The 71,179-nt window shown below is 44.4% G+C and overlaps 3 protein-coding genes across 6 annotated transcripts; 1 reads left to right on the top strand and 2 right to left on the bottom strand.

The window, feature by feature from the left end:
- Nucleotides 1-1,605: 1,605 nt before the first annotated feature.
- ATPSCKMT (ATP synthase c subunit lysine N-methyltransferase) lies at nt 1,606-18,196 on the bottom strand. Of its 4 annotated transcripts, none has more exons than XR_012672435.1 (6): nt 18,142-18,196; nt 17,135-17,418; nt 14,861-14,998; nt 13,704-13,754; nt 7,895-8,869; nt 1,606-2,983 (listed from the first exon to the last, which is right to left on the bottom strand). XR_012672435.1 is itself a non-coding variant. In XM_075142443.1 (5 exons), the coding sequence occupies exons 1-5, from the start codon at nt 18,179-18,181 to the stop codon at nt 8,672-8,674; spliced, it is 711 nt and encodes a 236-aa protein (XP_074998544.1). In that variant the 5' UTR covers nt 18,182-18,196; the 3' UTR covers nt 2,990-8,671. The 4 variants fall into 4 exon arrangements, 1 of the variants encoding a protein (XP_074998544.1); XR_012672437.1 differs by lacking the exon at nt 18,142-18,196 and adding an exon at nt 18,029-18,102; XR_012672436.1 differs by lacking the exon at nt 13,704-13,754.
- On the top strand, nt 18,117-26,354 carry CCT5 (chaperonin containing TCP1 subunit 5). Its single transcript, XM_075142442.1, has 11 exons — nt 18,117-18,422; nt 19,260-19,320; nt 19,418-19,582; nt 20,097-20,295; nt 21,062-21,254; nt 22,190-22,339; nt 22,667-22,786; nt 23,199-23,384; nt 24,375-24,512; nt 24,904-25,084; nt 26,065-26,354. Exons 1-11 carry the CDS (start codon nt 18,318-18,320, stop codon nt 26,190-26,192), a joined length of 1,626 nt encoding a protein of 541 aa, XP_074998543.1. The 5' UTR covers nt 18,117-18,317; the 3' UTR covers nt 26,193-26,354.
- Nucleotides 26,355-45,821: 19,467 nt separating this feature from the next.
- LOC142078371 (serine/threonine-protein kinase SBK2-like) lies at nt 45,822-62,954 on the bottom strand. Its single transcript, XM_075140836.1, is given in 7 exon segments — nt 45,822-46,581; nt 46,823-47,025; nt 47,786-47,999; nt 55,669-55,695; nt 55,697-55,768; nt 55,770-55,904; nt 62,781-62,954. Coding segments are annotated over 7 exon segments (1,395 nt in total). The 3' UTR covers nt 45,822-46,011.
- Nucleotides 62,955-71,179: the final 8,225 nt, after the last annotated feature.

Here is a 71,179-nt window from a genome sequence, read left to right on the forward strand (position 1 = left end):
TTAGTATCAGAAGATTATTCTTGTATTTTCATTATATCAATATATTGTGATATTTTTACTGACATATAAAAGAAATTACACTACTGTAAGGAGCAAAACTTGATTTTTGACATTCCCCAAAAAGGCAAACAGTCTGAGAGTCCTGCTACTCCAAGTCTCTGTACCAGACCCAATATCAACCCCCTTGAAGTAACCTTAAGCCGTAGGTAATTATACCACATCTCGGTGGAAAACCGAGATGTTCCTAGTAGTGGTCCTGACAAATAGCATCTGTATCAGCAACAGGAATTTGAGAGAAAGCCTTCCCATCTCTACTGGTACAGGATCTTTGTGCTGCTGAGAGACTTTCCAAAGGGGAAGCCCCTCAGTTAAAGAGCCTTGCTCTTGAATTTGTGCTGGAGAGGAAGGACTCTGGTGTTAGGTCTTTCCCTCCAGTGAAGGAAAGTTTATGATTAGGCTGTACCAGAAACAAACAGCAGTGTAAAACTAAAGAACAGTGTTCTACTACTATTAGGCAGAGGGAAAATTGGAGTGAATTTATCCTCTGCTTTGTAGAGTTCCTAAACTGGGGGAGAGATCAAATTCAGCAGCGCTAAAGCAGTCTTTATAAAAAAAAGCCTGCCGAAAATGTTGATGCTGTGTCCCATCACGCTAAGACAGCAAGCTTCAGGAAGTCTTCAGCACCCAGAGCCCGCTTGTTTCAGTGCCTTCAGAGACGACGAGGATTTCTTAGGCAGACCCTTGACTGAGACAGCTGAAGCTAAAATCGGGCCTGCTTACACTGAAACATGAGCTGGGAAGGCCTCACTGGGCCCATGGTCTAGACAAAGCTGGAAAGTAATGCGGTCATTTGCACCAGCAGCTGAAAACCAAAGAACACATTCTGATGGATGAGGTTTGGGGGTGGCTGTTTATTTTGTGTATGGGGTAGTGATCGCGGAGGAGGAGGTTGCTAACACCAATAAATGCAAAGCGAAGCACAACATTTTTGATTGGGTTATCTGCTGTGGAGCTTGAGCTCCACTATCCTTGGGTTCAGCACTGCTTGCAGCACCCTAACAAGCAAGCTGCATCATTCACAATCCTGGTACTTACAAGCTCAGACAATGAATGACCAGCATATCCAACACCAGGAGGGAACAGTGTCTCACTATCGTAACAAAGGCACTCTAGGCCAATAAAACATCCACTGTGTATTTTGCACAGAAACGGAAAGAGACTTGTATTGCCAACATAGATTCTTCAGGCATACAACAGAATAGAAAGATAAATGAATCGTAAGCAACATCTAGTTTTACGCCTGTGGAAATGAAAATTTTACCAGGGTCAGATTAAAACAAATCCACAGAAAGGATAACTTTTGATTAGTTATCCTGGAAGGGATTAAATGTATGCTTCTAATTTGTCCTTTGTCCTTACACATGTAAGTATAACCCAAGCGGGCAAAAGTTCTCACTCCAATCATCTGATGTTCACAATCACCCAAAGTACAGACAAACATGAAGACGACAGCTATAGACAAAGCCTCATGAAAGATCCAGCGTCCAGGTTTCCTGTTTCCTGGAAAGTGCTTAGACTACCTAATTTTCATGCAGTAGACAAATAATCCTGAGAAGAGTGCTGTTCGATCAGCATTTTTATTAGAATAAGCAAACAACCTAATTCAGATTGCATGTCCAGGAGACTCACAAGAAGTGCTAACTTTTTCTAAGAAACTTAAAACTGTTCATTAAGTCTGTCTGGATCTGACCTACATTATACTTAACGCACTCTGGTAAATAAGACCCAGTTGCTGAAGCCAGCAACTTTTTTCTTTTTTCATATTAGAAAGCTGCTTCCTAATCTTTAATTTCTAAGGGTGATAAATGTAGTTTCCATTTAAACCTGTCACTCTAAAGGTTTTTTTTTTTTTGGGGGGGGGGGGGAAGGAAGAGGAAAGGGTAAAAAAATTAGCTGAAAGTACTATAGAATAAACACTTCAAGATGTTGTTCACTAGTTGTATTAGCTCAGCCAATCATAATTCTCCCACCAACATACTCTTTATCAGAACAGTAATAGTACTTCATTTCGATGAAATCAGAAGGCAGCCTCTGATGATAAGTGTTAGAAAATAAATTTCTTTTAAAATACCACACAACAGTGCTGCTTTGCTACTAGTCTTTCATTCCCTGGCTTTGCTTGACATATCAGATTAACAACTGAAATTAAAAGTACCTCAGTGGCAGGAGACTACCATCCCTATCACTAAGAAACATCAGTTTTTCAGGTTATGACCATTACTTGTCCCGTTCCTGCCCAAAATCTTTTTAGAATTGCTTCAGTGCGAGATCTGTGTTTGCAAATAAACTTAATTGGTATTGATCACACCCAAAAAGCTTATTTATGCATTAAGCATAAAGATAGTCAGAGCACAAATTTGGCTTGTATGTGTGCTGAAAAAAAAGGAAGAAGCAATAAAATATACGTGAACACAGATGATGAGGGTCCCTGTAGACAATTTAGAGAATGGTACATTTGGACATATAAATTATTTTGATTTGTGTACACTCTGAAAACCTTGAAAAAAATAATGGGAAAGACAGAAAGAGAAGTATACTTTCAAGAAGAGCTACATAACCTTAGGGAAAAAAAAAAGACAGCATCAAACCTTAGGGGCTAGCGTGATAGCGCACAGAGAAGGCCCCTTAGATTTTGGCTGTATCCTACACCACACACATTTTTATCTCCCAGAACTTAGACTGATACCCAAGTTTTTATCATTCGTTTTGTGTCCTCTCCTCACACTTCCATTTTCAATCAAGAATCCAGAGAGCTTATGCAAGAGCTAGGCACATTTCTGCTCATCTGAACCAGAGTTCTGGCATGGACGTCTGCAGACATTACAGCATTATAGAGTTTCACGGGGTCTGTCAGATTTTTAGACAGGCTTCAGTGGCAGCTGTCAGGTGTTTTGAAAATGTAAATTTCATGTTTAAGCAGTTCCTAAAAAGAAGAAGAAAAAAGGCAATTAGACCCTTAAACCAGATCTATCATAGATTAACTAAAAAGCTAGAATTGTTAGAAAGCAATGGGAATGTGCAAAACCATGCAGCTTCTCTCACATAGCGAAATATGAAGTTACATGCTTACCAGAAGAGACACAGAGGCTCATACATTTCTATACTGCAGAGGTTAAAGGCTCAACAGTGCACGCAAGCAACAACAGAAAGATCTCCTCACTTTGATAAACTCATTTCCATTTAGCCAATGTCTTATGTAAACCCATATTTTTAGTTCAGGGATTCTCAAATGATCATTTCAGACACATTAAAATTTTCCAATGGAAGGACACAACCATAGGTAGCAAATATAAACCTACTGACAGTAGATCAGCTTTTTAAATTACTTTTTGTGGATTCCTCAGAAGGTATCCACAAACCTCAGGTTGAAAACCATTAATTTACTGCTTCTGACCTTGCAAAGACCTCTGCTCACCTCAAAACTTTATGCCGCAAGCTTTATATAGGTCTTCAAAAACCTACTTTATTTTTGAAAAACACAACATATGCAGTAAGCTGAAAAATATCACTGCACATTTACTGGTAAGCAGATTTTACTTAATTTTTACCAACGCCAGCAGTTCACTGGATTGTATTACAGTGATTCTTCAAGGACTACAGAGCAATTTGCAGGAAAAACATCAGTCCGACATTTCAACCAAAGCCTCTAATAGAAACCCCAACATTCATACTCAGAAAAAGAAATCAGCAAAAGTCCCACCTGAACAAATAACCCAAATCCAAAGAACTACTGAATGGATAAAAGGCCTGTATTCATTTGCCAAGTGATGAAATATAATAAAAATGTGAAATTAAGTACTTAAAACTACTAAATAGTCAGAATTGTTGTAGACCGAGGCTATTTTTCAGTCTAAATACCATATGGGTGGATGTGTTTTTCTTTCATTTACTGGAAACAAAAGTCATGCTATGTCAGCATACAGACTGCTAAAGAAATCAAGGAGGTTAGTTAAATACATGTTAAAACGTTAGAGAGAAAAAGGACATTCCTTAACGTATTTAGTCTTCCTGCAAAGTTGCTGAAAAAAAAAGGCAACTAGTTCACAGAAAAAAAAATTAAAGGAAATGAGAAGATCTCATGAATTTATGAAGTCAAACAGTCAAATCTTAAAAAGACAGTATGAAAAATAAAAGCAAACACTGAAATAAGAGGGAGAATTCAGAAAAAGAATGAAGAAAAAAAATAGTAACTATCCATGCATAAGTCTCCATCAGTAAAGCATACAAGAATGAAGGGAAAGATTATCATACAAAGAAAAATACTGAAAATACTAATTCTGCAGCTATCTCACTCAAGGGTGATTTTTAAGTTAAACATAGAGGCCACACTGTCTTATCAAGAACTCAAGAAGTCTTCTAGAAGAAACATATGTTACTTCTGAAAAACAAGTTGGGGCTACATTGTAAAACTAGAGAACTGCAAAGTTGGCAAATGTAAAAGAAAAATAACTCACTCAAAGCAGAATTTTCTGGCATTAAATATGATGTTAGGCTGCCCTCTTCAACCATGAATTTGAAGGATTCACGTCCTTTCTTGAATAAATGCTTCAGTATTTGTAAACCATCATGGAAAGTGAAACTACAGAAGTATGAGGTGATCTATCAATAATTAGTGTTCATTCAAATGTAATGGTATCAGACACGAACCCATTTCTGAGTGAATGCTCACCACAGCGCATTCTTTGTACGGATGCTCCTATCCAATGAGAAATACGCACAGCTGATGTGCAAGTCTGTCAAACTGCTTTTGAAATAGTTCAAATTGCCATACTTGGGCCATAAGATTCCTTTCCTCCCATAGCTCAAAATATAGAAGATAAACAAAATGCTACCTCTGTTTACTTCCCCTGTAGATCTTAGAATGGTATTACAGTGGTAAAAATTTTTGAAGGACACACACACGAGAAAAGCAAAGCTCAAGTTGTTCTTAAAAAATTTATGCAGAATTCAGGAGATCTCTGCCACCTCCTGAGCTGTGTGAAAGGACTTTCCCAAAGTCTGGGCTTTGGAACTTTTTTCCCCCGCAGACCATACTCATTCAACTGGCTTGTGAAATGTGGCACTTTATTTTAAACTTGATTATATACCTTCTTACCTAGCTACAACTCACGAGCCAGAAATAAAAAGCAACTCAGGGACAGAGGATTAACTTCCTTGGAGCAATATTAGATTAAGTGGCAGCATATAATCAGACCAGAGGATAAGTCAAGAACTAATACAGAAATGCCTAAAGCTCACAAAATACGTGCACATTTCACAAACAAATCTGGACACGCTTGGTTGACGTTGCTGTGTAGCTGTATTGACTGTGCAGTATACTGAGCAACCTGCGTATCAGATGGCTCTCTTTTAGCCATACCCCTCTCCTTCTCCCTAGAAAGCCAATTTATGCAAAATAGAAAACTACAAAATTAGAATTGTAGCACTCAGACGCTGCATTGGTACAATTGATCTTGCATCACAAATCCTGTGGGGACATAATGTGTCTCAATGCAAAAAAAAAAAAAAAAAAAAATTTGAAAGTCTGACTCCTGGAGAACTCTGACATGTATTATTTTCAAACAGATCAAATTCTACAATATTTCAGGAAAGAATTACTCATTCAGCAATGTAGCAACTTTTTTGCTAAGATCTGGCAGGGCAGGGAAGGAATAAAACAAGTAACTCCCAAAAGGCAAGTGATTCTACTAGAAGACATAAACAAAGATAAACTATAGGTTTTTCTGTGCATCTGAATTACTTTAGCATTGAACAGCATGTGTAGCTTGAAGGTTTCCTTCTTTTGGCTTCAGACTTACATTATAATTTGATTAAGCCAGGTCTCTAAGGCTTTCCTGGTTTTCAGAAGAAACAAATTTGTACTCTGAAGTAGCATATCAATGAAATCATAATACATTACCCTAGCAATTGGAATGTTTCAACATAATAATCCATACAGTGATAACTGAAGTCACAATTAAGTATTTAATCTTGTAAACTATCAAACGAACATAGCAAGTGATAGAAAAATTGAGGACAACGTGACACGAAAATGCTTTCCCAGTCCCCCTGTGTAAATTAGAGCAATTTGCTTTCCATTTCACACTTCAGCCATGGAAACAGGAAATACAGCACATTTCTTTATGTAATAAGGAATTCCAAACCTTCAGACCTATCTCAGCGTAGGCCCCCAAAAGTAAATGGCCAGAGCAAGAAACAGCCCTCTGCTTTACTTTAAAAGCATTCATAAATCTCTCCTTGCCTTGAGGACAGCTCTTAGTGCTCCTAAAGCTCAGGCCATCACATCATTAATTCTGCCTCGCCCTCCTCAACAAATATTTCTGGAGCGATAGGTGGTAACTAAGAAGTACACGCCCCAAAGCCTTTACCACAGGCAGAATTGGGAAATTCAGTTTTACCTTTTAACAGGCAAACGATAATGCAATAGACAAATATATAGTCAAACACAGCAGAAAAAGTAAATATCCACTTCATTCCCTGCAAACTAACTTCAATGAAAGTAGGCAATAGAAACTTGGGTCAAGGCACTGCACTGCAGATGAGTCACAATTCACTTGATCAAAATCTTTTGCCTCCCTTTCTCCTTTATAATCATTCGGGGAAGGACTCGGCTTAATTAGCTAATTTCCCCATTGTATGGTCGTTTTCCAATAGAAATAATTTCAGATTTCCTTTGTCTGAGGTTCCAGTTTTATGGCCTTGGGATATTAAAGTAAATTCAGATATTTTAGATAAGCCACTGTAGCCCTGTCCTGTCACTGTGTAATAATCATAACACCTAAATCATGGTAGAAAGAGTTTAGTGTAGTTTACAAGATGCACTATGTTACACTGCAGTGAAAGGCTGCAAAAGACTGCTTACCGGAAACCAGTGTTCTTCAATACATACAGTCTCCACGTTTACAGCAGTGCCTTGCCATGCGAGGCTGAAATCATTTCTCCTTTGCAGCCTCTGGAGCAGATACATTTGTCCCTTTCTTCTCCTGCTTTGTATACATTATCAGGACAAAACCATTCTACTGCTCCATTTCAAATCCTCAGTGTAGATTTGTATTTTGAATTCTCCTTCCTCCTCCCCTCCCAAATATAAAAAAAATAAAAAGCCTGAGTACAGGTGTAACTGTAGACTACATATCCCAAATAACATCTAACTTATCTTCAAGCCAGATACTATAGTCCAGCAAACGTGCTTTCCCAATGCCAAATAAAATGTCACAGGCTTTGTACTTACCTGAAATTGCAGGGGCTCAGCACTTCTCTTGGCGTGAGCTAATTTTAGTTGTGGTAATGACTGCCTAAAGTCAGCTGACAATTCCCTAGCCTGTTTTAGCTTCGTTCTATGAGTATCATATATGCAAAGGTCTGACAAACTTACGTAGTAACTGCTTAACAAACTTAACAGGGCCAGGGAAGGCTAACTTTGAACTTTGACTAATTGTTAATGGGCAAAAACAGTAAAACTTTACCTGGGAACCAAAAGAAAGACCAAGTAAGCAGACTATTAAAAAATAGCAAAGTGCTGTAACCATGTTAGAAAAGAAAAATGTCATGGCAGTGACAGTCTCCCACTGCAAATCAGTATCAGCAAAAAGACATGGAGAACTTGCTTCGCTTCCAAGGAAAAGCCATGCAGCAATGCCATGAGTTTCTGAGATCTCATCAGATGGCATAGAAAAGTAGAGGGGAACAGAAGCCTGACTGAAAATCCCCCCTTTCCATCTCACTATAAATTAGATGAGGTCTAATCAGATTTAACCAAGCTAGCCAGACCAACTAGCTCTGGAATCCAAGACAGTCTTCATGACACACTCAAGCAAGCAACTCCCACCCATACCTTATCCAAGGTTTGAGCACACAGAAGTAGTGACACTTCACTGCCAAGTAGATGACTTTCAAAACCCTTCCTAAATCAGAGAGGGTAGGAAAAATCATGGTCATTTGCAAAGGTTTATACCAATAAGTGTTCAGTAAGAGCACATTTCTGCAGTTTTGCCTTCACATAACGAGTTAAATAAAAATACATGAACATAATCAAGGGCTGCACTTGTGTTAATGAATAAGCAATTTGTTATATTTGCTTCTTTTGTCATATTCAACTTTAGAAAGTACACATTCAAGGCTGAGGTGTAAAACATTGGTATCATCATCACACTCAGTCTGCATTGGTTTGATGTATGCAGCATTATGCCTACTTGACATACATAATGAAGACATTTGGGAACCACGGCTCATTTGAGAAGCCACTTGCACACCACTTCCAACACCAATAACAAATGCTATGTAGGCTCAGAAAGAATGCACATATTAAGTTCGCCAATTTGAGCATTTTAACTTACACATATATCCCCCTTAACAGTAGGGAACAGTGTTTTATCCCATTTCCCATATTAAAGTTTTCCATTTCTATAAAACTTCCTCATAATTTTTACTAACTACATTAAGCCATTTAACTACATCTTTCAGTAACCTTTGTGTGCTTTCAGATAACTAGTATACTTCAGTTATTTTAGTGAATATATATCTCCATATCCTGGGGCTCTATTCACATCAGTATTATCTTTAACACATGAAGTCAAAGCCAAAAATTTCAGTACAAAATCAAATTAGATGTTTAGGATTCTGTCTCTGGTGTAATTTCCAAGCTTTTTGTTTCACATCCTCTAGAATGTTTCAAATCATAGGCCCATACAGTGTCTATTCCCTCTCCAGTAGTATGATCTGGGATCCAGCAAGGGAAAGGAAAACGACAGGCAATGATTCTGGTATTACATTCAAGCTCTTCTTCCAGCTTCTTCTCCAACTGTGGCATCTGTTGAGCAACAATAAAAAGCTTTAGAAGCAGTAAAAAACAGAAGCATTCTCTTTAGAATCTAATTCAAGTGTTCAAGAGAAGTCCAAGGCTTGAGGAAATTTTGGAAAAAAGGTTAAGAGAGTATTCATGATACATGTTTTGGCTTTGATGCATTGACAAAGAATATCTAAAACTAGAAAATGGTTATTGTGTCCTGATTGGTGAGATCAAGAAAAGCGTAACTCTAAGTTCTAAAAATTCTATCAAAAAACGTAAACAATTATCCCTTAGATAAAAAACCCCACAAAATAAGAAAAGACTTTGCATGTTCCAATTCATGATTCTCTTCAGTGGGATTCTTCTTTGCAGAGAATGAAAGCTCAGCCTCCTGACTTTATGCTATTTATCACACCCCAAGTCACATGAACTATTATGTGATACTCAAAGGCCAATGCCTCTCGTAATTTCCAGTCTAACCCCAAGACAGATCCTGGGACATGTAAAATATCATACAGCCAACAACTCAAAGCAAACATTCTGCTGTCACGGTATGGTAAAGTACTGATATGTTAAATACTACTGAAATTGAGCTTTGTTGGCTCCAGCCTGTTAACACATGTATGTAAGACCCTGCAGCAGTACTGTACGAAACAGCACATAGAATCATAGAATCATGGAATAGTTTGGGTTGGAAAGGACCTTTAAAGGTCATCTAGTCCAACCCCCCTGCCTTGGGCAGGGACATCTTCCACTAGATCAGGTTGCTCAGAGCCCCATCCAATCTGACCTTGAATGTTTCCAGGGATAGGGCATCTACCACCTCTCTGGGCAACCTGTTCCAGTGTTTCACCACCTTCATTGTAAAAAATTTCTTCCTTATCTCTAGTCTGAATCTACCCTCTTTTAGTTTAAAACCATTCCCCCATGTCCTGTTGCAACAGGCCCTGCTAAAAAGTCATCCCCATCTTTCTTATAAGCCCCCTTTAAGTACTGAAAGGCTGCAATAAGGTCTCCCCAGAGCCTTCTCTTCTCCAGGCTGAACAACCCCAAGTCTCTCAGCCTTTCCTCATAGGAGAGGCGTTCCATCCCCCTGATCATTTTTGTGGCCCTCCCCTGGACCCTCTCCAACAGGTCCATGTCTTTCCTGTGCTGAGGGCTCCAGAGCTGGATGCAGTACTCCAGGTGGGGTCTCACCAGAGTGGAGTAGAGGGGCAGAATCACCTCCCTCGACCTGCTGGCCACGCTGCTTTTGATGCAGCCCAGGATACGGTTGGCTTTCTGGGCTGCCAGCACACATTGCTGGCTCACATCCAGCTTTTCATCCACCAGTACCCCCAGGTCCTTCTCGGCAGGGCTGCTCTCAATCCCTTCATCCCCCAGCCTGTATTGATACCAGGGGTTGCCCCGACCCAGGTGCAGGACCTTGCAACTTGGCCTTGTTGAACCTCATGAGGTTTACACAGGCCCACTTCTTGAGCTTGTCCAGGTCCCTCTGGATGGCATCCCGTCCCTCAGGCGTGTCAACCGCACCACTCAGCTTGGTGTCATCTGCAAACTTGCTGAGGGTGCACTCGATCCCACTGTCTACGTTGTTCGTGAAGATATTAAACAGTACTGGTCCTAATACGGACCCCTGTGAGACACCACTTGTCACCGGTCTCCATCTGGACATTGAGCCGTTGACCACTACTCTCCGGATGCAACCATCCAGCCAATTTCTTATCCACCAAATAGTCCATCCACCAAATCCATATCTCTCCAATTTAGAGAGAAGGATGTTGTGGGGGACGGTGTCAAATACGACTATGCAACTCTCCTTAGTTGAAGACCTACAGTCCAGCTTTCCTCCATTTGCAAAAATTGAGCAGATCTGAAAGTCAAGGGAAATATCACTATTCTTCCAGAAAAGAGCATCACCCTGTCCAGTCAGATACTCTGTCTCCAATAAGTACTTTGCAAATTCTGCTATGGATTAAGTGAGAAATGAATTAACACATCTAGACTTCAAAGAAATTTCTTTCCCATCCCAGATAGTGATTATGTTCTGAAAAAAATGAAACTTGATAGATTTAGCCATTTTTGTCCTTTGGAAAAGTTTGATGTTATGCTTAAGCAGATCAGTGCACATCCATTTGGAATTCCTTTTATTCTTACATACAGTATCTATCTCAGGGAGTAATTGTAACAGCAAGCTCCACAGGTTACTTCTATTACATGTAAAAATCTCTTTACTTTGATATCATGACATAACATTTAGATATCAAAAGGTTAAAAGGACAGTAATTATTTACAAATACAGCTCAATTTAAGTCACGAAGGACAAAAAATACATAAAAAATTCACAAAAAAAAGGAAAAAACACAATAGAACATTATTAGAAAACAAGATTGACTGAAGAAAATGTATTTCCAAAGGCTGCAGATAGCTTCCATTATCACATACATGCAGGTTGTGCCTTTGATGTAACATCCTATTATAGCTACGTTTAAGCTTACGATGGAATATTTTAGGAAAATTATAGTCATAGATCTAATATATCAAAGAGTTCCTCTGAATATTTTTAAGCATTCTGTGCTCTGATTTCATCCATACAGCAAATGCTTTTAAACATTTTTGCTATCGCACCTTAAATAAACTACAAAAATAAGCCCACTTTGGTATCTCAAACTGAGACACCAGAAAAGGAAGGACTAAGTTGTTACAGAAATTACAAATATAGACATAGCTTAATTTTTAATGAGTAACTATGAAAATTAGTGACATCTCATGTCTATATTAGCTCAAATTAGAAAAATTCATTAATAGTTCAGCCAAAAAGAAGCGTACCCTTGAACCAAACAGTCAAACTAGTTTTTAAGCTAAACCTCTCAGTAGCATTAGGTGTTATAATCATACTGTATTTTATATCAAGCCAGGGTTGGGGTTTTTTTTGGTATGTCTACGTAGATATACAGTTTAGTAAACCTTTTGTACAGTATATAATCAGTTAAAATACACAGAAGCTGCGAACATGAACACTTGGTAAGAATTCTGTCATCCCACCTTGAACAAGTAGAAGTCTCTCTGCAATGACTCATAGATAAACACACCTTCCCCCAGATGCTTTCAAGAACAGAGAGGTCTTAGTCTTCCCTGAAGATCAATAAATCCAAGTTCTGTAAGCTAATCTTGGATATGAAATAAAAGCACGGTGTGACAGCACCAAATCAGACCGGTATTATTAAAAAACCTAAAGAGATCTATTGCCCTCAGTAAAAAAGAGAAAATGCATTAAAGTTTCTAGAAAATCAATTTAGTCATCGGGAGGCTAGGCATTCACAACTTCCGAAGTAAATTTAAAGGGGATCATGAGCAAACGAACGCTCAGGAAACACAGCAGTTCATATGTTTGGATCTGTTACATTTATGACAGTATTTTTATTGGAAGAATTTAGCCTAGTATTTACTGAATTTACTGAAGTTATTCTGAGCTCTATAGCTACTCTTTCTATCATAGCTGTTACTAATTCATCCCACTTTATACTATTACATTTAAAGTTAAGCCAGTATTTCTGCTAGGTTTACTCAATGTTTTCCCAGGGCACTGGTTTATTTCTAGTTTACTGAAATACCTTTCTTCACCTGCACTTTTCCCCTCAGTGCAATTGCAGAATTTCTGACTGCAAATTCAAATATTTATACTGCCCTCTCTCGGAACTCAAGCTAGAGAGCACATAACATTCAAACATGGCAACATCTGTAGCACAAGTAACATCGTAGTTCTCACGAATATGCCACCCACAGAAGTAGGTGTTACAACATGAGTTACAATTTGAAACTGAAATAGGTATTTAATTCCAATGCTGTTAAAGAAAAAGCAGAGAATAGGGAAGGTTTATTATGCTTCTTGTTGCATCTTCCTGTTAATACTACAGAAGTATTATCAGTGTACGTTGTATGGTATACATCATGTAAAGCTCTTCACTCATTTCATCCCACTGCCTTAGCAAAGGAAGAAGCAATACAGAAGCATTTATAGCATATTTCTGTTTCACTCCTCCATATGCATTCAACCTATATAGAAGATTCTAATAATAAATCAAAATATCAAGAATATTTAAATATTTAAGATTTTTTTCTCTTTTCTAGTAAAAAGAGAAAAAGAAAACTAGATCAAGCCGAAAGCCAAAGTGAATGTAAAGTCTGGCTGAATTTATCGAATATATCACTAAAGCAGTCACTATTGTACTCAATTTCTACACCACTTTTGAAGAACGCATTTTCCCCAGGGACTCGATGAACATAGGCTACCAAGCCTTCCTAAAAGGCGAAGAATTTGTGGACTTGTATTCTAGCAATTATACTTGAAGTATATATCTCCCTTCTTAAACCCTCACAGTCTAACATGGGCAAGGGATTATTTCAATATACCAGCTGCTGGCCTATTTGAGATGATGCGGTTTTTGGAGAACATAAGCAAAGTTCAATACTCTCCTCTAACAAGGTTCTCAAAAATCAGCTGTACCCAATTTCCTACTCCACCCTCTCCCTGCAAACTCCTCGTTTTTTCAAGAAACAATCTATCACCTTCCCTCCAAGTAACCTGAGCACAGCAGTTTTCATTTTGGTTTTGAACTAACGGACAGAAAATACTTCTCAAAAAAACATGTATGTTTTCAGAGCTCCAGTCTGCATACTGTCACAAGTTTTACCAAGTTTTATCATGGACATTAATAAGCAACAATGAAATATCAGAATATTAGTACTAACTACCTTTGACATTCTGCAGGTTGGTTCATTTTGCAGATGAATGTACTAACGCTGAATGCCTTGGTATTAAGATAATTAAACGATGCAAAAATAGTAAGCTTACCATTTGAGGTACTCCAAAAACAACAACATTCGCATAATGGGAAAAAGAAACCTAAAATAAAATTTGAGAACAAGTCTTAATAAAAATGGCATTTATAGTTGGAGAAGTTCTCACAATTCTTTTCTTCTCTAGGTGCACTCCTTTCAACAGGAATACACCAAAAATAAGAAAGGAGATCCCATATCAACTTTTCATCACACAAATTTCCACACAAAGACAACTTCATATTGCTGAACAGCAAAAAAACTTCTACTGCCTAGCCAGGAATATGGCACCAATTCTAGTAGCACAGAAAGTATTAATTTAGAAAATACCTACATGATTTTACTCATGGCTAAGTTCTTTCCACAATGCCTGTGTATGTTAAAATGACGTATGTCTTAAGTTTGTCCCCACTTTTGTTAAATGTTAGCTAGCTATAAAAACTTGCCAGATATTCCAATGCCTGCATTCTTCTAGTCAGTGCCATGAAGTTTTCCTACGCTCCTCTCTGAACAAAGATAAAAACAGTATATTCACACTTTTCCCCCAAATTCCTGGTATCCGCTTTACCCATTACAAAATGCCACTCTTAAAAAACAAACAAACAAACAAAACCACCAACCAACAACTTTGACAGGAATAGCAGGGGAGAGGCCCACAGAAATATGACCCAAAAAAGCACACTTCATTAAAGACGCAATTGTGACTCAAACTGTGAAAAAAATCTCACTCACATGTATATAAGTTACCTTAAAGCAACACTCAAAACCAGGTAACACATTGCACAGCTAGAAAAGAACACAAGCCTAATGAAATGTCAGGTGAGATTGTGATCTTGCACATTAGGTGAATAGGAGTCTTGTTACTGACTCCACAGAATCAGCTCTCAGTGAAGCCTGACATCACAGCACCCCACATCATTCATAATGCACAAGCATGACGTAGTATGCTCGAGGAGCCTGTACTGAAAAAGGACAGCACTTCACCGAAGCACAAAACCAGCAGTGCACCATATTGTGCTGTGAGCCTAGTTTCTATGGGCTCAAGTACTTTTCTCAAAGCCCAACACAGCACCTTGTGGCCAGTCAGCATTCTGGTTCTTTCAAGAAATTATTTCCAAGTTATGGAAATCTCTCAAACATCCCAGATTCATTCTTACATACTACACCACCTACCTTCCATAAGTCTGAAATATAAAATTTGGTGTTCTGATGAACCCCATCTCTCCAGGCACGGTATCTGGAGTACCAGACTAGCCAGGGATTTAATTCATAACCAACAGCTTTGAATCCCCTTTTTGCAGCTGCTATCACCTACAAGGAAGAAAACACATCTTCACTGAAACAGAGAAAGTGTATTCATCTAAACAGGAGTACATAGTTTTATTTACAATACAAATCAAAGGAATGCACTTTTGTAAGTCACTCAGGTTTTAATTCCCAACAGATTAGTAGTAGAGTGAACAAAAACTCAGACATTTTACTATTATGATTAGTCCCATTGAAATTAATAGATACATTCAGACAAACAAAATGAACCACTTAAACATTCACAGGGTACATCTATGATTTACATAAAAGTTTAATGTAACATATTCATGACACTACCTTGGAATTAAAGACTACCAAAATTGACCACGGAGAGAACAGTGAAATACACAAGCAGAAATGCCCAGAATTAGAGCACTTAACTTATTTGAAAAACAGTGATGGGTAGGCTCTTGAGAGACCCCTGAATCAGAGCCAAAATGACCTACCAATGGAAAGAGTACGAAAGTAATCTGTTGACTTACATTTAAAAAAATGTAGATCAAAAATTTAAATGTGGGCTAAAAAAACTGAAAAAAAACCCACACATAAATCTCACAGTATAGCTTTCATCCAATGCTAAGCGTCACATATCATTTTAAAAGGCAAAAGGTAATTCAGATAACAAATAGGTTTTCAAAGACATTCCTCTAAATTAGACCCTAAGATTTAGAATTGTTAAACTGTATTGCAAGTGTCTTCAAACAAGATCAAAGCCTACTGATTTTTTAGGGGGAAAAAAAAAATTAAGGAAATACAAAAAGGCACTAGTTTCTAGATTTAAGGTTTAAGTCACAATTTAAAAGGTTACTGCCAAGTTCTAATCAGGAAAAGGCCCCATGAACCACGAATTACAGAACAGGAAAGGTGAAATCAGGAAAAAGTACACATTTCTTAATAGAACTTATCGAACAGCGTGGACAGTGTGTTTCACACTATTAAAATAATGCATCTTCCATCATGCACACAGCATTTGCAAGTTCAACTTTTTTTGGGACAGACGCATTAAGGCAACACCAAGCATTCAATTTTAGGCACCTGGCGCTCCAAATAGTTTTCAGTCTCCATTTAGCCACACACATATATATATATATATGTACATATACATAAAATCAGAATTAAACACGCAGTACCTAGTCAAATTAGATGCCGCCTCAGATGAGGGTCAACAGCCAGAATGCTGAGCAGAGAGGACATCAGAAACTGCAGTTCTCTTGTACCTATGTGCTTTTCTCTGTTTCCTACTCAGGCACAATTCCTTCTAAACCACCTTCACAGATCTGGATTTCCAAATCAAATTTTTTAGTGTGGACAAATGGTTGACTCATTCACATGAAATATGGACAAAGGTAGCATTCAAGAACTTGTTTCCATTAAAAACCCACTTACTGCGCCATCCTGTTGCTAAAACTGACTTGAAGATGGTTATGAAATGGTATGCAGAACATTACAACCACAAAAAAACACATACAATTCTCCACTATACCCTCACCACCACATTTCACAAACTGGGTTCAATGTCCTGGAAGCACAGTATCACTTTGGCTTTGGTGATTCTCACCATTTCTCTTGGTAATTATTCTAGTTTCACCACATCGATTTTGAAGCAGGGCAGCCACCACTGCACAAAGGTGTGAAGACTACAGTTTTAACAATACCAGGATTTTTATTTTCGTAATTCATCACTCATTTCTGATTCTCTTTTGTTCTTCTATCGCCTTTATACAATAAGCATAGAGCTGCAGCTCCAAAAGCACCGTGCTATTTAATCTCACGGACTCACATGCTGGGGCTATGAACCTACGTGGAATCACAGATCTTTGGCAATCACAATACCAATACTTCAATTGCATCTTTTCACGTGAATGCAGTGCAGTTCCCTCCAGCCAACAGGATGAGGTTATCATTTCGTACACTACCTTGTCAAGCTGCAAGTAAGACTGGAGCAAAAAATATTAATTACTCACCTAAACTGAACGTAAACCTTTCTCAGCTTTGAGCCTTTTCATAAGACTTCAGCAAAAACACTGGGTGCCAGAGACAAGACATTCATAAACATGAGAAAACAACAGCAGCCACGGCTAGAGCATTTGGCACTTTTTTGAGAGGTGATATAAAAGGAAGGCGATGACTGTAACTTACAATACGGCCATCCCCGCTACCAATGTCAACTAGGGAGCCGCTTCTGTTTTCTAACATTTTCAGCACATTCTTGATCTGAGATGAAGTTGCAGGAACGAAGGGCAGGCACACTTTCCTCAGAGCCGGGGTCACGAAGGGGGTGACTACAGCATAGAGTGCCACCAAGGTCCCACTGACACCAGCGGTGACCAACAGCCCCCACCTCCTCCTTCTGGAGCCACCGTCACAGTCCTCTTGTGGGCCTGCTGCGTGGCTCTCGTTCGCTAGCACCTTGGACATCACACCTAGAGACAGATGTTAGAGAGTATTTTCTCTAATAGCTTTATTACGTGCTCACTTAAGACAAAGCAGTATACCATATCAAAGAGATAGGACATCAGGAAAAAAAACCTGATATCCCCTTAGCTGATTCCTCAGCCCTAGGGAAATGTTACTACTACTGCTGCTGCTTTTGAGAAGCTGAAGCGCTAGGTTAATTTTTCAGCGCAGGAAAGCAGATTCCATTTAAACCCGTAGTTCTTCCCACCCGACCGGGCAGGAGCGCGCCCCGGAACAGCTCAAGGGTGGCGCAGGCAGCGACCTCCCACCACGGGCCGCCCGGGAGCCCGCGCTCAGAGAGACGTCCCCGAGCAGGTATTGTTCTTCCCTTCGGGAGGAACTTTCCTCCAGAGCACAACGCCCCCACCCACACAGCCGCCCGCCCAGGTACCCTACCACCGCCGAGCTCCCTCACAACCAACGGGGAGCCGCTCTCGGCCGGCAGTATTTATAGGGGAGGGCAATACCACTTCGTCATGCGGGGGGGGACCGAAACCTTTCTGACGGCGCTTCGGCGGGGAGCGGTGCGCACCCTTCCGCCGTATGTCTGTCCTTACTCCTTCGCGTTCACGTCACCCGGTGCAGGCCGCTAGTGCCGCGCTTGGCGCCCGTATTCTACCCAATATAGTATCCTTCTCCCCTCCCGCCCCAGCTGGGGGACGGGGCCGCGAGTTCCGCGCAACTCCCACCGTGCCGGATGCTTCCAGAAAGCTCCGCTGGAGGCGCCATATAGGTCCCGCCCGTGAAATGTGTCGCGCGGCTGCCGGCTGCGCAGGCGTGCGCGGACGAGCGTGCTGCGTCACGGCGCGGCGGGCGCGGCTGCATCCGGCTCGTGCTTGCCCGGTGTGTGGGAGCAGCGGCAGCCATGTCGGCCATGGGGACTTTGGCGTTTGATGAGTATGGGCGCCCCTTCCTCATCCTCAAAGACCAGGAGCGCAAGACGCGCCTCATGGGGCTTGAGGCGCTCAAGGTGAGCGGGCGGCCGCTGGGGCCGCCGATCGATCCGCGGGCCCTCGCTGGGCGGGCCGCGCCGCGCCATGCCGCCGTTAGGGGCGGGGAACGGGCGCCGTTAGGCCTCGGCGAGAGGATGGAGCCTGTTCGAGGTGGTCCTGCGCTTGTCTTCTGCCCCGTGCCAGGCGCAGGGCGCCTGAAGTCTGGTTTAGGCCCGCAGGTGTGGGAGGGATGGAGGGAGAGAGAAGGCAGCATGGCCCCTGGGGCTGGGAATCCGCCACCCGCGGCGTAGCGTCTGTGGGGTCTCCGTGGCGTGAGTCCGCTCCCGAGTCGCGTGGCTTCGGGGTCGTCTCCCCGGTGGGTGCGGCGCGCCCCTCCTGGTGGCTCCTGGTCGCCGCGGACAGGGAGGCTTCTCGCAGCCCCCTGCCTTAGACTCCCCCGCCCCCCCGTCTGAAGCTCGGTTGTTGTTCCCAAGAAAGGCCGTGGCTGAGCGAGTAGGCAGCCATGCGTGTGGTTTAAATACTGATGGAAGAGTGGAGCAAAGGTATACTGGCTTCTCCTTCTAGCGTTGCTTGCTTCTGTTGCTTCCCTGCTTTAAGCCTTCGGGCTGTCATTTTAGCTGCTCTGCTTTTGCATGCTTCAGCGGTGCAAGTGCAAGCTGTGCAAGAAAAGCGATGGGAAATGTTTCTGGCATAAAAACAATACGCATATATTGATTCCCCCCCCCAGTTGTAATTGTCTGTTGTCAGTTAAATTACTTTAAATTAGCTTTTTTCCCCCTATATTCTTCTTAGCTTAATATTATGAATTTGGGATGCATGATAATGATTTAATTTATTTCTCCTTTGTTTTGTAGTCTCACATAATGGCAGCAAAGGCTGTAGCAAGTACTCTGAGAACATCCCTTGGGCCCAATGGTAATAATGAAATAATTTTAATGGTTATTTCTCAGTAATTTGGGGGGGGGGGGGGCGGTTCTAGATTTTCCTTAATGCTTTGAATTTATTTTTTTAGGCTTGGATAAGATGATGGTGGACAAAGATGGTGAGGTGACTGTGACAAATGATGGTGCTACCATCCTGAATATGATGGATGTGGATCACCAGATAGCCAAACTTATGGTGGAGCTGTCTAAATCTCAAGATGATGAGATTGGGGATGGAACTACTGGAGTTGTTGGTAAGACAAGATGTTAAATTTAACTTAGCTTTTCCAGCTTTAAAATCAAGCTTCTTCAGCTATTTTAAGAAATTTTGTGTAAAGTAACAGTAACTTTTCTGTAGCGTGTTTTTAGAGTATTTACTGCTTCAGTATTCTTGTCAGTTCTTGTATTAGAAGTCTTTTAATCAGAAAGACACTTTTGTGTCTTTTCTAAGTATGGTCACATTTTAAGTTAGTGTTGAGAGTCCTCTTTGTACTTTCAAAATTTTTCTGCATAATTTTCTTCCATAATCTTCTATCTGTCCCGCCTTGGTGCCCATGCTTCTTTTTGGTCTAACATAATGCAGTTTTCTTTCTAAGCATAACAAGTAGGGGATTGTTTAGGGTTATTTTGTCATTTAAGAAACCTTGAACTGTTAAAATACTACAGAAAAAAATCAGAAGGCGTACTTTTTAATCTTTTGATAATGCATTAAAAATGATGCTTCAATCTGTGGAAGAGTAAACATTATTTTAAAATTTTGTTTTATAGTTCTGGCTGGAGCGTTATTGGAACAGGCGGAGCAATTACTAGATCGTGGTATTCACCCTATCAGAATAGCAGACGGTTATGAGCAGGCAGCCCGCGTTGCTATTGAGCATCTAGACAAAATCAGTGACAGCTTTCCAGTTGATCCACAGAACATTGAACCTCTGATCCAGACCGCAAAGACAACGCTAGGCTCTAAAGTGTAAGTCACAAAAACTTCAGAAGAATATTTAAGTTTTCCTTAAAAACGTTTTGCGTTGAAAGGAGAAAGCCTGGTGTTCTGATGGATTATTAAATTGCGTGTGTTATTGCAGTGGCTGCTGAAGGCTCTTTTATGTTTTATTTTGATTAATTGCTCAATGGACTCATGTCTCGGGATAAGAAATTGTGAATCCTTCTTTTCTAAAGGGTCAATTCCATGAGGTTAAACAGCTGCAAAATAATTTCATTCTAACCTGTTGGTTCCAGATTTCTGCATCATAGCAAATTCCAAGAGTAATGTAAACCTTTTAAAAATAATTATGTGTTATATTGCAAAGGTTTGTTTTGGTGGGTTTTTTATTTCCGTAAAAAAAATTTTTGTAGGATAGTTCCATAAATGCATTTTTCATTATAGGTTCTGTGTGTAGTATATAAATTCAGACATTGTAAAGTTTTCCTTTGCAGAGCTGTCTTAACAGTGGTTTCTGTGACTTGAATGTTTCTTAGTAGTTAATTATCCTCACTTGTTTCAAATCTGTATGTTGAGACTATGTCCACAAAGACTACCTAGACAAACCATATTGCGTGTTCTGTTTTCTGCTGTATTTAACATCTTTTATTTCTGTGAACAAACACCCTCTTTTAATGGAGCATACAAAAATCGTTAGCTATAGTGATATTTTTTTCTGTTCAAGATTGATAGAATTACTTTTTTCTTCCAAATTGTGGAAATGTAATGCAACTTCATTGTATTATTTTAAACCTAGAGTTAACCGTTGTCACAGACAAATGGCAGAAATTGCTGTAAACGCTGTACTGACAGTAGCAGATATGGAACGTAAAGATGTTGATTTTGAGCTGATCAAAGTACAAGGCAAAGTGGGAGGTAGACTGGAAGATACACAGTTGGTTAAAGGAGTGATTGTGGATAAAGATTTCAGTCATCCACAGATGCCTAAAGTAAGTGATGTCCCTGTGTGTATCTCTCATCTGTAATGGCTTAAATAAGGTTGTCTAGCCCACTTCAAATGCTGTCCTAGCATTTCTTAAGTATTTAATCAGTGTTGTAGTTTGGCTTGGTTTTTCACCCATATATCAAGAGAGAAAGGGGAGAGGAGCATTAAATTCTTAATGTTGGAAGAGTCCAAGTTAGAATTTACAACAATCTTTAGAAACTGAGAAATGATTGGGGGGGGGGGATTACTGTACAACTAAGTGAGGACAGGTGCAGAGTTCTCTGTTGAAGCAGAAATAATCATCCATAGTTTGTAATATGCTTAAGACGCTTAATGCAACTCAGTATCAAGAAATGCTTCTTAACCATGATGAGTTGCCATGTTGTCCTGCTTGGAACACCTCAGAAGCTGTCCTTTTATTGTATTTGGTGTAGGTAAAGTCTCCAAGTCTTTGTGCAGCATACTTCAAGAAAGATGGGGGCAACTTAAAATTTTCTACTATTCTAAAATATTTTTCTAGTAGGTGACACTGTTCATCCTACAAAGAGGAAGACTGGTGGAAAATGTCTGTCATGTAGTATATAAAAGGTAGCTGTAAAGATGAGTATGTAGTATTCTCCATGGTCACAGTGGATAGGGCAAATAATGGTTTCATTGAAGCTTTTTTTTGTTTTTTTGAACATTAAACTATAAAAAGACATCACTGGCAAAGATTTGTTAAGGGCTTAAACAGTGTCTTGAAGTTGTGGAATTTGTTCCAAGTGGGTTATAGAGACTTGATGGAATTATTTGGGTATAGTTTTACTTTAGTCAAATGATCTCCAAGTGTCCTCCTATCCCTGTGTTTTTAAAGATATGTCTGTATGTTTTGCAAATATAAGAAAGAGGTGTTACTGAGGTCAAGACTCAACTTTTTTTTTTTTTTTTTAAATTGTACAGGAGCTTAAGGATGCTAAAATTGCAATTCTTACTTGTCCGTTCGAACCACCTAAGCCTAAAACCAAGCATAAGCTTGATGTCACATCTGTGGAAGATTACAAGGCACTGCAGAAATATGAAAAGGAGAAGTTTGAAGAGATGGTGAAACAGGTAGTCTTTAAGATTATTTCTGGTTTCTACATTTTTCATAGCCTTTACACAAAATAGCATAGTGCATTGATTTATTTCTGGAAATGAGCTAATAATCATGATAGGAGGCAACATACAAGCAATTGCAAGGCCATGAATGAAAGTTAAGTTTATGTGAGAAAGAGATACCACCCTGGTGTGAAATTTACTTTGATCTTTAGGTATGCCCGATGGTTCTTTTTCAGACTTGTGTTTTGAGAAAATTAGGAGAATTAAAACCATGAAGAGATTGTTTTTCATTCCTGTGTTAGTTCTGATCAGAAGATTGATGTTGTGTGTTGTTTTCAGATAAAAGACACTGGTGCAAACCTGGCTATTTGCCAGTGGGGTTTTGATGACGAGGCAAATCACTTGCTGCTCCAGAACGAGCTGCCTGCTGTTCGTTGGGTTGGTGGACCTGAAATAGAAGTAAGTAAAATCTTCTAAAATTGGACTTTGTAACAATTCTCAAACATTTGTTAAGTAATACACTGTACCAGTTAGAAGTTCAGGCTTTCTGGGTAGAACTGCATAATCATGTGTATGGGTAGGTATTGGAGAAGAATCATTGGGCATCTAGGGGAAGAACCTACAATGAATGGGATTATGGTTTATAATTGGAGTGTATGCGTATTACTTATTAAAAGTTTTATGTGGCTAGGAATGTTTCTGCTTTAGTCTTGCTGTTTGCAGAAACAAGGCATCGCCTGAAATACTTTGAAGTGATGAGAAGATAACCTTTTGAAGTAGGCACTTGACAGATTCTCTTCCACTAGTTTTATGTTATGGAAAGCATAATGGAAATGTCTTCTCAAAGTAATTGATGGTTGTTGAACTTCAGTTAATCGCCATTGCAACTGGAGGACGCATTGTTCCTCGCTTCTGTGAACTCACGGCAGAGAAACTGGGTTTTGCGGGTATTGTCCGAGAGATCTCCTTTGGAACAACGAAGGACAGAATGCTTGTCATTGAACAGTGTCAGAATTCCAGAGCTGTGACCATTTTCATTAGAGGAGGAAATAAAATGGTGAGATGCTTAGTTTGTTACGAGTGTTTGATACATAAGTTGCAGAATGTGTGGTTTCTTTCAAAAGCATATTAACTCTTCTTGATTCTGTCTAAATTTTCCTCGCATCATGGACAAATAGAAGGGGGGGGAGAGTTGTAGGCAGTCGTGACTATGTGTTAGAAGTCACTTGTTAGATTCACATCCTATGTTTTTGAATGAAAATTCTGTTTTCTCACTATTACACCATATAGTTCATAAATATAGAAATAATTTTACCGTGGATGCTCTAATTTGTTTTTTCTCATGGGAGGGTCGCTTTTATGAGTAAAGACATATTAGCATTTTTGAAAGATTTGGTTTTATTATAGACCTAGGTATGTCACTTCTGATTTAGTCCAGTTAAAAAAAATAACTAAAAAAACCAAACCGAAACCCCCACATGCACAGAATGAGACCATTTTAAATGCTTATGTACTTAACCTGGTTCTTGATTTTACTGTTAGTGTTAAATGATATTTAGTATAGGTCAAGTCCTACTTTGAGTGAAAAACCTTAGGAAGAAAAGAGCATAACCCCTAGTCTGAAGAGTTCTTTCAGAAAGCAAAAGTACTGCGTTAAAGGTTAGCATAACTTGTTAAATCCTTCTACATCTGTTGAAGTTGGGAATGGACGTAAATTGCAATCTGAAAATAATGTTGGCATTTAAATTTAAGTGTATTGTGTCTTGGAAATATGCAAGATTGAAAACCTTATGCAAGTTTTTGTCATTTTAATTTATAGATTTAACAACTAACTTTGAAAATGTGTGGGGTTTTTTTATTCTTTCTCTGCCACTGGATGTCTAACATTTTATATTTTGAAATCGTATAACATAGCAGCAGTAGAGCTGCATTAGAGCCATGAAAAGATCCTACAGTTTTTTGCAGTTTCCATTTCTGTATTAGGAAATACATCTTCGTAGCCTTCAGTTGTGTATATGGTAAAATATATGCTATTTTATAATTCCAGATTATTGAAGAAGCAAAGCGATCTCTTCATGATGCGTTGTGTGTAATCCGGAATCTTGTTCGTGATAATCGTATTGTATATGGTGGCGGTGCAGCTGAAATTTCTTGTGCCTTGGCAGTCAGTGAAGCAGCAGATAAGGTAAGAAAGGAACAGTTACAACTTTGTGTAATTTATGAAGGGAAAATAAGGATTAAGTCCCTCTTAAGAGATTCAAAAAAAACTTCAAAGAGCTTCCAGAAAGTGCATATTATGGAACTTCCTGACATTCGCTGATAACCAATGTTAAAAGTTTTCCTTCCCCTCTCTGTAAAAAGTTGTTACCAGTACCTTTTTCCTTTTTTGATAAGAGCAGTTTAAAATTGTTTTAATTTGCAAGTAGTTATCATCCAAAGGTATTTGTTCAGCTATTGAGATGCATATTCCCAAGAAAATCCACATATCATGTATATATTTTATAGCTAGTGTGAAAATCTGCTTTTGCTAACATCAGAGTTAATAGCTGTATGAATTTCAATTTCTTTTCCCCTAGTGCCCATCTTTGGAACAGTATGCTATGAGAGCTTTTGCAGATGCCCTGGAGGTGATTCCCATGGCACTTTCGGAGAACAGTGGTATGAATCCAATACAGACTATGACTGAAGTGCGGGCTAGGCAAGTGAAAGAAAATAATCCTGCCCTCGGCATTGATTGTTTGCAGAAAGGAACAAATGGTAAGAACTGCGGTGTGGAGAAGGAGGAGCATAAGGGTTTTCTTTCTCAGAAGGTCAAAACGCTTACTATTTTGCCTCTCGGCCTTTTTTTTTTTTTTAAATTAACCAGTGCATCACTTCACTTACAAACTCCTGCCCCTTGTCATAAAGAATGGGAATGCAGGTGGATCGATACATGCATGTCTACCAGGTAGATAATGTATAATTGCTTGAAAACCTTTATTTGGTGGCAAGATTAGTTGAAGATGTTGGCTGACCTTGTGGTACAGGAATAAAGGCTACTCACTGTGAGGGAAGAGCAGGCTGTGTTTTAAGTACTGCAGTTTTAGTGATCCAGTTTACGCTGCAGCCCTACAAACAGTTGTTTTGAGAAACAGCTTGTGAAGAAGTAAACAAAAGGTTGGAAATGTCTTTAGGTAGTGTTGGTCACATCAGTACGTATGCGTATATAGACCTGTAACAAGCATGTGAAGAGCAAGAAACCAATGTGTGAAAACTTATTTTCATTTGGACATACACTTTTCACACTCTTACTCTGTTGCTTTTTTTCAGAAAAGAAGGTGGTAGATTTTGGAACACAATCTAAGACATTGTGTTTATGTACATTCATAATCCTTCTTTGATTAGGTGTTTCTGCTTTACGGCATTTGAACTTTCACTTCTTTAGTGGTTGCTCAGCTCTTAGGATGCTTCTAGTATCTGTATATGGAAACTGTACTCTTCAAAAAATAACGCAGAAAGGTGAAAAGCTACAATTAGGGAAGACTTAGTTGGGAAAAGAGTTTGGATCTTAATGTTCCAAGATCTTTGGTAAGAACCCAGACATAAAACTCTAGTTTGTACAAATTGTTTGTCAGCTATGGTAGCCAAGACTAATAATTTTAAAACGTTCTTTAAAATTACATGGCAATTACTATCTCAGGTTAGATGTATACCTGGATTTGAGGAGGGTGTCTAATTCTTCTGCTTCTTTTTGGCAGATATGAAGCAGCAGCATGTTATAGAAACCTTGATTGGTAAGAAACAGCAGATTTCTCTGGCGACTCAGGTTGTTAGAATGATTCTGAAGATTGATGATATCCGTAGGCCCGGAGAATCTGAAGAGTGAAGGTTGAAAAGCAAGAAACATTAAGGGGGCCACAGCAGTAGCGAAGACGATAGTATTCTGATGCTTCATCTTCAGCTATTTATTTTGGACACTTTTTGTTTCAGATACTGTAATGGCTAATTGTTGGAAATAAAACACAATTTAGCACTGGTGGTTTCAAGACTTGTTTCAGAAGTACTGTTGCATCTTTTCTTAGGTGTGAACATTCATGGAAAACACTTTTGAATGTCTAGGAAAAAAACATTGATAAGGTAGTAATAAAATGCCATGGGTCCTTTTCCATTGCTCCTGCAGCTAACAGAGTTAGCTGCTTGTAAGCAAAGCCCACAGATTCTCATTTAAGTCTGTCCCTCTTCTGTGAAGCAAGCAGAGAATTATTGTAGCCTCCAGTAATTCTCATATGTTGAATATATCAAGTACAAAGTTACAATCTGAAGATTTAAAGGACCTGTATTTCATGCTTCCAGTTGCTTCCATTTTTTCTCTTGCAGTATCCTTTAAGTGTGTTCCTGATTTATGTGCAAGGAGGATTTTTTTCAGAGGTACACACATTCAGCCAGGTGGGGGGTTTTCTCCAAAACTTTTGTCTATACTACCACAATTGAGTGCACGCACTTTGTAAGTCCCAAGTATAGGTAGAGTAAAATTTACTGGTAAGGTGCCTTGCTTGACAAATTATTAGCAAGAAACAAGTCGAAGACCAGAATTAATGGGCAATTTTTTTGCAGATTTCAAAAGGTAGGGAAGTACTGAAAATACCAGCTCAACATTGTTTGTGTTACGTTTCACGTGTGTAGTTTTAAAGAGGAAACTTCCTTTTTTACTGACCACTGTTGGCAGGTCTTGTTCTAATCATTACTTGCTGTGATTATATATCACCTGAGTCAAACAAAATCTTTCAGTGTTGATAGAGGAAGAAGGTAGAAATAACAACTTTGCCTTTTATGGTGGGACAGTTCCAGGACTGATTATAATAAGTATATTTCCAGAACTGTTTGAGGAAAAATCCTGGAAAAAAAAAAAAAATTGTTAGAAAAGGAGTACTAGGTGTTTCATTGTTACTCTTTTGCCTTTTCCGAAATTAGCTTCATTTATGTGCAGTTTGGTGGACAGCAACAGTTAATCAGTTCTACTGCTGCTAAAGTCTGGCATTCTGAATCCATTCATGGTTGTAATTGTGAAGCTAAAATCCTATAAATACATTGGCTTATGCAGAGCCACCTCTTACTTTGTTCAATAACATAAAAAGAAAACAGGTGTAGCTAGAACTTAAAAGGGAGTAATTTGATTGTACTAATGTACCCCTTCCACCTCATAGTGTAGTTGTACATGTGATAGAAAAGAAGTGAGAAAACAGTGACTTACATTTTTCTAGCTTTTCCCTTCAACTCCTGTCCCCTGCTGTTATGCTTTAACCCCACACATCGCGTTGGATTGTTCAGCTCATCTGCCTGGTGGTGCCCCCTCCCAACCTCTTGCGCACCCCCAGCCTACTTCTTGGGGGGTGGGGGCAGAGTGAGAAGGAGAGGTGGCCTTGATGCTGTGCAAGCACTGCTCACTAATAGCTAAAACATGAGTTTGTTTTCAGCATTGTTTTGGTCACAAATCCGAAGCACAGCACCATACCAGCTACTCTGAGGAGAATTAACTCCATCCCAGGCAGAGCCAGTACACCTGTCCACATCGGTGAATCCCATTACCAAATTGTTTCAAAGCTTCACCTATCAACTCTTTTTCAGTTACATTTTCTTTTGGCGTGGCTTAGAAATCATGACTCCTTTAAAACGTGAGAGGCCAAGGAGGAACAGGCAGTACTGCACACCACTTCCACTGCTCTGCTTTTGGACGTCCTGACCAGGAGATGTGGAGGAGGCAGAGGAGGGAGGGCTCTGTGCAGGCAGCACTGCAACTGGAGGGAAGAAAAGCTGTGATCGGGCTCTGCAGGTGGTATATGGGGTTGGTTCACAGCAACTTGGAGCTTGCAGTCAGTAACGTTGGACAGAACTTCAGCGTGACGTGCTGGTAGTTTCTAAGGGTGTGTGAGCTGAGACCTGGTCAGAATTAGGTGGTGGTGTGTTGGTTTGGGGTTTTTTTTCTTCCAAGGGCGGGTTTTGACTGTAAACTGCTGCCTAATTCAGAAGTCTCTAGGAACACAGAACAATTTATTTTAAAATTGTGAAGTCATGTGGTTTTGCTGATCTGACTTACAGAAATAAAGGTTTTGTACTCCGTATATAAATATTTTTTAATGTTCAATCAGATCTTAGTATGGAAAGTCTGAAGTTTGGTGATGGAACTTTGATAAAATTGTAAGGAAAGGAAGTCTTTTTTTTAAAGGCTTGTACTTCTGCTCTTCAACATAACAAATGTATAGCATTAGCATTGTCGATAATTGTTGCATAAAGGCAATCGGAGGACAAACGACTTTCATCACAGCACGCAACACGCAGCTGAAAGTATTAATCCAAATTAATGAAACCAGTGCAGCTCAAACTGGTACACTTTCACAGCAGGAATAATTGAACTTGTGCTTTGACAGAATAGTGGGAATACCAGAACTGTGATTTCGTGCTGTGGTCTGCCTCTGGTCAAATAAAACAGAGCAAACGTATCTGAATAATGATAAGGTTGTGGGAGACAAACACTGGTATTCAAATTAATCATGGTGTGTTTGTAAACATCAGGAAATAAAAGCTTTGCCTAGTCGTGTGTTTGGGGCTGAGGGCCAGAGGCCCCACGGTCCCTTCAAGAACGACTCCGTTACTCTGGGGAAAACGGGAGGTTCGCCACTGGAGGGCAACGCAGGCGCGTCGCTGCCGCAGCAGCCTGCACCCAGGTTTCCCAAAGCGAGCTGAAGCAGCCCGGCAGGTCTTTCCCAGCATCAGCGGCGTGGCACGCGTATGTCATCAGCAAGACCTGAATCTTTCCGAACTCCCCTCAAGGGCTCAGTTACTTGAGCTAGTTTCACGACTGGCCCCATGCGCCCTCTTAAGCCCAAGTTTTTGCATCTTCCTAGGACCCTTCCCCTGGCCCTGCCTCATTGTCCCGCTAGTTCTAAGTTCCCCTTCAGGAACTTCCCAGCCAGCTTCTCCCAGCCTCGTTTCGTAGCCTCTCCTGCTGCGTTCCCAGGCCTGGGCCCCTTTCCTTCTCTGATCTCTCGCATCTCCACGCTGACACAACACTCGGCTTTGCAGGCGCACGAGGCGAGGCTGCCAGGAGCACAGCACGCAGATTCCTCTCCGTCCCTCCCAGTCACACCCGGCCCGCAGCGGCTGCGGGGTGCCATGCACCCAGGGCTGGGCTTCCGACTTCGGGTGCGCCACAGTGATTCAGAGAAATCAGGTCTGAGTGGATTTTTTTCAGGTATAGAGTTAAGCAAAGCTGTGAAACAACATTCTTTTTTCTCTACAAGCTGACACTTTTTAATACAAACATATTTTTCCTTTGCTTAGGGAAAAAACCTGCTGTTTGATCATTTCTGACCGTGTTCTGCACGGGGAAAGACGCCTCATAACGTGAGCAGTTCCTGTCCAAATGATCCGATCTGACAAGTTTACAGGCAACCACAGATAGGGTCTTAAGTGGAGCAAGTCAAGCAGTCTCACTAACGTGCAGGTCTGCTAGCTCTCTCTGTAATATCAAGAGACCTGGATATTAGGATACCTAGATCCAGACCTACCTAAACTAAGCTGACTGGCTCCAGAACCTGCCCAGGCTGTATGTCTTTATGCTAAGGCTGTACAAAAAAGAGGGCACCATGGGAGCTGCTCTCCTCTGTGGCAGAATGGCATGATTGTCCCTTGCACTATTAAAAATGACTGTTATGTTGGCCATGGGGATGGTTATTACACCCCCCGGACTCTTACCATCATCCAAGGAGGGGTGATTCAGTTGTGAGGTTTGGGTCTGGGAGACTAGCCTTGTTTGTCCTCCCTGTATGGAAGTACCTCTCCATTTCACATCTTGGAGGTTTCCCAGGAGCTCTTTGCCAGGGAACATTTCTCACCATGTTAAAGAGCCAATTAAATGGACTGACAGTGTTTGCTTTGTAAACAACTCATCTCTGTGACACAAGAGAGGCAGTTTGCAAAACTCAAATGACTGGGGAGTAAAGTTTTAGTACGTTCTCTGTAAGATGTGGACCCTGTGATACCTGCCCGGTGTACGTGCACCAGAATCCACGTCTTGAGCTATTTGGGACCAGTGATTGTGTTGTGGTGAGGCTCCCGCCCCGCAGTGCTGAATGGCAGCAGCCCGGGCACTGAGAGAAACAGGTCTCTGCCAGCTCTCTGGTGTCGGGGTGCTCGGTGAACATGGGACACCGCTGCCAGGGCCCTGAGCATGCTCCCCTTGCTCCCCCACAGGGGTTTGGCTATTTGTGCTCAAGGCTAGCTCTGGCATGGCACACCTGTGTCACCGTGCATGGGGAAATGCTGGGGGTGAGAAAGAGCTGGGAGAAGCTCTCCCACTTTTGCTCCAGAGCTGCATTTAAGCTCAGGCCCAGGCCCTTGCTCCTTGCCTGAGCTATGTTTCAGCTATGCCTATGCCTTGCTGATACTGATGCTGGTCTGACTTCTTTCCTGGATTGTCCTTAGCCTTGCCTTGTCAAGTCGGACTTGCCTGGTGATCTTGACTCTTCACTGACCCTGGCCACTGTGGCTGGACCTGCTCTGCTTTTCTTGCTTGGGTACAGTGATGTCACGGAGCTCTGGAGGAGAACAGTGGCCAGAAGTTGTCTGGAAGGAGCACCTCAGAAGGCCATTGAAGGAGTCCTTACTCTTCAGGATGGGCAGTGGGGAGACAGCATTCCTGCAGTGTACAAGCAAGAAGGGCGGTGCAAGCAAAGGTGGAGTGAGCAAAGGAAAGCTGGGGAACCTCAAGAAAATCAGCACAATATCTGATCCCTTGCTTACGGTGAATGGGGGGCACTTGAGACTTTAGTCAGGGAAAGAAGAATAAGATATTAGAATTAGGAAAACAGATGTCAGTGTGAGTAACGTTATCAAGGATTGCTGAAGGCATCAGCTCTGTGGGATGGGGTACTACCATAAGCCCTCTCTCCCTCTCAGAAAAGTCGAGCAACTGAGTAACACAGGATTATAAATGCTCGGTGTGGATTCTAACTCTTTTTCTGTTTGCAGTACAACCCATAATGGGCTACAGTGTTTTCTGCCAACAGGACAAGATCACGACTGTATCAGCTTCATCTTCAAAGTATCCCAATCCAGTGGCTAAAGAGAGAACAGCAACAAGGAACTTCAAAATGCTGAGAGTGAGCTGAGATACTGGACTTGGTTACTCATCCGTACTGTGGTCATATCTCAGGGAGTCCCATTGTACTTGGCTGGAGCTTCACTTCTTCTCTGCCTCCATCAAAATCAAGGGAGATTTCTTTCTTCCTGCTCTGCACCAACTGGCTGTGCTGCCACGGACTATATATTCCCTTTCCTGAACTCCAATGTGTAGTTTGGTTCTCAAATCCGTGGGGGAAAAAAACTATCAAGGACCACTAAATTTAAAGTTTCCACCTATCTGCAGGCTCCTCTTAAGTCAAAATCTGCTGAAAGCTGGAAAGTGTCTTTGAGGAATTATCACCATCTACTTGCCCTGTTCTTATCTTTATTTTTTTTAGAGACAGGATATTGGATTATATTAGACCTTTGGTCTGATGTAGTACAAGCATTCGTATTATCTAAGCACAACTATGTTGAGGCAAGCTTTTCACGCTTTGTGTTACAGATAAAACCAGCTGATTTAAAGAACAAGGAATAACTGGCTAACACTGGTGAACTGGCAGATTATTTCTGATTCTCATAAGGCAATTGCCAAAATTATATAGGTGCCTAAGACTTTTAAAGAGGCCTTTAAATGTACCTCTTTTTCTGGAACATAGTCCAAAGTTACAGGAAGAGTACATTCTCCCCATACCCTAATTTCTGGCAGAAAACAAATAAAATTTTTTTGTATTTGGGTCAATATTATACCACTTCAATAAGCAAAAAAGCTTTAACTCATTAAAATTTACAGACATGCCACTGAAGCAGCATTGCTTTCCCTCTTTAAATCTTTTTATTAGTTGGATATTAAATGAACAGATTTAATTGAATCTGATTTTCTTGAAAATATTTTCTTGAATTCACATTTAATTTGAAATTTTTTGTTTTTAAAAGCAAAATAAATATAAACCAAATATTTAAAAGTCTGGTTTGAATTTAAAGATTTTGTGATTTTTGATACAGTACAGTGCCTTTTTACACCATGCAAAGAAAAACATCTGTTTCTCTAAAACTCATAAGTTACCAAGCTGATTCCTCAAAAATGTCGTTTATTTTTTCACTCCAGATCAGGAGGGAGTGGTTTCCCTGCTGGCACAAACAGAGCCCGTGTACACAGGGGACTATCTAGTGTCACCTCAGCTGCTCTGGTCTCAGGGCATCAGGGCCTCAGACTGTCTCGGTTTCAAAAAGCTGCTTTGATTTATATGCCTTATGGCACCTAGTTCTCAGAGTATCGTAAAAACCCTGCCCTACATTAAAATTGCTGAGTTCCCGCTCTCTAACTGGACTGTCTCGTGGTGAACTTCTCTGCCAGCTGCTCGTATTCATCACTCGCTGACCGTTCCCATCACCCGGCTCGTAAGTGAAAAGCCCTCTGCAATCTCCTGACCTTTCTCCCACGCGTACACCACTGACTCCTCTGCTGCCAGGTATGTGTCCCCGTAACCCGCTGGCGGGAGCTGATGGCCCTCACACTCAGCTGGGTTTTCCAGTGAACATAAGGCTTCTCCACGGACCCTGGAACCATCTCTTGACGTGCTCGCCCCAGGCGGTCGTCGGTTCTCCCTGCTCGCTGCTGCTGGTTGAATTTGAGTCTCGGTCTGAGCTGACATTAGCTGGTTTCCTGTTTTTCACATCCAGCTACTGTGCTGGCTGGCATTTTGCAAGTGCCTTGACTAGACGGTTAGATATGAGGTCTTCTCATTAACACGTCTCTTGTAATTGGAAGAAGGCCAAAGGCTGGGAAAGGCAAGTTTCCAGTACTGCCTTTGATTTAAGGGCAGCACTAATAGGTGAGGTTGAGTGACTGCGAGTGCTAGTGCCTGGGAATGAGCTCAGAGGGAAAGAAGGTGATGTGTGGTGAGCGCTGGGGAAGCCAGAGTGACTGAAATGACTGAAAATCCACTCAGGAAAGATCCTTCGCTGAGTAACTTTGGCACAAGGCTGCAATGGCACATCCTCTTAATACTTGTCACACTGCCTCGCATGTTGACTCACTCCCTAAGAAAAGCTACTGCTACAAATCCCATGGGAGCTCCATTTCTGACTCCTCGGGATCTGGGTCAGGCGCCCTCTCTTGCTCTTTCATACTGGGACCATGTGAGCGCCGAGGAGATGGACAGATCAGCACAGCCTTGTCTTCTCTTCCTTGACAAAGAAAGTTGCAGCAATTTCTTCTCTTTTGCTAATACAAAAAGCAAGCACATTCCAGCTCCTGCTTGTTTAGGAAGAGCAGAGAACATAAGCAGAGATGTCCTTTTTCAAAACCGAGCACTGAGTATTATTGCTTTTGAGCAGAAGTGCAGAAGCTAACAGGGCCAACAAAGTTCAGTGGATGTTTAGCAGTGATTTCATTTCTTGGCTGAAACTAAGCATGGGAGAAGATGAAACTCAGTTCTGGAGGGAGCAGTTTAGAGCTGGTGGAAAACAGGTCATGTTACTAAGTCCCAGGCAAATCTGGATTCCTGAGGCAGGGGTTAGTGGCTATGGGTGTTTGAATCCTTGGCGCGCTCCCAGCACTGGAAGCTTCAGCACTACAACGCAGCAGTGCGAGCATCCGAGGAACTGAGATGTGGTAATGAGACCCCTGTAGTGAAACAGTCCCTTTAAGGTATTGCAAAAACCAGATCCCACTTTGCTTCAAGAAATTGCTCTGCGGATGAGGCGGTATGGGGACAGGACCTTTACACACCAGCGGTAGTGCAGTGTGGGATTATAATCCTCACCTCTAAACCTGAGCTGTAGGCTCTGCTCCAGGTCATTAAAGGAAGATGGGCTAGCTCCTATAAGGGTTTAAGTACTGCCATAGATGAGTTAGCAGAGGTCTTGTCGAGCACACAGAGAAGGTAATTCAGTGGCTCTGGTGTCCTGATTGTCCAAATCAGGGAGCCGGTCCTGTTGGCTTCTGGTCTATGTGCCAGGATTTCTGTGGAAGACAGGACCTGAGTGATCAGTAGCAGTGCATGTCCAGGCTGTTCTCCATTGTGGAGCAGGGATACAGAAAGGGTGTGAAGGAAATTGTTTACACGTATCCCAGTTTACATGCGGCCAAAGTTTACCAGCCCCTAATCCAGGCAGTTTACTCACTGACAGAAAATGTACACATTTATCCTCTCTGCATACTAACATAACTGAATCTCTGGCGAAGCAGCAGGCCTGAAAAAGTGGGTTTGAGAAGGCTATAAAGCCCCTTCTCAGGAACTATTCATAGCTATTCCCTAATCATTAGCCTACTCAACAGCACTATAAGGAAAGAAAACGTGGGGATGTGAAGACAATCCAATTGATTCCTCAGCTCTGAGGCTGAGAAATCTGTCTCAAGACATGTAATGGATGATTTTCTGTTCTTAAATGCTTCTTTTCAGCTCCAGGGCACAGGCAAGAAATTACCTACTTTAGTGACTGGCCAGACATGACTGGTGTGTTAGTGCTTGCCTGACAAGCTATACCGAAGGGTGAGTTTTAGTCTTTTAATCTAAGCAATACGTGTCTACATAAGCTCTTCCCTTGCCTGCAGGCTGACAGGTAGTAGCCCTTGGTTCCTAATTGTGACAAAATGATCTGGCAATGAAATGGTGAGGAAATTTATCACTGAAGTAAATACATGTTCGAATCACAAAGCCAATGAAGCTAAGGCTAATGAGGGAGATTTGCAAAGCAACAGATTTGTGAATGAGCATGGAAATTTCTGCCAGCATCCCATGAGACCCCCGCATAAAGGGAAGAGCCAGAAAAGGGAGCTGAACACTATCCATCCTAAAGTGAGCCTGCCTTGCAAATGGTCTGGTTTTGCTCTTGGTAAGGAAAGGTTCCTCACCTCTAGCAAAGAGTTTCCCGTTTCTTTTTCTTTACCATCATCTGATTAGGATTACCTATGGGAAAATAACGATCTCCCCATGCCATTGTCCTCAGACCTTAAGAACAAACTGAAAGTTTAGAAGCAGTGATGTAAAATCCAACCTAATCCAACCTGAGTCCTGACCTGCTACTCTCCCCTGCATAATTCTAACAGGTGGATGCTACCCAGCCATCCTCAGCTAGCAAGCCAAAAACAGTCCCAAGAGCCACTGAAGAACAACAAAATCTGTATCAGAGCTTGGCAAAATGTGTAGCCTTGCCAAAAACCGGGAACACAGGAAACAGGACCTGGGTCCATACAGGCATTATTGCCCCTGCTTTCCCCAGCATTAGGAATATAGAGCCTATATGGATTGTGGTGAAGTATGCGCTTAACATTGCTGATGTAAGATCCAAACTGCATGACTATAGACTGGTCTCTTTTAATCAGGACAAGAGAAATGAATCATGAAGTCACCCAAAAAGGAACTACCGGAGCTGCTCAGAGGAAATTATTTTGACTAAACAGAGAGGTATTGGTTTTGGTGCCTTTCTTTCATTGGGAATGCAAGTCCAGCAACAGAAATGCCCCAAATATTTTGCTTCTGTGGAAATACTGTGTGGGGTTGTGCAGATAGATAGATATCTTTGTTAGACTTCATGAATTATCAGCCAACCAACCCAGCAAAAATGATTGTAACTACAGCAAAATGCTAATGTCTTTGGATGAGACCAACTTAAACTTTCATGTCATTCTTTCTATAGTGATTTGGTCTGTGCAAAGAGATATGGAATTTAAGTTGCAAGTATGAAACTCAGGTTTGTCCCAGAATTACAACTGTGTGTAGCTGGGTAGCAGGGCTCTGTCTGTATCCACACCTAGCATACTTAAACCATTAATTCCCCTGGTGGTCCAGGAACTCCCTGGCTATTCAGCTGCAGGGTATTGAGGTAATGGACTGATCTGAGACAGTGGACTGACTTGAGACCAAGCAATCGACTGAACTCCTAGGCACCTTCACCATTAAGTGTTTGACTAATTGCTGCAGGAGTCTCCAGATGGGAATTTTGGACTGCCCTAGAGATGCCACCAGGCAGCTCCTGCTGTGCCCAGGCCAACTGACAATGTTTCAGTGTCCAGATTAACATCCTGGGTGGAGAATATGGCCATCCCAGAGTCTGCCAATGCTGATATAGCATTGATCAAACTGTATGTAAGTCCTACTTAGGGACTAAAGGAATTGTCTTCCAGAGCTGTGAGACTCATTACAGCCCTCTATGGGAAGAGACTAATGCCAGGTCTTTTATGGATGAGCTCTGAGGAGGGTTACAGTCTGCTGCTGGACTGAGGTGGTGAAACACAGAAAGCCCTATTGAAATTCTTCGCATGTTGGCTGAAATCACATAGTAGTGAGAGCAAACAAGAAATATTGGTTCTGACCTGTGGAGGCAGTGGGGTGTTGGCACACACAATGGGGAAGCGATGGCGACCGCAATGCAGGCAGAGCAAGGAGTCCAGTGAATTGTAAACAGAAGACAACATAGAAGGAAGTCAAGGCTTTTGTTTCAAAGAATACAGTCCCAAGCTGAAATCCAAGGGGTGGGAGCTAACGGTAGGAACGGAAGGGGTGGAAAGGAAAATGAGAACTCAGGGTCAGGACTTCCAACTCTTTGCCTAACTCTGGGGGAGCAGTGATATGTCTGCTGATTAAGGAGACCTGAAGTCGGGATTACTGAATACTGTTCCCAGCTCCTGCCTACCGGGTGGCCTGAGTTACAGCTCAGGACTTAGGTCTGTGTCCAAATTTCTCATCCCTGAGGTTTCCACCCATTGAACCAAACTGATTATTGGTGGTGGGTAGCCAGTCACCTTCCCCTCTTGAGGTCCCATCATTCCTTTGGCCAGTGCCACCTGGCAGCCCTCACATACCACGTGCCATAAACTCATCTCTCTCCCGCAGTTAAGGAAAGGAAAGGAAAGGACAGGGGCATCCTGTTACAGCCAGGTCTTTGCCAGCCCTATCCAATTCCTGACATGCCCTTGTGCAGCCAGGAACCAGTGGGAGGGTGGCAGGCTGCTCCAGGGCAGGGCAGAATCGCTGCCTATCGTGGCTCCCACTTAATCCCCAGATTTCCATTATGGAGCAGTACAGAAGAGACCAACCAGTTCAGCAGTCCCTGCGGTAGCCCAGCAACAGTAAACTCAAACAGAGATTGGCAATGGCTACCTTCAAAGACATGCAGAGAGTCACCAGGAGGTTCAGCTTCCCTCTGCCCTAATCTCCTCCAGCGCTGGGAATAGAAGCCGCCCAACCTGCCTGCTGAAGTCCACTCCTACCCTGCTACCAGCAGTACCCAAGCTGCTCTTCGTGCAAGTGTTTTCTTTTGTTTCTAGCTGAGTGATAAACAGTCCTGATGGCATAAAGGTGCTCTGAAGTGATGGCGTAAAAGTTCTCTGAAGTACTACGAGCAGTATGGGCATGAAGGAGGGGAACCTGAGGACATAAGTGCATGCCTCTTCTTGCTACAGCTCCCCAGATCAGTGGTGCAAGGAAATGAACTGATTCAAATGAGTCATGAGTGAAAGAGTGTAGCACCTCTCCCAGCCAGGTGAACAGAACGATTGAGTTGCACATTGAGCACCCTGTATTGTTTCTTGACAGCATAAAGTCTTTCAGGGTTTTGTATCAAGGGATACTTCTCTTGCAGCAGGATGACCCCCACAAAGGTGAAATAAATAGTGGATGGGCAAGTGATACAGAAACACGGCTGAAGGTGAGCTGAAGTGAGAGAGATGGAGCAAAGAGCAAGAAAGGGAGCGAAAAGAAACAATACCACAAAAGGAAGATCCCTGAAAGCTCCTCAGGAGCTGAAGGAGGAAAGAAGTCCCTGGTAAGTGCCTTTCTTCAGCCTGAGGGATGTTAGTCCATAGCAGCATAAGCACTGTAATATTACCAAAGCCTCATATGCGGAGCAGTTCTCACCACCCACCTAGGGTAATCTATACCCTTAAGCATAGCACGACTATGACTGCCATGGTACACGTGGCTGTATGCAATAACGCTATGAGTCCTGGGCTAGGACAGTCTTGTGTCTACCTGTGGTCAGATCCATCACATAAATCTGGTGTATAGTGGAATTCCTGTGCTTAATCTGTATTGACCAGTCCAAAGGTATGGAGGTTTATCATCTGCTCATCTTGCTCGGTTTCAGGGGTTTCGGCAGGTAAGCACATCCACTCCCATGAGCCTCGTGGACTTGACCTGTAGGTGACACAGGGCTTAGCATATCATAAAGCAATTAAATGTGTTTTGGTTCCTACCAAGAGGGCTGAGCAGCCAGAAGTTACCCAGTAGCTTCGGAGAGGGGTGCAAGGTAAAGCAGAGAGAGGCTCTGCAGAAGCAATTGTCAGGAGTTAAGCCTGCCCAGGATGCCCCTGGGGAAGACGATTATGAGTTAGCTCTGCGTTTGGCAATCTCTGCAAGATTTACTGTCCTGAAGAGGAAGATGAAATAATTTCTCAAGGCAGAGTGTCAGCTGCAACAACTGTTAATGGCAGAACAAGGGGATGTGAAAGCTGTTGCTTTTTCCCTACCTGGCTTTGGAGAGAGCAGATTCAGCGGATGTCAGCCAGTGGAAGGGAAGATAACCAGCTGAAGCAGGCGCAGAGCGGCGCTGGGGACAAGGACGGGGATCAGAGCTGCCTGCTCCAGCGGCCCTTTGCAGACTTCTCGGCAGCCTCTAATCATGGTAACATGGCTTTGCCTGAAGCCAGCTCTGTATAGCTAGATGTCAAACTAAAAAAGACTGTTTTATCACTTAAGATAAATTTTCTCCTAAGCACGTCACTTACTTACTTAGATAAATCTGTTCAGTCACGGATCATCTTTCTTACTATCCCCTAAGAAATCTGTCAGCAAAGCTCAGGTGGAAGCTGCACTCAGTCCGAGTTAGCACACAGAAGGTGGCTACCAGGGCCCAGAGTGGGAGCAGGAGCCTTGTGTGATTCCGCCCTGAGATACAGGAGCCAGCCAGAGACATGAGTCCTTGGTGGGAGGCAGCTTGTAAACAGCAAAGAAGGGTTAGAAGTTCAATTAGTCAGTGTGACAACTGTGACCACCTTCTGTCACCACCCTGGGCCAGGCCAAATCCCCCTTCCTCCCTCTCTTGCAGAAAGCTGGGCCAAGGCACAGGGCTTATAAACATGCCCAGCTGCTTGTCAGCCCAGGGAAAAAAAAAAACAAACACAGCCACAGCAACAGGCAGGCCTGTATATGGGCAAGCCCGGACCATTGGCTGGCGTGGCTGGCTGTCAGACCTTGGATGGGTTGCAGGTAGGGAAGTCTAGGATACTGGAGAATCGTTATGGGATTTAGTAGTGGTCAGTCCTCTTCTTGTGGTCAGCATTGACCCAGATAACCCAACATGGCACAAGGAGAATTAAAATTATAGGGTAGCAAGGTACTCTGCAACCCAAGCTACAGGATGTGGAAAACACGGAGGCAGTTCCTTCGGTCTCTCTGTCTAAGGCATTTCTCTCTGGTTCATGCATCTCCACTCAGGGATGCAGGATAGAGGAAAAAAAGGTTGATGGCTGAAACTCCTTGAGCCATTGCATGTTTCCCAGTCAGGGACCAGGTGTCTTCTGATCCAGCCACTTTCAATCCTGCAGCTCTTTGTCCTTTGGCATGACAATGGGGCTTTACGACTGCTCATGGCTTCTCAGCTACAGGCAGCTCTAGAAGACATCAGCTGGGTTGCAGCTGTTGCCAACATGCCCCGTACGTGAGTAAGAATGAAAGGTAACAAATTCTCACCATCTTTATCCCCCAGCTATTGTCTCTTTCCATCCCTGTGCTCAGAAGGACAGTTGTTCAGAACAGGGTCATATTTTGTGGCTTTTATCAGAGCTCTGGCCTGCTTTGTCTTTGAAGTGAAAGTCAAAACTCAAGAACAAGCAGCGTGGGAGGAGGCAGGCACAGGCACTATGCAGTCTTGCATCTGCCCTATCATATTCCCTGGCCTGAGATGCTTTCCCCCACTCATTTTTGGGATCTGGTGCTCAGTCCCTCTGCAGTCTCAAGACCCGAAATCTGTGGCAGAGTGGGAAGGGTCACACAGGATGGACAGCATGTGGTCTTGTTCAGGAGACAAGGCTACGAGGGAACTCTGGGGAATACGGAGTATTACTGCTTCGTTACCCTTCCTAAGAAGGTTTTTCCTAAGAAACTTCAGTCACAGTCCTAGTAATGATACTTAACAGGGTTTAAGTGGGAAGAAATGGAAGTAACATAGTGTCAGAGTCGACAAGGCAGCAGGAAGATTATATGCTACAAGCTTCTAGAAATGACGCCAGAAGCCAGTCCAATGGAGTGATTTTCATTAATCTTCCTGTAGAAGGAGGACGTAACATTGACCCCACTAGCCAACCTGGTCCTACCCTCCCTTTTATGTCCTGAGTCCAGCCAGCATCACAGCATGGTCTATATGTTGGGGACATTGCTGACCTGCGGTTAGCCCAAATAATTTGCCTAAGTGCTCTCTTCAACAATCAACATTTTAATTCTGAGATGACACATCTGTGGCACTGTTGACCATTATCATAACCTGGGGCAATCACTTTCATATCAGCCTGCATTTTCACATCTCTGTCTGGCAAACAGCTTCCACTTCCACTTCTTCCTACCAACACTTCCTAACTGGAAAGAGTGTTATGACCAAGGGATCTGTCCAGTTAACAGATCCAGGCTCAACCCATCACCCTGTCCCTGCAATACCAAAGTGCTGGCCCGTGCCTTCCCTACACCCTGCAGGCTCCTGTCTGCATTGCAGTTCCCAGGCTACTGCTGAGGGTGAGCTATTGAGGAGCCATGTGGGGTGTAGGGTGCAGAAGAGGAAGCAGAATCTGTAGTGAGGTGCACAAGGGGATCCAGAAACACAGACCACGTGTCCTACCAAAAGACATAGGATCCATGCTCCAAGCCTGTGCATGCAGTGTGCTGCAGGCACCAGGGCACTAGGGCCTGGATTCACACTTTTTGGACCGCAGTTACTGCAGCTAGAACTTGCAGTGTGGCGAGCTCTGTAATTATCCAATTTATCTCTTCGTTCCATCCCGGAGAGGAGTGAAGTACGTCTTTCCCTCCCCTTTGGAGCCACCTGATGCCTCTTTGGGGATGACACCGGATCCACCCCATACCTTGTGCCTACATTAGCTGAAATGTTGCCCTTTGCAGCGCCGGGCGCCCGGCCAGCCCTCCTGCAGCCAGCGGCTGCGCGTGCAAAGGGCCAGCATGTTTGCACGCAGCTCCGTTCTGCTCAGCCTCTCCCAGCAGCTGCTGCGGGGGTGATAGGGACAAGCAGATCTTTTTTCAGACCCCCTGGGGATAGGCTTCAACAGGTCTGTTTATTCATTGATTTAAGAAATCCAGCTGCAATTACGATTAAGCCACTGAGAAAAGGAGCCTAGGCTGGGGACTTGGCTGAGGGAAGGGCTTTTGCCACTGTGCTCACTGCTGTGCTTGCTTTATTGTAACCCTGTCCACACCACCATCACGCACACGATGCAGTCACAGTGCTGATTTCATCACTTAGCTACGTATCACACAACTTTCTGGCAGCAGAAACCCCTTCTCCCAAAGTCTCAAGGCTCTGTGATAAAGGAGACACAGAAACAATCCTGGTAATCGCCACTGCTCACTGCCAATAGCCTCAGTCACATCATCTTTGTCAGGCAGCACCAAATCCCTCATCCTCATCGGCATGATTGGCTCCTCCAAAAAAACAGCCTTGGTCCTGATGGAATTGGGCAGTTTGATCTGTTTCCCCAAAGATGTCAGTGTTCCCCCAGTTCAGGTTTGCTTTAATTTGCAATAAACCCTAAAATCTTGGTAATCTTTTCTTGTCAAGCCAGTTTTGCATCTTGTGCCCAGCTCTGCTGAGACCACTGCCTGCCATGCTGAGCAGTTCCAAAGCAGAGACGCTGGGAGCCCCACACATCTCCAGCTGCAACACAGAGTGTCCTCAAAATGAAAAATGTCGCAGAATCACAGTATGGCTGGTGCTGGACAGGACCTCTGGAGACTGCCTAGTCCAACCTCCTGGTCAAAAGAGAGACAGCTAGAGCAGGTTGACCAGGGCCTTGTCTAATCAGCTTTTGATATCTCCAAAGACGGAGACACCACAACAGATGTTCCAATGTTTGGCCACCATCACCATAAAACCATTTTTCTTATGTTTAAATGGAATTTCCTGCACTTCAATATGTGCACATTGCCTCTTGTCCTGTCACCCAGTACCACTGCGAAGACTCTGCCCGGAAGTATAAAGAAGTGTAAGACCCACCCTGACCTTTCTCTTCTCCAGGCGGAACAGTCCCAGCTCTCTCAGCCTCTCCTGGTATGACGGTTTCTTTCAGTAGGCAAGAAATCCCACTATGGCAATGTTGTGGCTTACTTGAATGTGTTTGGCTCCAGCCTCTCATGGTTGCTCTTGGACTTTTCTCAGATTCAAATAGGTCATTAGTAGTAGGTATTTTCTTCCCAGTATTTTATACCATAACCAAATCACCATTCAGTCTTCCTGTTTTAGATAGTTTAGCTCATTGCTTTCTTTAAGAAGACTTTCTTACAGCCTTAAACCACAGCCCCACCACGGTTCTTTTCTGAGCTGTCTCCAGCTTTCCAGCTTGCCTGTAAATGTGGTGCCATCCCCAGGATTGCCCTGTGAGGCATCAAACACTGATCACTCACTCCTACTTCCCACACTTCTATTTAGGCCAGCAGGAATCTTGTTAGCTGCCTTTGCTGGAGATTTGACCACCTTGAGTGTCTGCCCCTTTTTAGCTGCACAAGGAGTCCTTAGCCTTTTTTGACAGAATAACACAATGAGAACTCACACGATCCTGTGTATCCTCTATGACTTGCAAAGTTTTTTCAGGGGTCCTTCTATAAGGATGGCTTTTATTCCTACGTGTTCCTACCTGAATACATTTCTCCTGCCTGTTAGAAAATGTATGTTGTTTGAATACACCCAACTTACCCAGTTACCCAGATCTCTTTGAGTGGCCTGTTCCTCTTGCTGTTTATCACCCGATTCATGTTTGTGTCATCTGCAGGGTTTTACCTGCAGTGGTTTTGTATTTACCTTCAAATCATGGATGGAAATGTTGACCAGTTTCCATTCAACTATTGATCCTTGCAGAAACCAAACAAAATAGCCAAAGAGCATTCCCAACTGACAATTATTTCTTTTGTCCTCAATTCACTTATGTATGCTTTATTGCCTTTGCATAGTCAGTTCACTTAATGTATGCTTTATTGACTTTGCATAGTACATCTTTTTAATCAATACAGCATACTGTAGTTTTCTTTATATCCATAGGTCATGCCTCACAAAAATTGTGTACCATAATGCTATGAATTTACTTTAGCAAACACAACTTTATTATCACACAGAATGCTGAGCGTCACATTCCAAAAAGCCACATTTCTGTTCTATAATTCTCTATTAGCAAGCATCTGTTTCAGATTTTCTGTTATTTTTCACTGGATAGTTGTCAGCTACCTGGTCTATAGTTCCATTGGTCTTAGGGCTTCTCCACTTTAAATACAGGAACTGTGTTGGTACCTTAACACTCCTCTGCTATTCCTACAGTAATCAAAGAGTAATTAAAGCCAAATCTCAGCGGGCCAGAGTTGAGCAACATTTATTACGTTTTTGGGTAATGAAAGATTCTAAGAGATGGAAGCGGACAGAAGAAAACTGTATCTTGAATAGGTTGAGCATGATGCTGGTTGATAAAGTAGGTTGGGGAGCTAGAAGGAAGACACAAGGCATAAGTGATGTAGGGAGCAGGAAAAGTACAAAAGAGTAGCATGGAGGTGATGTTGCTGAAAGAGGAATGGGCAAAAGGTGTTTACCAGGTGATGGGTAGTAGAAAGGGAATGTTAGTGGGGAAGGTAAGTAATGGTAAAATGCCAGTGGGTGAGAAGAAGCTGGAAAAAGAGAGCTGGAGGTTGGGGAACTACAGAAGAGTGTGTGTAGGAAAGAATCTGAGGTGAAAGAAAAGCCTCTTTAGAGTGGGGCTGGAATAGTGCATTTTTAGAAGTTACAAAGCCAATGAGAATGGGAACTGAGCTGGGGACGTTTCCAGCAATAGGATCAAGCTAAGAGCTGGAAGGAATTACCAACAGCATAATCCTGGGGACTGGAAAGAGGTAGCAAAGAAAGAAGAGCTTCTAACCTCTAATTCTGTCCTTGCTACCTCTTTCCAGGATTAAAATGTGCACCTAGAAGGACATTGGGGGATTAGGAGAGGTGTGTGGCTGGGGAAGGATTAAAGTGGTGATAGGAAATGGAAGAAGGAAGGTCTTCTAGAGGGGTAACCAGGCATCTAAAAGAGCATGAAGGACATTCTCTTAGGACCTGAAGGCAGTACAAGGGAGGAGATGTGCTTGGACTGGCATTGGATAGTCTTGGAAATGGTTCCTTGGGACTGAAGGATTCGGGAGAATAGGAGCAGGGAAGAAGTGGTAGTGGAGGCTCATACAGAGTGGGGCTGGCTCTATGAGGAGGGAGCAGTCAGTCTGGAGGAGGATGAGGAGTGAGAGCAAGGCAACGGTGTAGGCTGCTGGGAGATATCGCTAGAGGAATTTTGCTGGGGTTATTCATATGGCTAAATTTATGCAACCTGTGGTTACAGCTCCTCTGTTAGCCTTTCCCAGTGACGCCCAGGCCAACCATCCTCACAGTGTTACTGTCTTCTCAGCTGAATCATACACGTGGATGTTCGTGGCAGTGAGCTCACCTTTCCACTTGCACCTAAGCCACTCGAAGAGGAAAGGGGTGAATTGTGCTTCAGCAGGGCTGTCGGTGTTTGCAGAAGGCCATTTTCCTGAGTGATGGGGACTTGTGCAAACTCACACTGAGACTCCTGCTGCTAACAACCCTCTGCCCAGAAGAGCCCATCTCTCACCTGGTCCTGAACACAAGGAAATGGGAAGAAATGCATGGCAGTGGGCAGGTTACAGGGCCTGCGATTCCCTGTAGCTTTCTCCAACACCCCACTTCCATGGCTCCCACCACATTCTCAATGCCACCATCAGTCCCCAGCTACCATCTGCAGCCACATGCTGGGGACTCCCCAGCACCTCCACCCCACTGGCCTGAAGCCACCCTTCAAGGGTCCTGGTGGAGGTCCAGGCAGCATCCAGGGGTGGTCCCTGCCTTGCGCAGGTTGTCCTGAGATGGCTGCAGGCTCTGTCATGCCCCTGCACTCCCACAGCAAGCGGGCCCCCACAGGCATTTTATTATTGAGGGAAAAAAAGCCACATACAGAAACACAAAAGTACATATTTTTCTCTATTTCGAGACAAGGCAGGTGCTGCAGCCCCTAGAAAAAAACTGGCGTTCCTGTGACCAGGAAGCGAGTGGGTGCTTCACACATGGACAGTCATTTCCAATAGAAAGGAGACGTTTTCAAGCCCCAAGGAAGCACAAGGAGGTGGCACTGGGAAGCACTGAGCCATGGGGTGAGGACCATCAGCTGGGGAAGGAGCCTGGCTCCATGTTGGTAGGGGCAGTGCTGCAGAGAAGTTGCTCTCTGGGCACCATGGCCTCTCACACCCGGGCCACCGTGGTGCCCCAGACCCTGAAGCCCCTTGCAGGGTGAGACCCGCCTTCCCTCGCCCCGTGGGGAGCGGGCTCTAGGGCTTCACCGCAGCCTCCTCGCTGCGCTTGTCCTCCAGCCGCCAAGGGCAATCAACGTAGCGCAGCGCCCCGCTGACGGGGCCGCGCTTGGCGGGATCTAGGGCCAACAGGCTCCGCAGCATCAGGGCGGCCTCAGCCGTCAGGCGTTTCCAGTGGCGGGGCAGGTCCTCCTCCAGGCCTGTCTCCTGCCACAGCATGAAGTCCTCAAAGAAAGGGTCATCTGGCAGGCTCTGCTCCCAGGGGAAGTAGCCAGTCAGCAGGCAGAAAAGCAGCACGCCAAAGGCCCAGGCATCCAAGCTGGTGTCGATGGGCACCCCCTGGGCATCAGCGGTTTTGCTCAGCTCGGGGGCGGTGTAGGGGATTACCCCAGCCACCAGCTTGAGCTTGGTACCCTTGGGCCGCGTAAGCCCAAAGTCAGTCAGCTTGATGCGCCGACACTCGGGATCAAAAAGCAGCACGTTCTCAGGCTTGACATCACGGTACACGAGCCCTCGGCTGTGGATGAACTCCAGCGCACTCACGAGCTGCTTGGCACACTGCTTAGCGGCTGGCTCGGGGATGCCGTCCTGCACAGGGAGAGAGACAGGCGGTACGGCACATGCAGGGCACCTTGGCAGCCCTGCCAGCGGGGCTCTCACCTGCATGCTCTGCACTGGCAAGACCTTTTCATTTCTGGTCTTGCAAGCCTGAAGCTGCTGTAGACCCCAGAGAGACCCACAGCCCATTGCCTTTATCTCCCTCCCTCCAACCCAGCCAGTCTGCACAAGGGCCAAACACTACAGTCCCAGGCCCCATGGCCTCACTCACCCGAGGTTTGATGATAGAGATGAGGTCTTTGTGCAGTGCTGGTTCATAGAGGAAGCCATAGTACTGGCTGGACTCGATGGCAATTCCAAACATGCCGATGATGGCAGGGTGGGTGGCGAGGGAGAGAGCCACGCAATACTCGTACAGGAAGGTGTGCAGCTTGGTACTGGCTTTGGGTAGCAGCTTGAGAGCCATAGGAGTCCCTGGGGACGGGGAGAGAGGGTTAGACTCCCCTGAAAATCACTCACACCAGGGCCAGACAGAGAGGGCAATGAGCAGCCATGGGGCCGGACACTCACAGCCACAGAGGGGTCTCTGGCCCGAAGCTCTGTGTGGATACAGCCTGTGGACACCAGATCTGGGAGCAGGCACTGCCGCTGGTGTGAGTTCTGAGCCAGTCAGTGCGTGCACAGGAGCACTGGGCAGAGCAAGGGAAATTCAGGCTACGTGGGCCCATCAGTCTGAGCTGGGACTACTGGGGAAGAGTAGTGTCAGCGCCCTGTGGGCACTCATAGGCCTTAATGGCCTTGGCCAACCACACCTAGGACCTCCACTCACACCCTCTGTCCATGGGACTTAGGGCACCATATAAGCTCAGGCTTGGGCTCCCTGTCTGAGTTGTGTGGTGCGAGTGCTGGTTTCCAGCTATATCACATCCATGCCGGTGCCTAGCCATGAACCCTATTGATCCTGACTTGTGGATTGACTTCCCAGCTTGACCTTGGACCTGCCTCATCCTATAACCTTGCCTGATGTTCTGGCCTGCCCCCTGGCACCACCTGCTCCCTGGCTGGGTGCAATGGGACAGTCCCTGGCTGGGGGGGTCCCTGTCCTGCCGGTCTTCCTGTGGACCCCCGACCGTGCCTGGTGCCTGGCCCCAAGGAGCCACCAGCCCACCCAGCGCCCTGGCGAGTGGAGAGGAGGCAAGGCACAGCAGCTCATAGGGCACGGTTGGTTCCTTACCTCTCTGCCTGTGGGTCACTAGCATCACGTGGCCATACTTGCCCCTGCCCAGCTCCCGAATAACCTCATAGTGCTCGGCCACCTCGGTGCGCACCAGGCTCTGAGCTGTGATCTCCAGGAGCTCGTCTAGCACGGTTGGTGCCGCTGTCCCTGCCGCTGCCGCAGGCGCAGATGAGCTCTCGGCCATTGCTGAGTGCTGCAGAAACACCACAGCCTGAGTCAGGAACATTACAACATGCACAGAGAAAACCAGACCGGGCACACCACGCAAACCATGCCATGGCAGGGGATATTTCTGCCACTTGGAGCCTGAGCGCTCTCGCAGCTGTGCTAGAGTTGAGCTTGTGCTTTTATACAGTACACCTCTGGGCAAGGCCCCTCATCATATAAAAGGTCCCTGTATTGAAGGGAACCTCCTTCAGCCTTCTAATCCTTTCTGGCCTCGAGACAGATGATTGACTCTCTAATTGTAGTCCCTTGGGCCTCTCATTTCAAAGACCTGGATCACCTTTCTCTGTCAGCTGTACTACAGCTTGGCCTTCCAGGCCTCCTCTTATTCTAGTCTCCAAGGTGTTAGGCAACAAGCAAAACATTAACAGTCCTGGATTATCACGCATCACCCAGTCCTCTTGCTCTCCTTAGCCCACTGCAGCAAGGCTGTGCCTCTCAGCTCAGAAACGCACCCCTACTGCTTATTGAAGAAAGTCCTTGAGGTAGCAGCAGAGACAGACTTGCACCTTAGGCAGAGGCACAGCTAGCCCACGACAAAAAAGAGATTACTAGTCAGAGGCAGTGTGCTCCTTGCAAGTCAAAGGGAGCTCAGTACCTCACACGCCTGCTGACATTTCTGACCCAAAGTCACTCATCTGTGCAGCCAAGAAACTTAGGCAGGAAGGAAGCTCGGACATCAACGGCATTTTGAGCTACAGCCAGCTGCTTCAGACCCATTTCAGAGAAATGTTTTTTCAGGCCCCCCAGCCAGCTACAAGGCAGCATTTTAAGGCACCTGTGGCAGCACTCTTCCCTGACTACCTCCCTGTGCTCTGAACACAGGCACCCCAGGCCTGGGAGCCCCTCCTGGCTTTGGAGCAAGGTCACAGAACCAGAGTCAGAGGATGGTCGAGGTCAGAGAGCACCTCTGGAGGTCACCTAGTGCAACCTCCTGCTCAGAGGAAGGTAGGCTAGAGCAGGTTTCTCAGGACTGTGTGCAGTCCAGCTTTGAATATCTCCAAGGATGGAGACTCCACAACTGCTCTGGGCAGCTTGTTCCAGTGTTCGATCACCTTTATGGTAAAAAAGTTGTTTCTTATGCTTAAATAGAAATTCTGTGTTTTCTGTGTTTCAGGCCCACTGCCTCTTGTCTTGTCACTCAATATCACTAAGATGACTCTGGCAGTGTCTTTTTTACAGGTGTTTATACACATTGATAAGATGATCCCCTCAAGCCTTCTCCCCTTGAGGCTAAACAAGTCCCAGCTCTCTTAGCCTCTCCTCATATGAGAGATGCTCCAATATCTTAAACATCTTCATGGACTGGATTCGTTCCAGGATGTCCACATCTCTCTCTTCTACTGAGGAGCCCAGAACTGGACCCACTAGTCCAGATGTGGCCTCACTAGTGTTCAGTAGAGAGGAAAGATCACCTCCCTCAACCTGCTGGTAACACTTTGCCTAATGCAGCCCAGGATGCAACCCAAGAGACTGAGGGTTGCAGCATTCTTGGATGTGTCTTAAACAGTGTGCAGTGAGACAGAGCTCCGGTGTAAAACCAGTGGCTCACCTGCTCTCACCTACAAACTCAGGATCTCTTCCCATGAAACATTCTGACTCACATGATGCCTTTTGGGGGAGGGAATAGGACCTCACGTTGCTAAAAAGGAAGATGGCATCCTGGGAATATGAGTGGGAGCAGAAAGAATGAAGCCTTTTCCCTTAGTTTTTACATTGCTCTATCTGTGACCAGAGCTTATTACAGTTCCTTCAACTTCCAGCCCCCAGTGCTGCTAAATCTGGTCATTCTTAAGAATCCAGTAATTTAGCAACAGAATTATTTAAACCTAGGAAAACTACAAAAACTCTCCTGGATTTGTACAGGAGACTGGGACTACTTGCGGGAGAGTTCCCCTTCTTTTCCCTTCCCTTCTCTCCTAGTCTACATTGCTAAATCTTACCCAGTTCAGAAGTACCAGGTAATTGGCCCTACTTTTCTGCAAAGGCTTTGGCTTGGCGTGAAAGCCAACAGCAGTCACAGTTAGTACAGTCTGTAGGGAGTTCAACAATGAACAAGTGCGTGCATGGGAGGGGATTAATGGAAGGCTGGGGAGAAACTTACAGGGAAAGACGGTCTGGAAAGTATTTTAGAGATTTTGCTTTGATGTCCTCCTGTTTGCTGCCCAGCCAGCACAGCTTGCAAAATTCCATACAGCAAGGGCATCACAGAACCCGCAAATGGACCCACTCTGCCACTGACATTTCCAAAACGGTGTTGCCACATTTAGGTGTTAAAACAAATAGCTGAAAAAGCCTTTTAAAGAGTCCTAGCTAGGAATATAGAGAAAAAAACTTAAAATGTCATAGACCTTTGAAAGACATAGACCTCCCCTTGATATTAGATTGGTTAAAGCCACACTAAATAAGGAGTGGAACAACAGGAGAGATGTCTGCTTGTCTTGTGCAGAACACATTAGATTTATATTTGTGGAAAAAAAAAAAACACTCTTCTATAAGACAGTGTTTCTCCTATATCAAATTCATCGTCATATACAAGTTCTTGTCAGCAAATGGTTCACGATCTTCTCAGATAACCTAATTTCTCAAACTTGAGTTAGATAAAATTTCTTCCCTTGTAGGCTGGCCACCTGTTAGTGCTATCTAACCCAAAGGTTAGAATCTTCTCGCTGCATCCACTTAATGTATTATCCAATAGTGATATAATTTTCAAATATCTATTCATTAATCTGTTCTTATTTGTATTGAATTATTTATCATGTGATTCATCTATTCTATTTTTTATATGATTCATTACTTCTCTCCCATTTACTGTGTGAAAACTTACTTTTGTCAATGGGAGGATATGCTTCTCTGTATATTCTTGGTTCTCCCTCCAGCTTTGGGAGTCAAAACATTTCAGTCCATAAGCTTTTGCAATAAAAAAAATCCAAAAAACTCTTGTGTCCTTCCACTCCACGTTCCAAATGAACTGCCATATAGGTGGCAAGGATCCTTACTTCCATGCATGGCCCCACTGGCATGGGAGGGCAGATTGTCTGGGTATAGAGCAGAGCATCAAAGTGAAATAGCCAGCTTGGAAAAATAGATCAGCCAGGGGATATGGGTAGAGTGTCTCGAGGGACAGTGACAATCTTGTGGGTCTGATCAGGGCTCCATATGAAGGATGCCCCAGCTGCAGTCACTCCAGAACAGTTTGCAGGCTTTGGCTCTTGCTGCCCTTGAGGAAATTGATCACAGGATGCAGTCCATACTTCAGGAAACAGCCAAAGTTCTCAGGTCTTTCTCTGAGATACCACTGCCATTAGCTAGGAAGCTAAGCGAGGGCCAAATTTGGGTCACCACTGAATAGAGAGTGCCTGGCTGCTCTGCACCTACCTCTGTTACCTTCTAGAGTGCCCTTTGCAGAGTGACACTGCAAGCACTGGGGAGGAGGCCACCAAGACCCTGGCCAGGATGCACTCATCATTTGGCTGTGCTGTATTGAAGGCAGCAGGCAGGGTCCTTTTCAAAACTGTTCTTTCCTCCACTATCCTTCCTGTGCTTCATCCCTGCTAGAGGTCCTGTTTCTTGGCTGTCAACGTGTGAGAAACCCTAATTCCCCAAAAGAGTCTCTAATTACAGCAGCAAGAAATTCACATCCTTTCCACCATCGGGAGATGCTTCTCAACTTCCTGAGAAGCTGAGGAGGACCTCGCCTATGGAGATACAGTGTCTTAGTCCAGGCAATGTTATTCTGGTTCTTCAACCAAAATAATTAATATATTTGGTCCAGAAAAACACTTCATACATGTCAAGAACCAAAGACAGTGTAATCTCTGTGTAACAGAGACGGTGCTATGATGACAGAATCACAGAGGTGTTTAGGCTGGAAGGGATCTCTTGAGATCATCTAATCTAATTCCCCTGCTCAAGCAGCGTCAGCTGAAGCAGGTTATCTAGGAAGGTGTCCAGTCAGGTTTTTAATATCTCCACAGATGGAGACTCGACAATCTTTCTGGGCAACCTATCACACTGCTTGACCATCCTCAGAATAATAAAAAAAAAACAGAAACATGTTTTCTTGTGTTTAGATGGAATTCCTTGTGTTTTAATTTGTGCACATTGCCTCTTGTCCTGTCAATGATCACTACTGAGATGAGTCTGGCTCCCTTTTCTTCATTCCCTCTCATCAGGTATTTATATACACCGATAAGATGCCCTCTGAGCCTTCTTTTTTCCAAGCTGAAGAGTTTCAGCTGTCTCAGCCTCTCCTCATATCAAAGATGCTCCATTAAAAATGGCCTTGAGCATATGGCATGTAGGGACCATTTTCTTGTCTGACCTTCTACAGAGCTTTAACCCAAACCAAATAACCAACAACATTTGGGGCACCTCTTAAAAAAAGTCATGCAGGCTTGATCCAAAGACAAACTTTGGTCAACTATAAAAGCCAGTGTTAACATTCTTGCTCTTACATATTTATATGATATCCTAATTCAAATTTACCTAACCTGCTGCTGAAGTTTCTCAGCTAGAGAAAGAGGTTTTTTAGTGCCTGTTATATTTCTCCTGACTCTTACAGGGTTTACATGTACGGTGGTCAGAGGTACGACCACAGCCTATGAGAACTTATTTTAAACTACTTAGATTGAGTAAAACTAGCAGCGTATAGCCTGAAACTCAGGTTATATATTTAACCAACACTTTACTTAGGCTTCACAAACCATCTGGCACACTGTACTTCTCTAGTGCCCACATCAGTTAGTTTAAAAACAGATAGGATGCTTCCAGAAATTGTAGTCACATTTTGAATTTTGAATAAACATCTCCATGCTCTCTGATCAAGACGCCTCTCAGTCTTCTTATTGGTTAAATGCCTTCAAACAACCTTCTGTCCAATTCTCAAACCAAGATCTTTTGTCCAGCTCTCAGATCTGTTTCATGGCTCTTTTCTGAAGCCTCACCATTTTTCCTGCCCCCCATGTTAAAACACCGACTGCTCCTGGGGGAATGCCTCCTGGGACACATTCAGCTAGAATCACCCTCTGCCTCATGCTGTGGCCCCAAGATCTCTTTTTGCAGGAACGCCACACTGAGAAGCTGCACTACCTTATACATCCATTATGACTCCAGAGTTTTTCCAAATTACACGGGGGGGGGGGGGGGGGCAGGGCAGTTTGGGAAAAACTCCACTTCCTCTTCACGTCCCTTTCTGGGTGCTGCCTGCCTTGTTTCTACCTGAATACTTTGCACCACCTTTGATAAAGCACATTTTGCTCAAATGGACTTAGTGTATCAAGTAATTCAGATCACTTGGTGTCTCCGTTTTTATCAAACCACCGTGTTCATTTCTGTCTAGGGGCTGTGTAAGGACCCTCCCTGCAGGGGTTTCCCATCAACCTCTAAATCGTTGCTGGGAGTTTGGAGCAGTTCTCAGCCCAATATTGGTTCATACAGCACCTGCCAGAAACATCCCATTCACTGGGAAAGCTATCTGTACAAATTCATCCTGGCATTGCTCAAAATCAATAAGCCACACGTTTTTAATGGATTTAAAAATAAGCCCAGTATAGTGGAAATTGTCGTATTTTATTGGTGTCCTTACACTACACAATTAATTTTGTTAAATCCTGACTCTGTTATAATACTTTCACCTTTGTCAATGATCTAGAAGAAAGCACTGAAACCATTCAGAAAATGTTTGCAAATGACACAAAATGGATTTGGGTAGATAATGCATTGCTTGATAAAACTAGTGCATGCACATACACACATACAAAAGTGTTTCAAACGACCAAAGAAGTCAGGAGTTTAGTCTGGCATTAAGTGACAGGAAAAAAAAATGAAATGTCATATTAATCAGACAAATCTAAGTTCTTCATGCTGCTTTGTAGATAAAATGGGCACTGTGTAAACCCAGAAATGTAGATCTGGTATAGCCTCACTTCCTTTGCAGGCCTTAATATGTAGGATGATACAGAATTGCACTAGAAATAATCTACAGTGATATAGATACACATCTTAATGATACAGATACAAGTCTAAGAGAATAACGGCACAGGGGTTACTGATGTTGCAGATTCCACTTCTGCATTCACTCTGCTGAAGAGAATGCCCAAAAAGCATCAGATGCAGGAAACATCAGCAGTGAGAGGCAAACTAGCATTTTCTAGATGCTAAATTAAGAAACTAAGGTTCACTGTAAACAGAAAAACAGATATAGCCGTTCAGCTTTACATAGACTAAGATAGATCCCAACAAAAGAAGAGATCTGTTCTGAGATGATGTGCCTCTTACAGTGAACTGTAGTTTCTGCAGAGGTTCCTACACACAGATGCCGTGAGACAGTCTGAAATTTAATCTCTGAAAATCAGCTGAGTTAGAAAAGCTGTATTTCTGAAGAGTGGCCACTTGCTAATGACTTCTGCACTAGAACTGAGAATATCATGCACCAGTGGACTTTGTATTTTTATTAGAAATGCATTCCTTCCATTTGCTCTGCTTTGCATTCTTCTTTATCTACTTTTTAATGATGTTTTTTGGAATGTTAAAAATACATTGATGTGAAAGCCTGGTTTCTCTAGGGTAAATTTCCCGAACTCTTCTGGATGCCAGCTGATGGGTCAACAGAATTAGCTATTGGATGTTTTCTATCTTTTTAATGGTATCGGTGACACCACAATTCAGCAAGTTAGTGCTGGTGTCCACAGTCTGAAGGAAAAAGGACCAGAGAAGAACCATGGGAATGACAACAGGGCTGACAATTACAGGGGAAACTTCCAAGGAAGCAGTCTTTTTAGCTTATCAAATGGATAGCGAAGAAGTGACTCTGTCATCTGTGTGTACCTTTGTGGGTACTAGAATTTCACTAAAGAGGGCTCTCCCAATTAAGTAAAAGCATTATAATAGAACCAATAGCTGAAGCTGAAATAAGGCCATTTCAGACCTCAATTGCAGTGCAGATTTTGTGAAGAAGGATATTTGCCCCTAAAAATCTTATCAAACAGTATGGAAGAGTATCCTTCCATCTCTGGAACATTTAACTCAAGAGTGCCGCTTTTTTTTTCCGTAAAAGGTCCACTCTAGTGCAAACCACGTTTAATACAGGCAAGGGATCAGAACAGATTATCACAGTGGTTGTTTCGGGCCTTATTGCTGATAGATTTATGAGCTTCTTTCTAAAACTGGTCAGCAGGCTAGTGCTTAATCTCACTGCGGAGAACCGCATGACTGTCCCCTTAGCAGAACTGCGTATTGCACTTCTGGGGCAGAAACAGCCTCCCCGGAGATGGCCCCGTAAGCCTCTCCCAGCAAGCAGTATACCACAATCTCCGCACAGCAGCCTCCTCGGACAGAAATCGGCAGCAATCTCGCAGGGACCAAGCCCCATCACACCCTCCTCCCAACCAACCAGCCGGTACCGGGGCACCATCCCACTGGACACAACCGGACACAAAGCAGCCTTCTGGGGCAGAGCCACCTAACGAGCTCACCATCAACCAGGTGTGGGAAATGGGTGCCCTCCACGTTCTGCTGGAACGCTACGCCGGAGTCTCCAAAACGGGTTTGTGAGGGGTGGGTGCCCTTTTACGTGCCTGTCCAGTCTCCTTCATCCTGCCACGGCTGTAACTTCTCTTCCCACGCTCCCTCCCCGTCCATACCCAGCCTCTCACCTTCTCCAGCAGCGCAGCACTGACGGCCGGCCGTGGATTGCCTCGCTTCCCCCGCTGCAGCCTCTGGGCTGGGTTCAGCCTGCGCCGAGCAGCCGGAGGGGGCTGCCAGGCATTACGGGGCTAAGCGTGACGCTCCGCCCCTTCCCCATGTCTCTGGTCCTGGGGGCACACTGCCTCCCTGCTGAAGGTGACCTCTGGGAGGGAAGAAAAGAGGGGGAACAGGGGGAGGAAGGGGGCTATCCATCTGCCCCATTTACAGAGGGGGAGGTGTTGCCAGGATCGGGGTGGGGTTGTTCTTTCTGTGCTAGCCATACCATCATAAGCCCCAGGGACTCTTCGGCAGACCCACCCTTTTCAGCCCTTCCCTCCAGCTTGGGCTCTCATTACAGCTGAAGGAGCAAAGCAGCTCCCTGGGCTGGTGCATGGTCCTTGATCTGGGGTACGGCCGTGATGGCAGGGCTCAAAACGACCGTGAGCTTCCAGCGCTTGCTCTTGGCCACCAAAGGGGCCAAAGACATGTCAGTCACAATTGCCTGTGTCAGTGAGCATTGGAGACCAGGCACAAACCATAACTGGTTCAAGGTCCCTTCATGGGGCCCAGTGGGTTAGGTTCCTCACGCACACCAGCACTACAGAGCGTTACGGAGAAGGTGAAATTATTAGTGGTAACTACAATGACTTGCAGGCATTTCACCTATTCTCAGTAGCTCCACCCAGACTATATTCCTGCACCAGAGTCCTCTTTCTTCCACCTGAGTGTGGAGAGGAAAGTAACCCCTGGGGACACTGACACCATGCAGGTCCTAGCCCTTGGCTCTGAGGCACAGGGGTTTGGTCACAAGGAGGTGGATCAATTTGTATATTGGAAGTAGTGATGCATGCAGCTGTGACACTCTTGTGCCACTGGCCTCCCTCTTCCCTAGAGCTGGAGCCGTGCAGGGGACCTGCAAGGCTTAAGCACCTGATGAGCCTCTGCGCTCCCTCCGGGGGCACAGTATGGTGAGGAAGACTAAGAGACGACAGAGGTGAAAGACACTCTAACAGAGGAGAACAGAGCAGCCCCCATAACTCTAAGTACTCTGCGTCTCCAGCACAGGACTGAACCTTCTTCCCTGCTCTCTGAAGGGAGGGGAATTACACCAAGGGCTTGTCACTCAGTGCTCTGCCCCGCATAGGAGCAGTAAGGTGAGATGCAGACACAGACCTGTGAAGGGCAAGTCTGCTGCCGCTCAAAGATGTGCAAATCAGAGGGCAAGAGAAGTACCAGAGCCAGGCTCCCAGCTGTCCCTGGATAAGAAGTGGGGAGTGAGGCTATGGTGCTGACGACCTAAAGGTCTTGTGCCATTCAAGGCTGCCCCTTCACACTCATTCTTGAAGCGTGCTCTGGTGTTTGGGACTTTGCACATTGCAAAGTAATGTTCCTACAGGCAGGAACATTAGAGCTGGAGGCGGTGCGAGTGTATAGGAGAAACCTACACTACACCTAAGTATGGTGTAGTGTAACCACTGCTCCCGAGGAACATGGCCCCTGTATTACCTGGTCTTCTGGGGGACAGAATGGATGAGACTGTTGTCTCTACTTGAGACACAAGTCAGAAGTCGAACTAAGAAATGTCTCTGGGGACTTGCCTGAAATCACAGGTACAAGACAACGCTGGGAAAGGAGCCCAGGTGCCCTGACTCCCCAGTCCCTCTCTCCTCCATTCCAATCTCTAGCTCAAACCTGCTTCCAGATCTAGGAACAAAACACAGTAGTCTTCCTGATTTTCCAGCTAATTTTTTAAGAGACAGATTTCTTACGTTTTCCATTCCTACTGAGAGTGGGACCTGCTGTGTGGTTTGGCTCAGAAAAGGGACCTCTTTCACAGACTTGCCTGCAGTGCGCCAACAAGAAGTAATTGGCTGAGGGCTTGCCCCCTACCTGCACTTCATCTGACACTACAGCTGCAGGGCTTGTCACGCATTCCCATGACACAGGGAAAATGTCACATACTGCATATCACATGTGTGTGAGACTCCCTGCTCTCTGTTCCCTGAGGACTGGGCACAGAGCAGCTGTTGGAGGTCCTAGGGCTTGCTGTCCTACTAATGAAGTCAGCATTTGTGCATTTCAGGACCTCTGTAATTTAACACCTACACCTATCTCACTCATGTTGCACACATTTTGTCCTGCTGGCAACCAAGATGTTGGTCAAAGTCAACACTGGCAGAGCTGGAAATATGATGTAACCAAGACTGCCTTTGTCTTTCGGAAAGCTGGTCCCAGGCTGTGGACTTGAGGATACGCTGTCTCCAGCCATGCAGAACAATTTGCCTTCAGCGCCGTAAGCAGACCCACAAAGAATCTTGCAAAAAGCAGTAAGTCAAGGTTGGTTGCGGGTCTCTACACATCCTTCAGGCAAACTCTGTAGGCAACCATTGGAGGTGAACGGAAGAGGAAAAGTGGAAGAGGGGAGGAATTTCACGTGGGTATTAATGGCACTTCTGTTCAGATTGCCTAATATTGTCCACTGCAAAGACTCCTTTCAGGTGCATGCTTATGCTTTGTGACGCACACAAGCATTGGGGATAGCCTATGATATCTAACAACAAATACTTTATGAAAATGCATTCTTTTCCTTCTCTGAATTATTGTTGGGTTTAGCATGATAAGTATCCTGTCCCTTGCATGCCTGGCTCAGAATAGGCAGCACACAGAAAAATAATGGAACATGAACATGCTCTAGAGCCAGATGTGGCAGCCAGTGTCACAAAGTCATAGCAGTGACAACTACATGAAGAATAGACTGACTAACGCAGCTGCAGTGAAGGGACCTAGTCAAGAAGGACTCTCCCACACCTCTTTCTTTAGTCCTTCTTTCTCTTCCCTTATCCGTCTTCCTTGGTATGCACACAACAGCCCATTTCACTCCCATCAGAATAGCAGCAGTTCTTCCAGTACACACTGTACACAACTCTAAAGGATCAGGGTTGAATTCCTATTAGTCAGTGCTCAAAATCAGACAATATGTCAGATGTATGGTTGCAACTGGAACCCCGCCCCTTCAAAGAGAAATCCACCAGGCTCCAGCAAGTACCCAAAGAGCCACTGAGGGGATGGGCTGCTCCAACACACCCCTAGCAGGACACACAGTTTCTCAGGTGTTGGCCTTAGTATGAACCCTTCCTCTGCAATATCCCTGGCTAATGATACTGGTGATTTCCAGAGAAGGTGAGTTAGGTGGAGAGGTCTGTAGTCCTCTCAGTCTCAGGTCTGTAGTCCTGTTTCAGAGTTACCCAGCCCCACATGGCTCTTTAGTTTCCATGCTGTATACCAAAGGCACCAACAGCGTCTAGGGTGATGGAAGATTTGATGCCCGTTTGGACCCAAGAGAGCACTCTTTGACACCGCTCTGGTATGGAGGCTTATCAGCAGGGACATATGTGAGAGAAAGCTGAAATAGGAGCATGAAGCTCCTTTACCAGGACCTACAATGGCACTGCTCTTTTAATGTTGTAGTCTATGGCAATACTCAGGTTGTCTACATATATTCAAACTGACCATAAGCAGCTTTTCAGAGCAGTCATGATCCCTGCATTTCCAGTACTCAGTTTTGCTCAGCTCTTTTCAGAACCAGCTTTGTGCCTGATGCTGGAGCGGGAATAGCTCTTTGACTTTCCCTGTTGCTTTCCTACTTGTTCTTTTATTAATAATTCTGTGAGCTGCCAACACTTTCCTCCCCTCCAGCCTCAGCAGACAGGCAAGCAAGCCAATCTGCAGGGTGCTACAGGGTGGGGGCTGCCTCCTGGACGGAGAGCTGGGGCCCTGAGCTCTCCTCAGCACAGGCAGGGTGCTCAGTGGAGTCCACCAGCTGCGCAGACCATTTGTGCTCTGAGGTCATTCAGCGCTACCCCATCGCTGAGGAATCTGCTGGCCGCCTTCCTGACAGTACCGTACAATGTCCCACCTCGCCTGCCAGCTAACACAACATGTTCATGCTGAGCCCAGGCCCTGTTCCCCAGAGGTGCTTCTCAACCATGCTCCCCAGCTTTGGCAGAGCCCTTCACACCTGAGACCTCTGGTCACCCGCTGACCACCATATCTGCTTCAAAACACCCTGCCCAGTCCCATTTCAGCGTCCTCCCTTCACGCTGCTGTTGGGTGCGTTGGGTGCAGAGTGATTGCAAGAGGCAGTGCTAATACATTGGTATCCACAAGCACTGATCCCAGTGCCTTGGAGCAAGGAGTGCCTTGGGGATGGTGACCTTCCACCCCAGCACAGGGACAGGGACTCACAATATCTGTATTTTGAATCTTTTCTGCTGTGATCTCTCCCAGTCTGTCCTCCAGGGCTTATCCAGGATGCACATCAGCCTTCTCCCTGAAGCCCAATGACTTATTTGTCACCACAGGTACAGCTAGGGACTGTCCGAGTGTCAGCTCATCTTGCAGTACCCACCCTAGCCTGGTGAGATGGTGCCATCACAGCAGGCTGAGTTGGCTGGGGCTCTGGATGGCTTGGAGACAGATCCTGGGGAAGGAAGGGTTGCGGTGGGGCTTTGCAGGAGAAAAGGCTGGACTTGCAAAGGAAAAGTGGGACTTGGGTGGTGGGGCAGGGACATGTTTTGCTGGGAAAGCTTCCTTCTCTCAAGGCAGAGACAGGGACCAGCTGCTCCTAAGCGACAGGGAGCCAGGAGACAAGGGACATAACAAGGCTGGCAGGGCAGGGGCTCACCAGCCAGGGCTTGTCCCATAGTGTCCCACAATGTGGGAGCACAATGTGGGAGCAGGGCAGGCCCAGGGATGGGAGTCGGGTTCAGCTGAGAGTCCAGATCATCAAGCGAGCTCTTGGTGACAAAGCAGGTCCAAGGTCCAGCTAAGAAGTTGATCTGCGGGTCAAGGTCTGTCCCAGCAGTGGTAGCCAGTGCCAGACACAGTCTGGTGATTGCCAGGCAGGTCTGAGGTCAAGCCAGGAAGTCAGTCCATGTGTCAGGGTCCAGACAAACAACATCTATGGCCAGAAACAGCCATGAAAGAGGTGGAGACAGACCATGATAAAGCTCAGGAGGGACTAAAAGCCCAGGGCTGAGATGAAATGGGGCTCCTGGTCCCATGGCAAAGGTTGCAGATGGACACCCAGGTGAGGCTGGTCAGGGCCATCAAGTGCCCTTGGGGCAAAGCAAAATGATGGCTCCTGCCTAACTCAATTTTTCAGCAGCTTCATGTCTGCCTCTAGCAATGGGCTGGACGGCAAAGGATGTTTCCACTCCCCGAGGAAGACTGATCCCTCCTGCGCTACCTCACCTCATTTCTACAGCTTCATCTGCATGGGGTAGCAGGCCAGCACCCTGCAAAGCATCTTCCACCAACCACCCCCCAGGGACCACTGCTGCTGGGACATTGTCCCCAGTGTCAGCATCCCACTGCGCACGGGCTTCTCCTGGGGCCATCCACAAAATTGGGAGGGAGGGAGATGCCCCCCATGGGGTGTCAGCAGCGAGCACCTGCTTTCTGACAGGTCTGGGTGGCCAGGGGCTGGGAGCGCTTGTGGGTGCACATTTGGGGCACATAAGTCAGCTGGGCTCTGGTGCTGGCTGGGGGCATTGCAGCATCACGGTGCCAGGAGGCTCCTCTTGAGGCCAATTCATGCTTCCCAGTGCCCACCTTGGGGCTGCTTCAGCCAAGGTCATTCCTGGAAAAAAGTTTTGTCCAATTTTCTCTGAAAGACACTCAGTGACATGGGCTCCCGGCTGTCTGCAACACTGCCTTCTTCTCTAAAGAGAAGCTGTAATAGCTATAATAAATAGGTATAATAAAACCTGGAGGGGAATAAATAAGATGAAAATAAATTACTGCTCACTGTCTCTTCAAAAGACAAGACACAAGAACTAGAGGCAGGTCCAAAACAAACACAAGGCTTCCTCATGCAGCACGCCTTCAGCCATGGACACCTTGCCTCAGGAGAGCGTGGGTAATAAATGTTTATGTGGTTTCATAAAATAACTGGATGGAGACGCTGTGGAAGAAAAGCACAACTAAATACAAAGATTCAACATCTGTCTCAGACTGCTGGAAGCTAGGAGAATATTTGGGGGATTTACTACATACTTCCTTGCTCTTATACCTTCCACAAGGAATTTGCCACTGGACAGTCTCACAGCCAGGATAGCATTAAACGGTGTTTTATTCTGGTCTGGTTCAGCTGTTCTCATTCATTCCACTAATGAAATGCTGTGGTGGCACGAATATGCTACAGCACCCCTTGGGCAAAGCTAGCAAGGCAATAAGCTCCATTGCCCTGCTTTCCAACCACTTCTCCCAAATCAGCCCCACAGCTGCTATTTAAATAGCTGGCGAGTGATTGTCTGTCCTGGGCTAGCTTGTCACCTTTGCGGCCTCCCTCTGCTGGGGTGACAGCTTTCAGATGGGTTGAGGAGGTAAGATGGGAAGGAGTTTGCCTTGGGTGGAACAGAGACCTCACAGGACAGAGGATTTCCAGAGAAGGGGTGGATGCCGGCCCTAAGCAGTAGCATGCTGCATTATCTGTCCTTTCTCTTCAAGGGCCACCTGCATGTGCATTGTCTGTGGAATGGTATCAGAGCAGCGGGCAGCAAGCCAGCCTTTTAGAAAACAATTCTTTGGTAACTGAGGGAAGCTGTCAGCTTCATGCTGCAGAATTTGGTGAAGGACATCTGCATTCACCTTATCCACTACCTTCTAGATTTTATAAACCTCACTCATAACTTCTCCCAGCCTTCCTGTCTCCAAACTGAAGAGCTGCAGCCCGTTCCATAGTTCCCATAAAGCAACTATTCCATCCCTTTGATTGCTGTAGTTGCCCTTCACTGTGCCTTCTCAAACTCCACCATGTCTTTCTTGAGAACGGAACAGCCCCCACTGCTCAAGATCAGAATGCATGGAGGTTTTATATAGTGCTAAAATGGCACCCTCTGTCTAACTCTAAATACTCTTGACAATGATGCCCAACATTTATTTAGGCTGCTGCTGCATAAGCCCATCATATAGGGTAATAAATGATGACTCCAGGATCTCCTTCCTGATCTGCAACTGCAGATCTGAGCTCTGAGTTCAGCTAGGGATTGTGCTAGATTATTTTCCAGAAATGTATTACCTTATATGTATCTATGTTGAAGTTCATCTGACACTCTTCTGCCCAACCACTTAGTTTTGTGGGCTCCTTCTGAAGTTCCTTGCCATCAGAACAGTATTTGACCACCCAAGGAAAGTCAGTATCATTCTCAAACTTGGAGATATCACAGTTCAGTCTCTTCTCCAGGTCATCCATGAAGATACTGAATAAAACTAGTCCCAGGAGCGATCCCTGGGCTATCCTCACTGCTTGTTCTTTTCCACCCTGAGAAGTGTCCTGTGCACCCTACCCTTTGCCTCTTGTCCTTTACTTAGCTTTCATTCCATAAAAGGACCTTTCCTCCAACCTTGTAGCATCTTAATTCCTGTAGTAGCTTCTGGTGAAGAACCTGTCAATGGCTTTTTGGAAGTCCAAATGTATTATGTCTCCTGGATCCCCTCCACCCATGGGCGTATTGAGACCCCCACAGAACCCAGCACAGCAATGACACAGGATTTCCCTTTACAAAGCCACACTGACTCTTTCTCAACAGACTGTTATTTACATACTCATCAATCTTTCACTTTATTACAGACACCACTGTCTTAGCACGGATGGAAGTCAGACTCACCAGCCATTTTTTACAGTGGGGGGTTACACTGGCAATCCACCCGTGCTCTGGCACAGAGACATTAATGACAAGTTATACAGCCTGGCCAGAAGTTCGCAGCTCCACATTTGAATTCCTTCAGGACTTTCAGGCAAATGCCCTGCAGTCCTAGTGACTTATTAACATTTAAAGTACCTGTCTGGTCTTACTTCAAACTAAGCTGTCTCCTCTGACCAGTCTACTGCAAATATGGCATCAGGAGTGGAAATGTCCCCACCAAATAAGGCACTTGTCTGCTGGAAGGTGGAAGAAGCAACTGTATCCCAAGGCTTCTCTCCCAGACAGACATAAAAGAAAGGAGCTTTAAAGCTTCCTAAACTCCCTGGGAGAAACATCTGCAGTCTGATGTCTTGGCAAATCAACCTGTCAAGAGCTGAATTCTCTTGCCTCTTTCCCAGAAGCATGGCTGCTGGTGTGGCTGCTGCTACATCTTCAAGGTGATACTAGTGAGGGGCCAGAAATCAAGACTGGTCTGAAAAAATATAACACGTGGAAACTGGACCCAAGTGACGCTAGGGGGTGATATTAAACTAAGGAAAAGTGCATTAATTGCATAGATTCATTTAGCTGCTTTGAAATTCAGTTCCACAGAAGTGATCTGTTAAATCTAAGCCCTTCTCAACGCAGGACCTCTCACGGTCTGAGCTTCAGCTTTCCTTGTCACTGTGGTCCATCTCTGGTATGAGATGACATTAAGTAAATACCTAGATACATGGATGGCTGAGGACCTGGGACAAAAGTGGATAGGGAAGAGATACAAATATGCAGACAGAATCAAAACAGGCAGAAAAACCTCCTTACCCTGGTGAGACATTATTGGATGGACATGTGGGATGGGGGTATGGATTTCAACATCAACAACCCTGCTACCGCAATTCTTCTGTCTCCACAGGAAAAGGAGGCAGGACAGTCTTTGGCTGTCTTCAAGTAGCCCCTAATCCCTGCTAGCCTGGTTTACCTTCATGCTATGCTGTGGTCCCTGGAGATTTTTCAGTTTGCATAGCCCATCCAAGGAACTGACCTCTGAGGGATGATCTGCAGGATGCCTAGCTGTGCTTCATCCCTAGAGGAGCTCAGATGCAGTTTAAGTCTTCCAGAGAGGAGATTCCATCAGCCTCTGACCACGTGAAAACTGAGGCTTCACTCGTGGGAGGTTCAGAGTCCTCCTCCATCAAAGAGTCAGAGGCGGTGCTGAGGTGCTAGCAGGGATTGTTCCAGAGATGAAAGGAACTGATCTTCCAGACGAGCCCTGATCTACCTCCCCTTTATATCCTGTCATAACTGGTGGCTCCACCAGTTCTCAGCAACCTGTGGTAAAACATTACCACACTTTGTGGAGAGGCTTTTCTCTTCTAATCCAAAATGTATTATCCAATCCGTGCAAAACGGAACAGAAAAATGGGGTTTGGCTGTGAGTCACATCTTGTTCTTTTGTACCTCCATCAATCCATAGTAACTCCACCAACTACAACAGAATTGCTTCAAATTGCATTTATATTCCATAGAAAATAAGTTCAGAATTATTCCAACAAAATTATGTGTAGTATGAACAGAAACTAGACCTAGAATAATAAAAAAAACCAAACCACAAACAAACAAACAAACAAAAAACCCACAACCAACACAAAATAGTAAGAACTTGAATCCACAGTTCATTTTTTAAAATATTTTATTTCCTGAACACTTCTAAAGACTTTTTTTTAAAAATTGGGGCGGGGTGTTGTCCACAGACTTTCTAAAAACACAAATGCCAGTAATTTCTGGAGGAACCCAGATTACCCAAAGTGACTGTGGATCATTGCCCAACCATCTAATTTCCTGAGATAAGTGACATTGCTGCTCTTTACCTTTGTGCATGTTCCGTTCAGTACCAGCTCACTTCTGCTGAAAAACCTCGCAGCACAGCTGAGCTAGCCGAGATCACGGGCTTGCACTGCAGGAAGCTGGTCTTCCCATGCGGGCACATCTACATAAGTTCACTTAAGTTGTTGCTATCAGCATCAGTCTTTTGCTCAGATGAAATTCAAAGCGCTTTTCTCCACAGCCACTGACCCAGACTTGCAAACATGGCCAGCTGTCAGTGATAAAACCAGGACGTTAAGTAGATATTTTCCTCCATTAGGAAAGACACAGATCAAAGCCTCTTCCACATTGGCCATATAAACTCTTCAAAAACTATCCATCTCTTGGGGTCCCTGCACTATACTCCGCTATTCCTTCAGAGGAGGAAATGGCTGGGGTATTTGTGATGATCTGGATGGAACATGAATTAGGTGCCTCTGTGTAATGTTGCCCAGCGGCTCTCAGCCATAGCTTGGAAAGCTGAAAGCTCTCCAGCTAATGCATTATTTTCTTTCAGTGATCTCATGTTTAAAGCATCATTTCCTTAGTCTTAGGCTCTCCCACAGGGTCAGTAAATTCCACATTCAAAGAAGATTTTAATTCCTTGGTGAGTGACAAGCTGGAATGGTGATTCGAGTCCTAATCCCTCTCTTGAGTGGTGAATGGAGCAGCTTGTCATTAGTACATCAGACAGATGCTATCAAAGATATCATGGGAATAGCAAACACCAGCAATTTGATCCAGCTGGAAAACCACAAGACTTGGGATGGTCCCCTCTCCACCCCATCAGCCTTCAGGGGTTTTTGGCAAGCCCTCCCTGCCTCCCTCTTACTGGTATAGCATGATACAGTGCAGACATCTTTCTTTTCCTTTCTCTTACAGCTCGCTTCCTTCCTTCCTTCAGACCCTCCATTCCCCAGTTTGCCTGGGGGGAAGAAGGAATTAATATTTAAAACTTGTTCCACTTTATTCATTCCTGGTTTATTTCCTTCTCCTTTGAATTGCTTTCCATTTCCTTGTCTTTCTGCTGAAACATCCTGACATGTTCCTTTTCAACCCTGTACCACTTGGCATCAGCCCAGCAGAATAAATACATTTGGGGAGGCAGTGAAATTAGGGCTCAGCAAGGGGAGGGGGTGGGGGAGATCCCAGAAAAATCCCACATGCCCATTTTTCCTCAAGTTGCTTTTGTCTTACTGAGGATTAACTGCCATCATCCTACCAACTTCGCTGTCTACTTCCTGCCATTATCCTGGGTTCAGCAGTTCCTGGGAATTTAACTTTGCACTTTGGCATAAGATCTACAAATCACCCAGCAACGGCCATGAAACAACACAAGGCCACCTGTCTCACAGTGCCATTGCTCGCAGTGTGATGGAGAAAGGCTTAATGACAGCGAGGAGTGTTTATCTCCTCAAATCTCTAGGGCACCTGGAAATAGAAATGTCCCCTGCCTTGCCTCTCCGGTGCTGACCCACTGCCTCTCCTTTGAAGCAGATCTCCCTTTAGCTCTCTCCACAGAGGGGCTCTACCTCCACTTAGTACTGCTGGCTTTTTGCTCCTCTCCAACCAAGGTGCCTCTGCTAACGTCACCTGGTGTTCAGCCAGAGCTGATTCTTGGCCCATGAAGTCAGGGAGATGGAGGGGAGGCACGGGATACCCGTGACTTTCAGGAAGCACCGTCACTGCCAGTGTCTTTCCCCAGCCTGACACTCCACTTCTGCCTCTCCTGCCTTACCATCTGCCTCCTGTACCTTTCACTTGCCTATTTGTTTTTTCAACCCTCTGTCCTCACGGACAGATGAGACTTATTCAACAGATCCTTGGCAAGCAAAAAAAAATCTGCACAGGTAAGATGTACATGGACTAGTGAAGGTGGTCTTCAAGGGTCAGCCTCAGGTCTCTTTTCCTGATGTTCACAGTGTCTCTTTTCCTTCCCTCTGAGGTCCTTGAACTGTCTACTTTTCCCCCAACTCTGATTTTCAGCAACCAGCACCACTCTGCTGTCTTCAGTGCCCATCTCCCACACCTTTCCCCTTCACAGCCAACCGTGTGCTCCCTCTTCATCCCTCCTGGTACCTCTTCACTCTTTGCCTGTTCCAGTTTCATCAAAGACTCCTTCTGCCTCCTTCTGCCTCCAGCCCTACTGGAAAGGCCTTAAAGCTGGGCCATCTCTTCCTATTCTGTGGTCTCTGCTGCTCTGCCTGTAGTCACCTGCCATAGGTAGCTGCTTGCAGACATTTACTCTGCAAAAAGAGAGAAAAGTGCAAGAGTGAGGTGTTATACAGACACATGATTAGGGCTGGGCCTCAGCAGTATTTTGCAGAGGCAAAAAAGACAGGATTATGTGCACTCTAGCCATCTTGCCAGCCACTGTAGTACAAGCCCAGTCCCACTTGGAAGCCCTTTGGCTGTGAATAATGATTTCGATCTGATATAACCTGCTAAGATTGTTTAAGCAAAGAGCCCTGCTGACAAGGCTACGCAGCTTTGGCCTGGCTCAGGCTGCGAGCGGAACAAGTTCATGGCTGCTTGCAACAGCCTTGCCAAAGCCAAACACAACAGTGTTGCTCTCTGCCTTGGTGTTACACAGCAAAGCGGCATCAGCAGAGTGTGGGCTGGAAATGAGCAGCAAGAAATAACATTGCTGCAGGGCAATGTTGCTTTTGGTTTTTTGGCTTTGAGTGATTTTAATGATGTGATTTTATAGTTGCATTAGCAAAGAGGGTTCCATTATTTTATTTATTTAATTTTTCTTGACTATTTATTATATTCCACTGTAAAGAGAGAACATTTCTCTGGTTATCACATCCGAAAATACAGCTGTGATATACATCCTGTATAGATCAGGAATACACCTGAGCAAGAGGTGAGCTCTACTTTACCTTGCCCTGTGAAGCCAGAAGTTGACTTCCCCTGTAGTGGATAACAGACACGAGTGAGCCTGCCCCTTTAATTTTGACCCAGGTTATCGGTGTTTCTCAGAAAGAAAACATCTGAGCAAAGTTGGAGTTAAACCAGCTAGGTGAGCAAAACAGGGAAAACCTGGGACAATGGCAAGCTCTCACTCTATGCAAACCACCTGACGGGATCACCTTACCTTGCGCTCCAACCCACCCTGAGCTGCCAGCTGCTGCACACAGCTACTCGCAGTGACGGTCCCACTGACAGGGAGAGTTACAGCAGCTCACTGCTCTCTAAATCAACATCACAGAGCACTACAAACTACAGTGTCTGTAAATATATACAACAACATGCAAACTACCCCTTTCGCCTGCACCATTTTCCCGTTGCAAATACCAGTGCCTAAAAATTTTGCTCAAAGGAGTCAGAGGAAGTAATAATGTTTTGTCTCAACTTGTTTTACGGAAGGACATGAGGTTTTTACTTGTGGTTAGCCACCCATCTGAGGTATCTTGGCAACTTTCTTAATTTTCTAAGGATTCTGGAAAAAAAAAAGGAACCTTAAAGAAATCTTCAACAATCTGTAAGCTCAGCACCTGGAAGTAAAAATAAAGAACAGTTTAATAGTGCAATTGGAATAATTTCCAATCCCCTTAACAAATAACATTATCATAGCTTTGCTGAAGTTCATGGCAAACTACCAGCCCAGATGCAAAATTTCCTCATCAGCTCTTAATATAGCAGTGGCGGGAAGGGAAGGAAATGTATTGCCACAGGTGCCACCATCTGCTCCACGGTCTGAAAGGGGAACTTTGTTTTGGAGCTTTATTAGCCCATTCCACTCCCCACTTTCTGAAATTAAGAATTCTGTTATTTGCTGGACTTTGAAATACTTCAGTGCCAAAGATGAGGAACAGGCAAATAAGTAAAATGTGCTAAGGAAGGTTTCTGAAGGCATAAAGAGGAGGCAGGCACCAAACTCCCATCACTCTTCCCATGGGAGCTCTGCAACAAAGTACTCTTTGTGGGCCTACCTTTATTTTTTCTTATCTTAAATGAAATGAAGCTAGATTGGTTTGTGTCCCTGTGACAAACCTGCTTCCCTGGAAAATGGTCCCCTCACTACACCTTTCTAGAGGCTAAGCTACCACTCACTGTCTGCGGTGAAACACATTGAAATGTCATCAGCTAAAGGAACGAAGTCCAGTTTCATTAAAACGTATGCTAGGTAGGCAACTACAGTCCTAAATAACAGGCCTGTGGATGTGGCCAAAATGAGTTACAACAAAGCCCTCAGATGGGCTGGAGCTGAATCTACGGTTGTAGTCACCTCTACCACGTTTTCCATCAATTCCCCAATTTCCATCAAGTTGAACTTCTGGTCAGTCCTCTAGCCCTGAAGCCTAGCACAGCAATCATTCAGCTCCCTCCCTAGGGCCTCCTCTGAAGAAGGCAAAGTCAAAAAACCCCTCCAAGACCTAGCAGCAGAGCGCCTCGGAGCCAGAGCTTGCAGCTGACTAACGTCGGTGCAGCTGAGGAAGAAGAACTGCTCCTCACAATAGTACAGCTGGCACTCTGCAGAGGGACATATTTTTAAAGCAAGTGCACAGTCTTTTATAATTTAGCATAAAGCATAGATGCCATCCTGCTGCAGGCCAAAAGATATTAGGCATTTTTTATACTGACTGAGTGCACCTTATTTTATAGGAATATTGGCACTGCTATGTGCATGTGTGTGTGGTGGGGGAGTGCTGTTCTTTGTCCTTGCTGACTATGGCCTGCATACTGAATGCTCATTCCCGTTTGGAGTTTAGGAGTCAAAAAGGCTGAGAAAAATTATTAAGATGAAATACTGACTATCCATTTTAGACATTAAAAAAACCCCAACAAATGCTAACTTGACAGAAAGGAATGCAGAAAGTGGAGCAGAGTCAAAGAGTTATCAAGTTGATTAAAACTTGTTGCCATAAAGATTAAACTGAAAACCAATAAAAGAGCTCCCACTCAATGTGTAAAAAAAGTAAGCAAATGAAGAAGAACTAAAAGGTAAGTCTGTGTAATATTAAACCGATTAAAGACATAAGATGCTTCCAAAATACTTGTGCCAGAGAGCAGAAATCAGGACCTGGAATTCAACTTCCAAGAAGGCAAAGGATCCAGTGGTTCATATTAAAGCTGTGTTTTAGTATTTTCTTTGATATGAAGGACCTCAATCTTCTTGTGAAGAGGAGATTATCAGCAGAGGACAAGTTACGTGCTCTTGTTCTTCAGGAGTCTTATCTCCACCATGTTCTGTTGTCCTATCTATCTCCAGGCCCTGAGGTTTTCCTCCAGGAGACCTCTTTCACTTTAGTCCATACAACTTTCTTCACTCGGGCATGAAGGATTCCTCGCATGCAGGCCATGAGCCTTCCTCAGTATAACACTTTCTCAGTGACCAAAATCCCACTCAGTCTACAAAAAGGTGAGATTAGGGCTCTTCCAGGGTCTCCCTTCCATTTCTCCACATACCGTGTGATTGTCTACAACAGGGTCTCAGTTCCCCATCCCCTTAGGGTTACCCTCAGCCCATTCCCTCTGCCCTCCTGCTCCCCTGCATCTCGGTTGCCCCCGTCATTTCCTTACTTCACTTCCCTCCTGTATCCTCCGACAACCCCTCCGCAAGCGCTTCAGGCTCTCTGTGCGCTGGTCGGCCAGCCAGCAGCCTAAATAATACAAAGAACCGATGAATCCACACCACGCTATTTTGCTCAGTGCAGCGAGTCTGTCTCCTCTGTGCCATCCAGATTTTCTGGAAATGTAGAAGATCTGAAGGGCACCGAGGACTTCACTGTTTTGTCAAATTTGTTTGGAATTGATCAAAGGGCTCTAAAGTTACTAGGAAGGAACTGACAAGACAGCACAATGCCCAGGGGAACAAAAGCATCTGCATGAGGTCCCCTGATCAGGCCTTACACACGTCTACCATGTCTACCCTAGTGTTTTTTCTGCAGCTAATTTACCTTATGTCAAGGCTGCTAAGTTC

The sequence above is a fragment of the Calonectris borealis genome, chromosome 2 (assembly GCF_964195595.1).
Source record: "Calonectris borealis chromosome 2, bCalBor7.hap1.2, whole genome shotgun sequence".
NCBI lineage: Eukaryota > Metazoa > Chordata > Aves > Procellariiformes > Procellariidae > Calonectris > Calonectris borealis.

What these genes read in the sequence shown, in the direction of transcription:
- ATPSCKMT (XM_075142443.1), bottom strand. Translation starts at nt 18,181, where the DNA reads ATGGCGCCTCCAGCGGAGCTTTCTGGAAGCATCCGGCACG. An exon ending in GTAGCGGGGATGGCCGTATT is followed by an intron (nt 14,999 to 17,134) that starts GTAAGTTACAGT and finishes TCTTCCTTGTAG; the next exon opens with GTGATAGCAGCTGCAAAAAG. An exon ending in TTTTTGGAGTACCTCAAATG is followed by an intron (nt 8,870 to 13,703) that starts GTAAGCTTACTA and finishes GTTGCTCAACAG; the next exon opens with ATGCCACAGTTGGAGAAGAA.
- CCT5 (XM_075142442.1), top strand. Translation starts at nt 18,318, where the DNA reads ATGTCGGCCATGGGGACTTTGGCGTTTGATGAGTATGGGCGCCCCTTC. An exon ending in TGGAACTACTGGAGTTGTTG is followed by an intron (nt 19,583 to 20,096) that starts GTAAGACAAGAT and finishes TTTGTTTTATAG; the next exon opens with TTCTGGCTGGAGCGTTATTG. An exon ending in ACAACGCTAGGCTCTAAAGT is followed by an intron (nt 20,296 to 21,061) that starts GTAAGTCACAAA and finishes TTTTAAACCTAG; the next exon opens with AGTTAACCGTTGTCACAGAC.